The sequence below is a fragment of the Dreissena polymorpha genome, chromosome 6 (assembly GCF_020536995.1).
Source record: "Dreissena polymorpha isolate Duluth1 chromosome 6, UMN_Dpol_1.0, whole genome shotgun sequence".
NCBI lineage: Eukaryota > Metazoa > Mollusca > Bivalvia > Myida > Dreissenidae > Dreissena > Dreissena polymorpha.
The window spans coordinates 11,528,466-11,600,554 of record NC_068360.1 but is presented as its reverse complement, the minus strand read 5'-3'; the positions used below and the strand labels follow the sequence as shown (position 1 = coordinate 11,600,554).

The 72,089-nt window shown below is 34.7% G+C and overlaps 1 protein-coding gene and 1 long non-coding RNA gene across 2 annotated transcripts; both read left to right on the top strand.

Annotated features, from left to right (window-relative positions):
• Positions 1-62,368: 62,368 nt before the first annotated feature.
• On the top strand, positions 62,369-64,211 carry LOC127836312 (uncharacterized). Its single transcript, XR_008028708.1, has 3 exons — positions 62,369-62,513; positions 62,771-63,085; positions 63,831-64,211. It is a non-coding gene; the product is annotated as an uncharacterized LOC127836312 (long non-coding RNA).
• A 157-nt stretch (positions 64,212-64,368) lies between these two features.
• Positions 64,369-67,667, top strand: LOC127834245 (uncharacterized). The gene is made up of 6 exons (XM_052359935.1): positions 64,369-64,594; positions 64,741-65,034; positions 65,140-65,307; positions 65,930-65,975; positions 66,192-66,247; positions 66,361-67,667. Exons 1-6 carry the CDS (start codon positions 64,369-64,371, stop codon positions 66,537-66,539), a joined length of 969 nt encoding a protein of 322 aa, XP_052215895.1. The 3' UTR covers positions 66,540-67,667.
• Positions 67,668-72,089: the final 4,422 nt, after the last annotated feature.

Genomic DNA, 72,089 nt, shown 5'->3' with positions numbered 1-72,089 from the left:
CGCTGAAGGTCATCTATACCATACTGAAGTATGGACCGTCATCTCTGCCATTGCTGTGAATACAAAGATAAGTGATATCATTTTTTTACGGTCAAAGATGACGTTAGACAGGTATGCTTAAAAAGATAATTGTGATGTGCGATTGTCGTTGACTTTATTTGGTAAGCATAATTGCTGTTGGTATGCAAACAGTCAACACTGTCCATTCGACTTGAGTTATAGAGCTAGGACGTTTTATTATTGTTGGCGCTCAAAGTCGGGAAAGGCTCCTCAGTTTACAGCGAGGGACACACTTTTTTGCCCGCAAGCGTAAACACACTGACGTGGGTCGATGGTGCGAAAGCGAGTCCGAGTCGGCGTGAACAGTGTTAAAACGCCTTAGCTCTGAAAATCAAGTCTAATCGATAGCGTTTTTGTTCTGTTTTCCAACAGCAATACTGTTTACCAAAGGCAGTAAGCAAGGTCTTGCATCATCATATCTCTTTTGTTCAGCGCACAGTATTACATAAACTCTGACCTTTTGTTTCAAATGGGCGTACTCTTATTTACCTATATATGCTTATACGTGTTGATGTTATTTTTCTAAAACTAATTTGGAAACAATATAGCACATGGTCATTTTGAACACTTAACAATTTAATCAATATATTTTGACACAAACTATTGACACGTATTCTTTTTCTGTATCCAATATACTTCGTGGTGGTATCTCTATCATATGTTTGTTCAACAGCTGTCCTACATAGGCATAAGGGCAGGAATTCTACATGGGCTCCGATACACCATGGCCAACCGCTGAAGGTAATCTATACCAGACTGAAATATGGTCCAATGCTGTGAATACAAAGATAAGTGATATCATTTTTAAAGGTCAAATATGACATAAGACATGTATGCTTAAAATGATAATTGTGATGTGCGATTGTTGTTGACTTCCTTTGGTAAGCATTGCTGCTGTTGGTATGCAGACAGCCAACACTTTCCATTCGACTTGAGTTATAGAGCTAGGACGTTTTATTATTGTTGGCGCTCAAAGTCGGGCAAGGCTCCTCAGTTTACAGTGAGGGACACACTTTTTTGCCCGCAAGCGTAAACACTTACGTGGGTCGATGGTGCGAAAGCGAGTCCGAGGCAGCGTCAACAGTGTTAAAACGCCTAAGCTCTGAAAATAAAGTCTTATCGATATCGTTTTCGTTCTGTTTTCAAACAGCAATAGTGTTTACCAAAGGCAGTAAGCAAGGTTTTGCATCATCTTATCTCTTTTTTCATTGCAGCAGTATAATGTTAACTCTGACATTTTGCTTCAAATGGACGTATCCTTATTTTTCTATATATGCTAATATGTGTTTATTTTATTATCTGTTTTCTTCTTTTATAGGTTACTCATGTATGGTTTTGTTTAGCTGTACACTTTACGTAATCTTGGCATCGCTAGAAACATGTAAATAATGCAAACACTTAAAGACCACAAATAATGTTGGGGGAGCTTTTAATCCTACCCTTTTTTCATTTGTCAAATTGATAAATTGTTTGCCACAAAAAAGAAGCGAGCAATCGAAATTACAATACAAATATTTGTATTTCACATTCAAAATAAGCAACGGCAGATCAAAGTACAGTTGATCTCCATGTTGAACAATGTTTGTCATTGACTTAAAAACTACCCATGACATGTGCCAATGTGTAATTCCTACTGTTAGTCATGAAAGACGAAAAATAGCGTAATGTAATTTTTAAACCAGTTTTACAATTTTGTAATACCGCAAGCTGGTTCAGAACTATGTGTCTTTTGGGGCAAGTTTAGCTTATCTTACACTTACCTCCTATATCTACAGGTCGCCCCTATCTGCCACCTGAGAGCCACTAGGTTGTTGGTGGATGCTCCAACATCTATCTTAATCATTGTAAGTTTTTGGACACCCTCTTTTCAAGGCAATATATATGTTTAAAATGGCATTTAAATAATGGAATCTCCCATCCATCATTTTACGGAGATGTTTTGAAGCGTGTCCGCAAATTAAAATATGTTAAACCAAATGTTCATATTAAACTTTTCTTTTTAATTAACTTGTTTTATCAAAAGGATACGATACTAATGTACATAAAAACACGTGTTTGATGGTTTTCGATTCACTATATCGTTCTTCCCTTAAAATTTGGAATCATTAGTGATATTATAGGCATTTTTCACTGTTGAATAAAATTGTGTCATTGTGTCGTATGAAAAAATCTGCATGAAAACTACATTATAGGCATTTTTCACTGTTGAATAAAATTGTGTCATTGTGTCGTATGAACAAATCTGCATGAAAACTACATTTGGACTCAAATCGTACATCAAATCATTTCTGTCTTCAGTTGTCAAAACACCTATATACTGTTTGATTCCAATAATGTCGCTTTAATGGAATTACCATTTTTATTCATTTGCTTCTTAATATTAAATCACCTAAACTTGTTTTATTAGTAGAACAGCCCCATTAATATTTTTATTTAGTACTGTCCCTGCAATTTGTTCACGTCATTATGTCATTATGAATTTTTGTGACGTCATACGACCGACTTTCCCAGTTGTAATCTACATAGGTCATTGGGTTTATAACGTTCCATTTTATTTATATTTTCTCTCTGATAGGCGTTTCTTGTTTGATTTAATTATTTTTAATTTTTTTTAGCAGTCACATAAACAACCAAGCTATGTAATATGGAATTTTTACACCCATTATTGCTGCTTCTTCCTGTATTTGCGCGATGATTATCTGAGATATTAACTCCATGATGCTACATTCTCAAATCTTTTTCTATAAAGAAGGAATGTAGTTGACAGTTGTTAATAGTTTTATTTGATCGTTCGTCAAAAAGTTGTAACTCTGTTACTCTTGTATCTTCAATGCAATTGAGTAATTAAATTGAATGCGTTTTAATTCCCTTTTATTATTGTTTAATTTGAGTTACAATGCTATGACGTTAAATTTTATTTACACGTAAATGTATTATGAATATTGCTGGGCCAAGTGTGTGGTTGAGCGCTCTATAACCAGGTTTAAACCCCCAATGCTTTGCATTGACCGTTCCAAGGCGGTGACCCCAGCTTTATTCATATTTTGTGTTTATGTTGGTTTGTATTGTGCTGTATTGTGCTGTTTTGTACTGTTTGGGCAATCGGTCACTTGCCTTAAATAAAGGACCAATTAATTGTTTTAATGAAAATTCAATACTGCTCCAGCAGCTGGAGTTTCACTTCTTTATATTGCCTGCAAATACCCGTTTCCCCCATCATTCAATTACATTAAATTTTCATACAGTTTTATCAGATATCAACCAATATGTGTTAATCCGATAACACATAACACGTGTTTTACATCCTGATAACGGCCATACAACCTGATAGATGAATGATAGATGTAACTGGGTCGTTGCATTTGCTATATTTGGGTCAATAGGCATGTGTTCATGCACAGTCCATCAAATGCTAATAATCTTACTATGTGGTCAAAGTACATTTGTTGAACATCTTTCGGTAAGTAATACAAAGTCAAAAGCAATTAACTTGTATTAAATTATGTTCAAACATTTCCTTAATACCATACGGTGTGGAATATTCAAGCACAAGCTATTTTTACTGATGTCGTTATGCACAGAAATATAAAGACATCCTAATGCATTTAGTAAGTGTTTCTCTTACTTTCCGGACATTGTATTTTAGAAATATTTGTGAGTTTCTTTATTATCCGACACATTTTTAGTGTCCGAAAAATAAGAGTAATAACAATAAAGAGGGGTAGCCTATCCCAGTAAAATTGAAGTTACACTTGTATTCATTAGATTTATAGAAAAACATTTTCACGATTTAAAAAAAGTTTTTCCTAAGAAGAAATATTTAAACATCCTATAATATACATACAGCAAGGAAAATAACTTAAATAACTAAAACAAATGTGCATTGTTTTATGGAATTATTTTTTATATAATCATTCTATTGATTGGGACAAAATCCATAAAACTTGATAACAAACATATTGTGAAACAACTGGGCTCTTTCTTGTGATCCATGAATAATACGTCTGGTTGAAGCATATAGCCTAGCTGCGCGTACTCTCTCACCAGAGCTTCGAACAACCGCATGTATACTGCCCCTGACATCCCTGGTAGTAAGGCAAACATGACAGGCAACATGTGTCACCATATACAGTTCTCGCCGCACACAGGTTCTGTAATTCGAGTCTGTGGTGAATACAATAAATCTCAGGTCGCCTCCCTCATCTAACAGAAGGGATCACTAACCCGTCGACGTTTATGTCCATTCTCTCTCAAGGTTGATATCGTGTCTGTTTTTCGGGAGTGAGGGGTCTGGCTGTACTTCTTTGGTGGTACAACTGTGTCTAACACCTTTCGTATGTCGGTAAACTCACGAAGAGCAAAGCAGTGTCTCCATTCCAATCAGGAATTCGAAGCGATGTTACCTCTTCATTGTATATTGTTTGAACTAGTGTAGTTTCTTATCTGCATCGTTTTCGTATCTTCTGCATCACCCTGTCGGAGGCTACTTCAAATTGATAACCCTTGTGCGTATGGTTTCAGTTGCCCGTGAGGGACAGTCACGCACAGCACACGCCTAATATATTCTATCATCTCGTCTGCTTTAACCTGTAATCGAAACGACATATATTACAATAGTTAGATAGATAGATTTATTTCAACATAAAATGCATAGATTTACATGGCAGCATGTTATATACACACAATAAGTAATAAAAAACAACCTGTATGTATAAACAAAGCCATGTCAATCAACATTATACGTTAAGGATTGCACAATAAAGGGTTTGCAATTAAACCCTTATTTCCATTGTGGTCCTTTAGTTATAATATTGTATGACATAGGAGACAACGTTTTATATCACAGTATATAGTAATATCACAGTGAATAATAATGAAAGACATGTGACATATTTAAGTTACACTAACCTAAATGCAAAGAATATATTCTGATAAGTTCTAGACTAGACAATTATTAAGAAGTTATCACAATTTAAGTGTTTAAAAATTAACATAAAATTATTTGCCAAGCTAAAAAATAATCATACAGCAACTAGATAAGACACAATAAATCTATCTATATTGACATTCAAGTTAAATCAACAGTAAGAAATCTTAAGGAGATGCACATTAAAAATCTATCTGGCTTAAAAAATGCTCCCTAACACTGTGTTTAAAAGATTGAATACTTTTGGCGTCTCTGATATGCTGAGGAAGAGAGTTCCAGAGAGTACACCCATTGAAAGCAAATGACTTTTTGCCAGAACCCTTGACCCTTGGAATGGCAAACCTATTGCAATCATGCATGTTTAGATCAGTATTAGGAGAGTCTGACTGTGTTCTAACTCTGAACCTAGTATTCTTATTGTGAATATTACTGACTGGAGTAAAATTATCTTCCATATATAGCGGAGCCAACTTAGAGCTTATTTTAAAAACATGACAAAGAGTGATCTGGTTTACTCGACTTTCAATAGGCAACCAGTTAAGTCTAGTAAAATGTTCTTTCCCAATGTGAGACCTAGGATGTAAATTTAATATGAACCTGATAAGTTTATTTTGGGTGACCTGTAACTTGTTTTTTAACATTTGAGTTAAACCAGTGTACCAAACAGAGCAACTGAAGTCAAAGTGGCACTGAATTAAAGACATGACTAGAAGCCTTCTAGTATCTGTGGATAAAAATTCCTTTTTTCGATATAAAAACTTTAACCTTGCATTGGCCTTTTTGATGACTGACTCTGCCATTGAAGTAAAAGACAAATTTTGATCAATTGTAACCCCTAAATACTTGACTGATGATGTAGATGAAATGGGTGTTCCATCACATGAAATATTTAGAGAGGATTGTGACCTGAGTTTCTGCCGTGAACCAAACAGAATTGATTCGGTCTTACCTAGGTGCAATGACAGTTTGTTGTCAATTAACCATTCACTGACTTGCTTTAGATCATCACTAAGCATCTTCTCAACCGTAGATATACTTTTATCCGAAACTAAAATGGCAGAATCATCAGCATACAAGAGTAATTTATGTTTAACAACAGCTGACATATCATTTACGTAGATTAAAAATAACAAGGGACCAAGAATGGAGCCCTGTGGGACACCACAGGAAATGTTTTCTGACGACGAAAAGGTGCCAGACACATCAACAAGCTGTTTCCTGTCAGACAAATATGACTGTAACCACATTGTTATATCATCTCCCAGACCAGAAGCACGGAGTTTCATTAGAAGTATCGAGTGGTCCACGGTATCAAAAGCCTTCTGTAGGTCTAAAAGAACCATGCCTACAACATTACCTTTATCATTTTCACCTCTAATGAAGTCAGATAAGTGAATAAGACATGTGTCGGTGGAATAACCCCTCCTAAACCCAGACTGATATTTATACAATAAGTCATGATCTTGGAAATACTTTTCAACTTGGTCATACACAACACGTTCAAGTATCTTTGAAATGATATTTAAAATAGAGACAGGTCTGTAATTACCAACACAAAGCTTATCATTCTTCTTAAAAAGAGGGACAACTCTTGCAGACTTAAGATCATCAGGGACGACCCCTTGTATAAGTGACAAGTTAATGAATGAGTTTTGATTGACTATCTCTATTTAATCTTAATATCTCGAGTCCACATATCCATGCATCAATAATGTATTGACGAAGTAGTATATTTAAACATTTATGATTGAAAATCTCTGTATTTTCTTGATATATCGACTCAATTCATCAATAGTTCAATCCGTTCTTTTAATCTGAATAAAGATTGTGTATACTTTCATTAACGGCATACTACATATACTTCGCATGTTATAAAATCGATGAGTATATACTCACTACAAATCTGAAACCGTCAAGCACAATTCTCATCCCTCGATGTTTATTAGTAACCAATCAACGTGAAGATGCGCATTTGCCATGTTTTCTGATCTGGAATTTTGAAATAAGTGAAGTTAAGGTGGTTTGTTACGGCATTCGAGAGAGGGTTTTTTACATTAAAGGTTTATTTAAATATGTAAAATAACAGGTTTTTTTTCTTTTGATATGTTTTTAACTAATATTTTATTTTTTGACAAACAAATAGTGTATAATTATCGCTTGATACTTTAATCGAAATTAATCAAAATAAAGCCCAGTTAGGATATTTGTAATACTTTTATTATGTTTGTAAGAGATGCAAGTTTGTCCAATTCTCGTGGAGTGCGATTCGTCAACCGACTTATAACTTTAACCGTTTTACCCCTCTTCACCTCTACTTTAACGAGGAAGAGGTAGATTTAGATTACTAAATGTGGAACAATCGCGACGACACCCTTTCTTTCAACGTCAGATATTCACAGACGTTGTTAAGCAGAAATGTCAGAGCGTGGAATATAGAGAATACATGGCTGGTGCCGATATGGAGAAAGTTTATCCGGTGAGGCTTAGAAAAGAAAATAGGGCGAGCGTTAGCGATTTATCCTGCTTCATGCCGTTGACACATTTTATCGTAGACAAAATGATTAATTGACATAACGATATAATTATTCTCGTCGGGCCTCCTACATTCCTGACGACCGAATAACTACCGATTGTGTCACGTAAAAAATAGTTCCCCATTTAACCGTTCCTTTTAATACTTTCCTATTAAAACTATGAAAAGAAATAAAAAACGAATCAAGAATATGATATTTTTCTTGCAAAAGAAATAGAAAACAAAATGCAGCAGCAAAACAAAAACTAAATTTTATTTACCTTAATGACATCCCATTGCTTATAACAATACATTTACAACGATATACAGATCTATTACCTGTTCTTCCATCCCTTTGGCCTTTGTCGAAATCCATTTCTGTTTTTCCATCTCTATTATCGAAATGTATTTTAAACCACACTATTTTTTGATAGCGTTTTGTATCGAATGCTAACCATTCTGACCCAAAACCCGATTTACGAAATCGTAATCCTGTCGTAGCGAATTATTTTATTCCTATCGAAGTGAACACTTATGAATGACAAACACACAATCCGAAATACGTTTATGATTCGTTCTATGCTTTAAAATATAAAAAAAATACTGTTAAAACTACCACGCCAAACTTGTTGTTCCTAAAATCCTGAGAGAAACTAGATAATATGTTTTGTCTGAGAAATGACGTCACACTAGATACGTCATTAATTGCATAATCAAGTAAATGAAAATAATAAATACGGAAAGCTTGCTTGGTAATATATTTTAAAGAAGAAAAAAGGATGATATATAAGACAACGATAATATTCATGATGCATCCCAAAAATTTCAAAGGTCAAATATTTGAACATATTAATCGGCGCGTAGGAAAACATACTTACGGTTAGATCACGGTCACGTGATGTACTGCCGGATATCAACTAATTTATCCGACCCTGCTTTATTTGGTCAATGTTTGCAACAGAGGCAGGATAAATAGAGAATACTAGGTTAGCGTTGAATACAGAGAAGTTTATGTTGCGAGGCTTAGAACGCCGGAAGCGCGAGCCTTGGCGAGCCGAGCAACATAAACTTCTCTGTATTCAACGCTAATCCTAGTATTCTATTTATCCAATTTGATTTTTTTCAACGTGACATTTAACATAAATAGATCTAATAATCGTTACAATAATTTAATTCATTCTTAAAAGCGCTTAAAATCTAACGAATGTAACCATGCGTAGTGATATAAATGTATTTGTTCTGGTACGCAAAATAGTCTTTAAAAAATCACACAAACTGGCCTTAAACGAGTAAAAATATCACCATATGCCTCAATTCAATTTTACGCAGCATGCGAATTGCAACACATTACGACCGCGAAAAGAAGGGGAAAAGGACAATTACAACGAGCGAGGCATGGTATAGGGGAGATAACCCGGGGGTATGGTTAGGTTAGGGTTAGGGTTAGGGATCGTGTTAGGGTTAAAGTATGGGTTAAGGCTAACCCTGACCCAAACCCGACCCCTAACCATCTAACCCCCACATACGCATTACAATACCATGCCTCGCTCGTTGTCGTTGTCCGCTTCCCAGTAGAAGATTTTACTTTACTATAATTCATTTTATTTTCGAAAGAAAATATTTAAAATCCAATATGGCGGCGATTGCTCCTGACAAAATGATGTCGATGTCAACATACATGTACACCATCGACGACCTTGACAGTTTCGACGAGTTTACAAACAATTGCAGCGGCTGACACTTTATTCGACTTAATATACAGGGCAATACGTTTTGCGACTTCGGACGACGAATTTAAGGACGCGCAGAACGTGTTTTATATAACTTTTTTTAACAAGATTTGACACAAATGCCAACAGGACTAAAACATATGAGACATTTGTGGATTGACACAAGGGTGTCAAAATGTTGAACAATATTTAGAAGAAGTGCAAACATGTGGGCGCATATTAGGGTGAACAGACAACGAAATCATGGACCAGGCGGTTTATGGTCTGGACAAACGAATCAAGAGCCATGTGTTGATGAAGGAGCCAAAATCAATGGATGAGCTAATCAGCATTGCAAAGACAGCGGAGAGTGCCCATTCTGGAGAGAGACGCGAGACAAGCCAGGGACACCAAATTAAGACTCAAAGAACTTAGTTATAGTGACAGACAATATGACAGAAATAATTCTACAAGGACTTTTAATTACCAGAATGAAAGAGAGTCATGCAGAATGTGTGGTAAGTACAATCATGTTACCTCTGATTGTTATTATAAGAATGCTACAAATTCAAAATACGCAAACAAGGATAGAGTGTGCCGAGGGTCGTTTGGTAGAGGATCATATGGTCGAGGCAAGAGACATTCTGAGTATAATAGATAGGGGTACGGGCCTGTCCCGCAAAGACAGGGGGATAGGCAAAACATGGGTAAAGATAAAAATTCTAACATTGGGAAAACTTATCAACTGGGAAAAGAAAATAATTTGATGGATATTAGGCTTGGGAAGTTTTCTACAGCTGCAATGATAGACAGTGGGGCATCTATGTCATGCATTACATATGACCTATTTAAGAAGAGTGGGTTATGTAAGGAATTCAAGTTAGAAGCATCAAGTATACCTTTTGCACAAACTGTTGATGGAACAAAAATGAAAATTATGGGCAAAGTTGTACTTCCTATGGATATTTGCAGGTTAACATTGACACAGGAATTTCAAGTGTTCAAGAAATTGAATACTCCTATCATTTTAGGGAATTACTTTTTAACGGAGCAGAAGGCATCAATAGACTTTGGGAATAGTATACTTAAGATACAGAATGGTCTAATTACAACACAAATGTTTTCTTCCCCTCGCAAGTCTAGTCTGGCTCGATTAGTGAACAGAATAAGTATTCCACCGCAATCTGTAGTCGTAGCCATGGTAAAAGTTAAAGGGCAAAATAGTGGTGGCTTGTCAATGATTGAACCAATCAGAACGCTTCCGAACAAAAGTCATGTTATAGGAGCTAGGGCAATCGTTAGGGTAGACAATAATTGCATGCAGATCATGAATCCAACAGATGAGTGGGTTCATTTAAATAAAAATGAGCCTGAAGCTAGGGTAGAGAGTATACCTCATAACCATATTGTGAGAGAAGTGGGTGAAAGGTGTGAAAGCAGTAAGAAAGAAGAGTGTAGTAAATCTGATGAGGAATACATTGAAATTGCTAGGTCGATAGGTATGGACTTGACAAATGCATATCAAAGTGAGGATCAAAAGGTCAAATTAATGGTGTTTTTGGGTAAGAACCGAGATGTTTTTGCCACTGAAACATCAGAGCTTGGGCACACTACAATGTTTTCCCACACAATTGACACAGGTGATGCACAACCTGTCCGTAGACGTCAATATAGGTATACACCTTAGCAAAGACTTAAAATTGAGCAAATGACAGAGGAATATGAAAAGCATGGGATGATAAGTAAGTCCACTACCTTATGGCAAAGTCCAGTTGTCCTTGTTAAGAAAAAGAATGTTAATGATTACAGATTTGTTGTTGACCTTGGGGGAGTGAATAAGGTTACACGTCCTTTAAGCTTTCCAATTACCCACTTTCAAGATGTTGTGGATTCATAAGGTCAGTCAAAACCTAGTGTGTTCTCTGTGCTTGACATGGCACAAGATTTTTTTCCAAATTGGTTTGGACCCAGAAGCCAAAAACAGAACTGGATTTGTTACGCACCAGGGGGTGTACGAATTCAATCGTTTGCCTTTTGGGTTGATGAACATTAGTTCTGCCTTTAGTATGGTTATGAATGAGGTCTTACGGGGTATAAACTACAAGTACGCACTTGTTTATGTAGATGACTGTTTGATTTACAGTCATGACTTTAACGAGCACTTACGACATCTGTCTGAAGTTTTCGACAGATTTCGTCAAGCAAATTTGCGTCTGAAACCCAGCAAGTGTACCTTTGCAGCAAAAGAAGTAAAATTCTTAGGGCACATTTTCAATGAACAAGGGTTAAGTATAGATCCTGAGAAGGTATCGGCAGTCACAAATTATTCTCGTCCCAGGAATCAAACTCAAGGAAGGTCATATTTAGGTTTGATAAATACTACCGAAAGTTCATCAGAAATTTTGCACATGTAGCTAAGCCTTTGAACGATCTGTTACGCATGGATGTTGTGTTTGAGTGGACAGAATCATGTGAGAAAGCATTCAAAATGCTCAATCAAACCTGGACTGAGGCACCGATATTAGTGTTCCCAGATTTTGAGAAAGAATTCATACTATATTCAGATGCTAGTCAACAAGCAATTTCATATATTTTGGGTCAGAAGGATGAGCAAGGTAGAGAATGAGTGATAGCATATGGAGGGCGTGCCTTCAGACCGGCAGAGAGAACTGGGGAATTAGTGACCTAGAAGGGCTAGCTCTCGTAGAAGGGATTAGACACTATCATATGTACGTAAGTAGCGGAAAGTTTACAGTAGTTCCGGGCCATGTATCATTGAGTACACTAAAAGAAAACAAGATGAATGGTAGATTATGTAGATGGGCAGTGTTTCTACAGGGTTATCATTATGAGGTAGTTTACAAGGCAGGTAAGCTGCATTCAAATGCAGATTCATTGTCAAGAAGAAAGTACGAGTCAGAACACTCAGTTGAGACTGATATGTATGATTTACCCATTGACCCCCAAGTATGTTCAGTTAGGTCAGAACCCTCGATCGTGATGGAATACACTTTAGGGTTCACAGAAAATTAGACACCTGTAGTTAACTCGTTGTCAGGTAGGGGTGAAAATGATAAGTTGTCTGAGATGATATATGCTATGGAAGCCTATGAACAATTAGACCCTACTAGGCATATAAATGATATAGGTAGTTTGACTCCTGAAAAGTTAAGGGAAGCACAAATGTCTGATACGGATTTGGCTCCAATGTTTGAGTATAAGGAACAGGGAATCTTACCAGAGGACCGAAATAGGGCAAATACAATCATGCATGAGGCACAGTATTATGAGGTTGATGACGGTATTTTATATCTTTTTTTTGTATCAGCCTAGGTCAAAAGGTCACAGATGGACTGACGTTAAGAAACAGTTAGCAGTTCCCTTTAAATTTATGGATGCTGTTCTAAAATCATATCATAATGCATTGAGTGGTGGTCACTATGGTATTGAAAAGACCTATGACGCTATAAGAATTAAGTTCTTTTGGCCGTCAATGTACAAGGATATAGAGAATATTAGGTTAGCGTTGAATACAGAGAAGTTTATGTTTCGAGGCTTAGAACGCCGGGAGCGCGAGCCTTCGCGAGCGCTTTCGGTGTTCGAGCCGAGCAACATAAACTTCTCTGTATTCAACGCTAATCCTAGTATTCTATTTATCCCATTTGATTTTTTCAACGTGACATTTAACATAAATAGATCTAATAACCGAAACAATAATTTTAATTCATTCTTAAAAGCGCTTAAAATCTAACGAATGTAACCATGCGTAGTGATATAAATGTATTTGTTCTGGTACGCAAAATAGTCTTAACAAAAATCACACAAACTGGCCTCAAACGAGTAAAAATATCACCATATGCCTCAATTCAATTTTACGCAGCATGCGAATTGCAACACATTACGACCGCGAAAAGAAGGGGAAGAGGACAATTACAACGAGCGAGGCATGGTATAGGGGAGATAACCCTGGGGTATGGTTAGGTTAGGGTTAGGGTTAGGGATCGTGTTAGGGTTAAGGTATGGGTTAAGGCTAACCCTGACCCAAACCCGACCCCTAACCATCTAACCCCCACATACGCATTACAATACCATGCCTCGCTCGTTGTCGTTGTCCGCTTCCCAGTAGAAGATTTTACTTTACTATAAATCATTTTATTTTCGAAAGAAAATATTTAAAATCCAATATGGCGGCGATTGCTCCTGACAAAATGATGTCGATGTCAACATACATGTACACCATCGACGACCTTGACAGTTTCGACGAGTTTACAAACAATTGCAGCGGCTGACACTTTATTCGACTTAATATACAGGGCAATACGTTTTGCGACTTCGGACGACGAATTTAAGGACGCGCAGAACGTGTTTTTATATAACGTTATGGGAATGCCGTGTGTGATCCGATGCATCAATGGCTCCCAAGTTAAAATCATTTCCCCGAGCATAGGGAACGACAAAAGTACAAACAGAAACCAAAACACGTTCGAACTAGTATCTTACCTTTAATTATTCTTTAAAATCCATCTAATAATCCATTTAAATCAATAATTGACGATTTTGCATCTAGGGTCTTTAATAATTATTTTAGAATAGTTAAAAAAAGACCCTTATGACATCATATCACTATATTCAAATGAGAACTACATAAACTTTCTTCTTCGTCACACGCTACGTCATGTACTATATGTACATTACTGCTGTTAAAATTAACCGGAGCAGTTTATCAAATAATAGCCGTTTGTAAACTCGGCTGCATTTGCAGATTTCTGCATAAAAACATAATTATGTTTAAACTTGCAAAATGTTTTATTTGTCTATGGTAAATGCCCTTATTGTACAAGAAAATAATTTAATATATAAATACAGAAAGAATGAAAACATTCCATTACACAACAGATAAATGAGTGGATAATACCCGTGTACAAAATGGGGCGTTCCGAATTTCAGTGTGGTGCTATGTTTACCATCTTATACTTTACACAGCTCTATGTCTAACGTGAATTAAATCGGAAAGCAAGTATTGCAGATTATTTATGAATTGTGCGATATTTGTATTGCTTGTTGTACATTCTTAAATGTCAAATGTACATGCATGGATTATAAACAATGCACATTACATGAAATAAGGAAAATTTGATCGATCAAGCATTAAATTGTATGTGAGAGCAAGGAACGAAAACTCTGCGTGGAGATTGCTTCATACCGCATCGATTTGATGACTACTTGTATTTCATTTTATCCCATTTTCAACGCGACATTGACGGTATAACAACTTATGGAATATACTAGCCTGGTATTCAACCTTGTGTGATATACCTGTCGCGTGCACGGACTACTTTTTACTTTACCACTGAATGATTTTTCATAAGAAATAAAGTCGAGAAAACTTTAGCTTCAAAATTATACGACCTTCAACCTTTAAATCTAGTCATATGACATAATTGTTCGCCATCCGTATAATGAATCAGCTGATTGATAAAATGACATACTAATTGCATCTTTTTCCCCTTTTTTGACGATTTATTATTTAAACGCGACTTATTTCACATGTACATTTTTTTAAATAGTTTTTATAGTGTATTTCACAAGTTCCAAAAGGTCAAAAGATCCATGAGGACAACATATTTACAAGCAACAAATGGCAAGACAGCGAACACAAAGTATATGATAATAAACATATATGTTATATAGTTTGTTTTCACAAGTTCCAAATGGTCAAAAGAACCATGAGGACAACATATTTACAAACAAAAATTACAAAAACAGCGCATACAAAGTATATGATAATAAACATATAGGTGGAGGAAGTGCAAAAGACGTTTCAATATATAAGAACAGAATGCCAAAAGTTAGAAATAAACTAATAAGTAGAAAGTGGAGTTATTTTACAACAAACTTATTAAACAGATAAACAGATAACAGATAAACAGATGTGTTAAAAGTGTATCCGTAGTATGTGATTAGCATGTTATTGATATAAGTACTGTTTTCTCAACTCAAAAGAGTAGAATATATAAGTGCCAAAGTTTTTAAGTACTTTTCTGTTTGTTGTTTGAAGTAATTGTATGAACTTATGCATACTTGGTCTTGTGCGAAAAAACTTTGGTATATATTTATCCTGTAAATCTTTATATAAATCGCATTCCATAATAAAATGGTATTCATCTTCAAGTTTAGCACAGAGGAAATATGTTCTATTTTCAACTGGTGTAACTACTGGTTTACTCCATCGACCTGATTCAATATGTAATCTATGTGATGACACACGTAATTTTGTTATACAAATGCGAATTATTTAATACTAACAAGGTTAAGGTATTCTTGGAATTCAAAAGATTTGATGTTATTATAAAATAGGGCCCTACTGGAGTCACTTAATCGACCTGACCAGTTTTGCACAAACGTGTCTTTAAGACGCTGATTGACTGTCAACAAGAAGAATTTTACGTTTCCGACGCCCTGCATTATCCAGACATCCTGAAATCCCAGGGAGCACAATAGCGCTTTAACTTGTGAGCACCAATTTGCCTTGTTTTGGTTATTCTCAAAGTCGTTTTTCAGCAAATTGTAAACTTTTTTGCAAATTTGTTTTCATTACATTGCAATAGTTTTATCCAGTATTTTGTTATGTTAATATGTCATTTTGAACGTGTTTACATCAATACCCGGTAAGCCGCTGTGAAGGTAGATGTCTTCTATATCGTTTAAAAACATGGCAAACAGAAACGGACTTAAGCATTCGCCCTGTCGGACACCGAGCATGCATGGAAAGCTTTCACTTAACATATTGCAATATTTAACACATGATTTAGTAGAGACATACATGGAGCGTATAATATTTAAAATCCTACCTCTAATTCCTAATTTTATAAGTTTTAACCACAGGTTATCTCTTGAAACATAGTCAAATGCCTTCGAAAAATCTATAAAGGCACAGTATAGTTGTTTACCTGAACTCAATATATGAGATATGAGACCATGCAACGCAAAAATATTGTCTACTGTGCTCATTTTTGGCCTAAATCCTAACTGTGCCTCAATGTACACATTATTTTTGGCCTAAATCCTGACTGTGCCTCAATGTACACATTATATTTTTCGGACCAAATTGACAAGCGTGAATTCAGAATTCGTGGAAATAATTTACCTAAAGTGCTTAGTAGTGTTATGTCCCTATAATTGTTAACATATTAACATTTCCCTTTTTATGTAAAGGCGCTACATATCCTTCTGACCATTCATTTGGAAAATATCCAATTTCGAAAATTTTAATAGAATCGAGATATTGTAAAAGCATAATTACTCATGTTTCTATGAAACTTTATTTTATAAAAATCGGATCATTATTGACCAAGTTTCAGCCGCCTTTCTATAGCGCCGTAACATTTTCGCATAACTTTGCTCGATAATCGTAGTCGTTGCTACTGGACACGCATTCTATACATAGATGGTGACGTCACTACGTTAAGACCGGTGTGACACAATGCTGGACACGTCGCTATCTTATCGCAATCGTGATACATCGGCTATCTTCGGACTCCTCCGATTGATTTATGGAATAAATCGTCTGCTGATCCAAAGTGTTCTTATCAGTTTCTCGACCACGTGACCCCGCCGCGAGATAGCCCGATAAGGCGCGAAGTTTCCAATCTGTGTATTTTATAGGTCTTTGCATAAATCCAATAGTTGATACCCGTTGTTATAAATGCGACATTTACATCACGGACTCTAGATTACACGGATAAGAAACGGGACCGTTACGCAAAATATCTTGTTGTGTCTAAGTCACGTGACCGTGCCTAACTATCGATCTTTTATCGAAGCGCCGAGGTTATACGTTTGATGTACCCACTCACGTATTTTGTTAAATTATAGTTTCATTTCTCGGCCGATTTTGACAAATTATATATCATTAGAAAGCTTACGTAACGTAGTTTTCAGATATATAAATATATATTAAGTTTTTCTTCTGATTTCGGCAGCCCGGCGAGTTATAACTTTAACTTTTGCAAATATCATACCGTTTTGGAGTTTTAGAATCTAGATTTACGGTTGACATGTTCGTACTTTATACCGATTTGTAGCGTTTATATTGGAGTTCAAATTTAAAAATAACATCTTGCTTAGGAGAATAGAATTCTGTATATGATAGAGAAAAAAATATGGTTTAAAAATGAAAGCAAGTAAGGAATGAAGGCGGAAGAAAGTAGCGCGGTCCTAACTAACCGAACTGATGCTAAGGTCTTGGCGATTATGCTTTTGTTTAGATACCGGCCATTGAATTTCCTTTGCCATGATTATTATATTTTTATGGAATACATTGAAATATTTTGTTCTAGAGACATATCAACAAAGCTAAGCATTAATGAAGCTTAATAAATTAACGATTTCAGCTCTTGATTATAACACCGAAAGGGTGTTAATTTTATGATGAAACAGTGTATATAGCGGACCCTCTTGATATTTTTCGGCTTTGCATACTTCAAATATAATGGGTGTCAAAACATTCATCGTTTGTTGTTTATTATCAAAAAGGTTATTATGTAAAATTATATGAAAGGTTATTAACCATAAATTATCAATTAATTAAAATTATTTAAAGATTCTTGAAAATCACGGTCAACTGTCTATGCATGTATATTGAAATATCTTTATATGTTATCAGAGTTATAAATATATATAATTCTAAATTAAAACTCTGTATTATTTATATTTTTCGGAAAGATTATTTAACCCCGTTGTGGTCAAATGAGAATGCTGTTTTAAATCATGTTGTTCCGCACACTACCATACACTCTTTATAGGAGTACGAAATGACGGAGTTTTTTTTACCGGTACCCGCTAAATACGTTAAATGTTAAGTATTAGATTTTTTTAATGTTTAAAATGTACATGTATAGGTATTAAGCACTTATAATTATTATGATTAAGCTGGCTGACATCTATACAGTATTTAGTTTATGGCAATCTGTATGGGCAGATGACTATAAATGTTTTCAATACGCTACATATCTTATAAACGCAAAATTGAGTATTTGGCGTTACATTACTCCAAGAAATAACCACTAATACCACGAGAAGACATGGAGGTATCATAAAAAGTGTAAACTTACCAGACATTGCCACCTGTGGTTAGGGACCAATATACAAGTATAGGTCCCTGCTGTGGCGTATGACACCATAGTGTTATTTAGTATTGGTCGGCACAGTATCTGATCATAACGAGATAATTGGTTTGTGCTGAACATAGGGGCAATAAAACCACAGATCTATCAATAAACAAGATTATTGAGGTATCTTTTATTGAACAGCGCGATAAAAATGCTCAAACCACGGACTCTAGATTACACGGATAAGAAACATGGCAACATTCTCAGAATCATCACTGCCATATGTGTAATCACCTAACAATTCGTCTAAAAATAATTTATATATTTGAGTTGAAGACGATGTACTGTTGTATAAGTCTGAATAAACTATATGTCTGCCTGTCTAAATCTAAGCCGTCATCGTCCCGGTGAAAAAAAATCTGATTTTCAATAGTTGGACATGATGCCCTGATGTCAAAATACGAAATGACCCGCGTAACACCGACCGTGATTTTCAAGAATCTTAAATAAATTGATAACTTAAGGTAAAAAACATTTCAAATAATTATACAGTGAGTTTAATAGTTTATTAACGTCTCTTCAATACACATATTTGACAGCTATATACACATACAAGTTATTCATAGATTACAAGTGTATTGCCAATCAGTACAGAGTTATAAGAGACAGCTCTCTATCTAAAACATAGGTATTTAATACTTTATACATAGAGAAATAGAAAAATAATAAAAATTAACTAAAAACATAAGCATAGCATAAAATAAAATCAACTTAACAACCAGATAGGTTATGAGCTCCAGTTGACAAATTAAAACACATGTAGTTTCTAAACAGCATGAGAGATAACATTTATATATATTTATATATATACACTATAAAATCAACTAGACACCCAGATACTAAGGTTATGAGCTCCAGTTGACAAATTTAAAACAGCATGAGAGATTACATATATATATATATATATACACACACACATATTATATATATATATATATATATATATATATATATATATACATATATATATATATATATATATATATATATATACACACACATATTATATATATATATATATATATATATATATATATATATATATATATATATATATATATATATATATATATATATATATACACACACATATTATATATAGGATTTTTTTAATTGAACTCATCAACAGATAATTTACAAATTTATATGTGAGCATCACTAAAATCTGATAAAATATAAGTCTTGCTAAAAGTTAAGAGAAGGCTTAAAATGCTATTTATACAAGAGTTGTGTTCGTGTAGTTAAGATCATATGGCAGGTCTTGGCACTGACTTTTACCATGTTTTCATTTGAAAGTACAAACACTAGTTTATCATTATCACAGAGCGAGTTAAAAGATCTGTTTATCTCATTAGCTTTAGAGATAAGGTCAATCCTAACACAGTTGTAGGCATCACAGTGAAACAAAACATGAGATTCATTTTCAATATCTAGCTTACATAAGGGACAGATACGCATATTTTCGGGAATATTCTCAAACCTTCCAGTCTCTAATCTAAGTGGAGCAGTTCCACATCTAAACTTAGCAAGAGCAGATCTATGTCTTAAGGGTAGTGTAGATGTAACATACGTTTCTACAGCAAATGTTTCTTTAAACTGTCTATACGTTCTAAGTTTATTACGCCCCCTACCAGATGGCCCAACTTCAGCATTAACATTATTTGTCCATATGCTAACATATTTATGCATGGTGTGGGACAACACTTGTTCACAGAAATCTCTCAGGTTTCTGTCTCTACAGTCATTCAATGGATTTAACAAACAGATATCATTAAAATGAGTTTAACATTCAAACTGCCAATTCTTACAAGTTCTGCTACTTTTAACGGAACAGAATAAAAATACTTTTTGATTCATTCTACCACTGTCCATATTAACAAGTCTATACCTAATTACCTCGTTAATGATAAACAGCAAACGATGAATGTTTTTGACACCCATTTTATTTCAAGTATGCTTGCAAAGCCGAATAATATCGAGAGGGTCCGCTATATACGCTGTTTCATCATAAATTTAACACCCTTTCTGTGTTATAAACAAGAGCTGAACTCGTTAATTTATTAAGATTCATTTATAATAAGCTTTATTGATACGTTTCGTGAACAAAATACTACAATTTATTCCATAAAAATATAATAATATTGGAAAGGAAATTCAATGGCCGGTTTCTAAACAAAAGCATAATCGCCAAGACCGTAGCATCAGTTCAGTGCGTTAGGAACGCGCGCTACTTTTTTCCGCCTTCATTCCTTAATTACTTTCGTTTTTAAACAATTATTTTTTCTATCGTATACAGAATTCTATTCTCCTAAGCAAGATGTAATTTTTAAAACTGAACTCCAAATATAAACGCTACAAATTGGTATTAAGTACGTACATGTCAACCGTAAATCTAGATTCTAAAACTCCAAAACGGTATGATATTTGCAAAAGTTAAAGTTATAACTCGCCGGGCTGTCGAAATCAGAAGAAAAACTTAAAAAATATTTATATATCTGTTTACTACGTAACGTAAGCTTTCTAATGATATATAATTTGTCAAAATCGGCCGAGAAATGAAACTAAAATTTAACAAAAGACGTGAGTGGGTACATCAAAATGTATAACCTCGGCGCTTCGCTGTACGCTAATTGTAAAAGATCGATAGCCACAACACGTTAAAACGCGCGGTGGTAAAACATAAAATGTGTATTTCTTGTGTTTAACACGCTATAAATCCATTAATAACAACGGGAATATACTAAAAGTTATATTTTTTTTGAAAGAGGAATTAATAAGCAACAAGATAACGTATAAACCAATAAAATCGGATGAATAGTTTTTGCATAAGATTGAATTTACTACAGTAAGGGTCAAATACTCGATTCATCTCCTACCCTATCAATATACACTCCGTGTTTACATGTACTGTATATCGACATATTTGATCTGTCAAGTTTGAGTCATTTCTCCGCGCGTAGGTTGGGTATGAAGCGTATCGAATTTCTGCTTGAAATCAAATTTCATTGTGTTATACTTGCCGACTGGAGTACACGCCTTTGAACGTCTTGGTTCATTCAAAATGCTTTCGAAAACGTTGAGCACCAACATAAAGCCGTTTATTGCGGGATTCTGTACTTGTGCATTTCTCTTTTACGTCTTGACGATGGCTTTGCAGAATAAACCGGATAGTGTGTATAGATCAACAAATCCAATATGGAATTCGGACCTAATCGGCTGGCAGGCAGATATGACGGTATCTTCAGACATAACAGCAAAATCCGCGGGGACAAAAAACGACACAGACACAGTCAGCGATCGCATTCGGAAAGTACTGATTCATGGAAACGGCAATTATAATTTGCACCCAGATCTTCGTAAAAGGGATTCTTTTTCGCAATATGGGCAAGATAAGTACCTTACCAACCTTTTTGGGTCGAAAAGAAATGGTTTTTTTGTTGAAATCGGAGCGTATGACGGACAGTCTCTATCGAACACATTACTCTTTGAAATGAAAAACAACTGGACGGGACTTTTAATTGAAGCCAATCCCCACATGTTTTCTCTCATAGCTTCTGTAAACAGAAATTGTTATGCTATTAACTGTTGCCTTGGATATACGAATACGTCCTTGACATTTACGCTTGCCGGGGTGTTATCCAGTGCAGATGCAGTCATAACTGCACAGCACAGGAATAGAATAAACAGCGAACGTATCAATTTTAAAAACGACAAGACGTACAACAAAACCGTTACCGTTCAATGTTACAGCCTCTTGGATGTTCTGGTCGTGATTGGAACTAAAAAGGTAGATTACTTCTCATTGGATGTTGAAGGCGCGGAATTGTATATCCTGGAAGCCATAGACTGGAACCAAATTGACATTGATGTCTTCACCATAGAAACGGATCAACACAGAGACAAAATAATGTCGTTCATGAAAGATCACGGATATAAATGGCTTACACACTTGCAAGGAGATGACATTTTTAGTAAACGACGCGACTAGCAAACATGACATTTTGGCAAAACACGAGTATATTTACGGTGAAGGTGTTGTTCAAATCCTCGAGAGGCTTTGGGTTACCTTGCGAACATAATGATATGTAGGTAGTTTAGCAGATAAAACATGCTGTATCTTCTTTCTATTAGAATGCGAATACTCTACTGGTATTATGCTCTCCATATTAACGTACATTTTGCATGTTCGAGTCTAAACGGTAAAGAAAACATACCGATACTATATTTTTATGTATTCTTTTTTATAGAAACATTTTATTCCTTCTGTTTGACCGCTTTTACCATTTTTAAAAGTACCCATCAAACAGGTATCGATGCAAATGTAAAGCCGCTTTTCGTATAAATGAAACATACTGTAGAAAAAGCATAAATGTATAGCATAGCTAACCAAAACCGTTCACTTTAAGTCGACTTCTTACCCTTTTTTACAGAAGCCACAAAGTTAACAATGCTCAAATGAAGACACGATTTTACTTTATAATATAAGTAGCATTCCCATCTAAGTAAAGTTTTAAACAGTCTTTACTGAAAATTCTATACATATCATATGATATCAAGAGAAGAACGTCTATTTGAGCCGTGCTCTGTGAAAAGGGTGTTAAATGCATGTGCGTAAAGTGTCGTCCCGGATTAGCCTGTGCAGTTATCACAGGCTAATCAGGAATGACACTATCCGCTTATAGTGGATTGTTTCTAAGAAGGAATCTCTGTAAACGAAAAATATCATAAAAGCGGAAAGTGTCGTCCCTGATGAGCCTGTGCGGAATCCATGGGCTAATCTGGGACGACATTTTACGCACATGAATTAAACCCCCTTTTCACAGAGCGCGGCCCAATTATTTTACCAAATCATACCTGCGTACAAGTGTCAGTATTTCTGAATTTAAATTTATATAGCGACATTTAACTGTTTGTTATATTACGATTTTCGAATAAATGGGATATTGTACATTTGTTCAACAATTGTTAAACATTTGAAACTCAGCTCTCGTATCACTTTTTACAATCATGCAATGCTCGGTTAGGCAAATGTAATAATAATACTAGTTTTGCAGTTAATAATTCAATTGTATTTTTAAACAAATATTGTACCATTCTTTACGCATCTTTTAGCATATAACGGAAATCTACCTATTCCCCATGCACCTTCTTATTATATGCGTTAAGTTTGAAATTTAACAAAATCAAAAATATTAACATATACGTTTGATCTACTTTGCTTTATTTAACTGCACCTTTCATAGACATAGCATAAAAAGCATACAAAAAAACCTGCTTACATTAAATTTATAGTGTTTTTCCCAGGCCATTTTAGCGTGGCGAAAAGCCACGCCGCCCTTCCCGATCGCCACTCTGCCCTTTTCAAAGGCAAATTTCGCCACGCGCCCGTCTTTTCAAAGGCTAAGTTCGCCACGCGCCCTTATCGATAACATCTTTATTGCCTTTACGATCTAACTTGGTCCGCAAAATCAGCTTCCTTGATTGTCTGTGACGCTCCGATTTACTCGAGAGACGTCAACGTCTAATCGACTATATTAATTGAGCAGATTTTTTTTTTGGATCAGAGTTTATTTACAGGTCCTACCGGCCTCTCTTTACGACGTCTTTGAGGTCCGACCTGAACAAATAAGCAGATTTAATCTATTACAGTGCTCGATTATAGGTAGGTCTTACTGACTGCTCCAAAGCTGTGAATTAGTCATGCGTGAATAACCCCGTGTCAGTATCAATCGATAATGCCAGAGGCTATGTTATACCAAGCGCACTTTTCGGTCGGCAATGTGTACTACACAATAAAATCGTTACTTCGGAGACTTTTGATGAAAAACTCGATGTTATTCTCGTTGCAATTGTGCATTGCATGCATTATTCAGTTATATCAAAACATATATTTTAACGCATAATTACATTCCAAAACACAAACAAATTTATTCTCTATCGTTTTCGTCTTTAAGATAAGTAGATCTAATTATTGAAATAATTACTGAGACGTACTAATTTAACAAAATGCGAATCGCATATACGATTTAACGTTTGCTATGCGCACCTGTCGCTTACATCATTTGACATTTTAACAACATGGCGGACTATACAGCATTAAATTGTGACTCAGCAAAAATGGCAAATAACGTCGTAAACGATCGAATTAACGATTGAGGTTAAACATTAAGAATGAATTAATGAAATGTCTGTGATAATCAACGATGCATAAAAAGTCTTAGATAGCAACAACATTATTTATTTATTTGTAATCTACTCGGTGGATGTATGTCACGGAAACGAGTGTTTGCATATTGTTAGCGATCAATTTACTCGCAATGTTATTTCAAACATCTGGCAAGATTATTGTTAGAAAATGGGATAAGACAAACATGGTTTCATTTATATGTTAGTGGATCTGGGTATAATCAGATTCATATGCATATATTGCTTTATTATGTTTGTCGTGCTGTACAGTTTATTGAAACAGCATGGAACTTAATGTACATTGCAAGGTAAATATATAAACATAAATCATAGTAAGTTAAATACATCAATTACCATTAAATGTGCTTGTTTATATGTTATTTTTTCCACAACTGCTTCTGATGCGATTACATGTTTCCCCGTAATTCAGGTATTAAGGGAACGTTTTTGCCCTTTTTTGCCTAAACTGCGCGCTAAAATGCCCTTTTTGAAAGTTATGCGCCATGCCCCTTTGCCCTCCTGGGAAAAACACTATTAAACGGTACAATATTCATGACCAAATAGGATTTTACAACTTTATGTTCTATACATAATTTGAAATTCATTTTTTGTTTGAATGTTTCTAATATATTGATATTAGAAAAAATACATAAAGCAACATTACTGGGAAAGATCAAATATTCCAAAACTTAAAAGAGTTAATGCAATCTGATATCCAAACAATTAACAGAAATTAAGCAACTTAGTTCATAAAGCATTTATTCAAAAAATGTCTTTAAATATTATTTTTAGTAATTTACATGTCATAAAAGTTGACTTCTCGCTGTCAATAGCGCTTTTTATGTTAACATTATGTTAAAATGCATGTATCTTTTAACAATGTATGTATAGAACATAATATAGTTGTATATGATCAATCATGCCATGAACTAGTATTTATTGATGACCACTTGCGTGCATTTTGTTTGTATAAATATATTCAACATACATGTGTACTCATGGACTGTAATGTCTAATGTATCCTGAATAAACCATATTATTATTTAGTTGTAACAGAAAGATTTTGAATTTCGAGTACCCGAAGCTAGAAACCTTACCAGTCCATTACAATGTCCACCAACCAAACTCACATGCTTTCACAGCCTTTCCAACTACTTAACCGTACAGTCTCTAAAATGCGATACGTTCCATATCGCAGGGTATCAAGGTCAGTGCGTGGTCAGTGTGTCAGGAAATCGTCCATAAAAAGCATTGACATATGCTTAAGCGATATAAGTAACATCGTTTGGCGTATGCTTACATTTCATGCACAATAGGGTACATCCTTTAAATAAGACATGTGCACTTTACTAGATACTGAATGTGCTTAGACCATTAATTTGATAGACATCATTTTTGGTTTAACTAATAAAAATATTCTATAAACTTTACGAATTAAGTTACCATTGTTAAATTTATTTACGATACTATAAATAGTATATACTCCAGCCAAATAGTATGGCAAACAACTCAAACATGTATGCAAAGAACGCGCGCGTATACATATTAAAGGTATGTTTGGGTGATTCATTTTAGTGCGGGATCCCAATGCTTTTATTGCATTTTACACATAGTATTTGTGCGTTTTAGCTATAGATAAATTATTATCAATATTTAATATTGATAAATTAATATTAAAATCTGACTAAACACCTCTTACATATATGGTTGGGATTCAATTTACATTTATGAAAAAAAAACATCCACAACATAAGTCACCACAATTCTAATTGATTTTTATTACTTTAAATATGTTAATGTCGTTCACCAACAAAAACAAACAACAACACCGTAGTTTTCGTTTTAACCGTTTATACAAAAATAAACTCACTTTTAACACGCTTGATATATTAAAGCTTAAAAGCAACTGTACAAACGGATGTTATTAAAATTCCTAAACAGTTTTACCTTACGCCTATATCCTGTATCCAAAAAAAAAACCTATACCCTGTAATGACATGCCAACATCAAATTTAAATTGCTACAATTTTTGGCGTTTTAATATTTATTTTAATTTTCCTGTTAAAATGTTTTTAAGTATGAAGTTTAACAAATCTTGTTCTATGATACCTTAAACCGGAGTATGAGCTAAGTAAAACAATCTTCTTATATGCTTGCAGACAATTTGCTGATAATGCACTTGTATATATTGTCAGCGTAAAGTTTGTATTGATGTCGAGCTTCATGCTAAATGTCTCTATCAACAAACATATCAAGTCATACTATGTGCATGATTGCATAGTTGTGGGAAATCAAGTGAAACATCATATCAATGAAATCATGTTTGTTTGTGTTTCTTTTTTAATCAATCGGTCATTTAAGAACATGTTCAGTATCTACGGTGTCCTTATCTCCAATTAACAGAAAGTTGTCGGTGTCTATATGTAACAATGATTTTTGTATTCGCTCGTTCTTTCTATAGGTCGGTTGGTGGAGGTTTCCGAACTTATTCTTGAACTTGAACTTAATCACGCGTTGCGATTAAGGATTTAAAAATGAATTTCTTCAAATATAAACCTATTTCAGAATGTGTGTCGCTCAAACTACCAGATAGAGTCTGTAAATGTTAAGTCATTACATTAAAGGTGACACAAATGGCTTGTCCAAGCTCTTACTGTTAATTGCGTATTGTCTGCAATATAATAAACGTATAATACTCTGCTCTTTTAAAAGCTTGAAGGTTTTTAATTATTAATAGAATTTTTTTTTATTTCACCAGACTAGAACGTATAATGCGCACATATCTTATATGTTTCAGATGAGTTGTTAACATGAAAACAACTCCCATGCACACATTGATGTTAAAGTATCATTACAAAACATTAAAAGCATGAACATTTAATGTGATGGCTATCATCAAAATCAAATTAAATATTTTACATCAGAGTTTATTAAAGCATACATTAATTAATTTACTCTTAATGAACTCAACTTTCCGTTACGAGACACGTATAGTCACAAGCTCATTAAAATAAAATCCTAACATCCACTCAAAGATTTGTCTCGGTTAGCCGGGCGCCCCAGGGTTGGTAATGGGGCCATGCATAGTTGAGATTGACCGTATTGTCATAAGAAAGGTTCAGTATCAATTTGAAGTGAATCGGTGTAGAAATGAAGAAATTACGGTAAAACTGCAATTTGGGTGGGCGTGGCCTATGTGGGCGGGGCGCCCCAGGGTTGGTACTGGGGCCATGCATAGTTGAGATTGACCGTATTGTCGTAAGAGAGGTTCGGTATCAATTTGAAGACAATCGGTGTAGAAATGAAGAAATTATAGTAAACTAGCCAAAAAAAATGAGTGAAAATCTCTGCCCCGGCCCTGCCCCAACCCCCATAACTTTTGACCCAGGGGTCAGATCAAAATTCCAAATAGTGCAGGGTCGCACATATGCTCATAGCTAACATGTGTGTAAGTTTCAAGGTTCAAGTGCTTATAGTGTAGGAGGAGATAGTGGCCAGGACGGACAGACGGACGGCAGAGATAACCATAATATGAAAAGCGTGGGGATAATAATTCTATCCGTTTCAACATTGATTATTCATAAACAAACAGTACTTTCAGTATGAGTCTAGGTCTAAAGTTATATTTCGCTTGAGTTGTGTGTATGTAAATGATTTGGTGACCCAACCAATGTAATTATCATTTATTACAATTTATAATGGAAACAATTCAAGGTCAGACTACACTTTGTGGTTAATATTCCAGACAGGCATTCCAACAATACTCTACATTAATTATTCATGACTTGTTTCCCTCCACGTTATCTGATAATGACACATTGCTGCATTAAAAATGAGCCATAAATTTGATCGATACATGTATTTATTGGAGCATTACATCTATGGTTTCTGCTTTAAACCTATTTCAGGAAAGCCAATACATGGAGCAGATATAAAATACTTTACTGCAAGCTTGCATACATGCTGACATTTTAATGTTAGCTATTCAGAGCAGGCAAGAGTTTAAGCTATCAGTTTGCACAGGCCATTGTATTGAAAGCAGTCAGTGAAGCAGAAAGACTTGGGCATATGCCAGGTAAAATTCTCTCCAGGGGTTATTTCAACATGCAGGTTGTATTTCAAAAAGAGAGGTAGGAAGGAAATACCTACAAATCATGTCCTCCTTTTCTGGTGTATCTGGTATTATATCGAAATGGTTGTCTGCTTTTGTTTATAGGTTGGGGTCATGTTGGCAAACAAGTATGCAAAATGTGAAAGCAATATGTCAAGGGACATAGGAAATAATTGGGGTAGTATGCAAACTTTAACATTCGCAGGCTAAAGGGTACACAAATTTTGGTAATGAAAAAAAAAATGTGGGTATGAAAATTGTGGGTACAATGGGTCAATGTTAAGGTTTTAGCAGGGCGGACGCCGGACGGCGAAAAGACACGACAGGTCATGATAAGCTGGCTATGACAATACCTCAGGTTTTCTCCGAAAACTGCCCAGCTCATATGCATAAATCAGTGAGTAATACTCAATAAAAGCTAGGCAGGACGTATAAAATCAAAACCACTTGGCTGAATCTGCTGAAACTTGGCCGCATTATAGAATATGGTCGAAACAAGCTACAGAATGAGCGCTTTTGAACCTGACAGCGTAAAACATGTACGATTGCGTAAAACATTAACCGATAATGGACAGCACAAAATGGGTCATTTTGTACAAAAAATGTAAACTTTAAGTGGCATTTACTTTTAGACATCAGAAAGTTGCAAATTTTTAATATTCTGCAAACTTCAACTTGTTTTTTTTTTTTTTAATTTAGAAGCATTTATGCTTGGAATGTATATAAGCCCTGTTATTCAATGTCGAAGTTGGCCAAAAATCACAATACAATCCCAAAAATGGCTAAGCAACAATGCCCCTTTAAAATTATTCCTTATATTTAAATGTATTGTTTAAAGAAATAACTGTGTATATTTAATCATAATGGCTCAGCCTCTGTATTTCACACTTGATAGGTCACTGCTAGGGCTTGAACCCAGAACTCATCTCACATTGTAAGATGTGTTTTTCAATTAAACTACAATGACTGTATGTGTGAAGTGGAGCCAACATACACCCACATTAGTGAAAAAATCATTTCGTCGATATATTTGTACTGGGCGTTTTCTGACACAGGTCGCATAACTGTTTACAAAAAAAGATGACTTTTGTTTACATACATATATATATATAAATGGGAAAAAAATAAACCGCCTATTTTTTTTATATTTTTATATATACACATTTCTTAGCAATTATTTATAATTATATCATGTTGAAATCATTTATACACAGAATATTACTGAAACTACAATAAACCATTTTCAATAATGTACATTGTGTAGGTATTGACTCCTGATATACAACTAAAAATGTATGTTGGTTAGCATAAAATATTCAACAAATCCTCATACTCAAGCTTGGTGAAACTGAGTGAAATTATTTGTGGACATACTAGTATCATAATAGAAAAATGCATTTCATGCCTCTATATTGCTTTAACTATGATAAAATGTACTTTAAATGCCATGTGTATTAATATATAGGTCTATTTTTCTGATATATCAATGAAAATGTCTGTGGGTATGTGGCGAATATTTAAAAAATCTGCATCTTGATATATGGTGCTAACACAGTAAAATTGTATGAGCTCAAATTATAATAGATGAATGCATATTATGCTTCTATGTTGCTTATAGTATGGCGACATGTTCATACAATGCCATTTTTATTAATATACATGCCAAATTTAATGAAATAGACTTGAAAATGTGTGTCGCCAGGTACCAAGTAAGAACAAGAGGGCCAAGATGGCCCTAATTTGCTCACCTGAGAGGAGTTGGTTCATTAAATCTTTACCAAATGCCAAACTTGACCTAGATATTGTCCAGACAAAAAATTCTGGTCAAGTTTCATCATTATTGAACCAATTTAACTCTGGCATATGGAGTGTTTTTGTTTTTGTAAGATTTGACCTGGTTAACTATATTTTGAGTTGACCCCCCCTTACCAAACATCAAACTTTGCTTACAAAATAAATATTATGACCAAGATTCATAAAATCTGAAACAAAAAATTGTGACCTCTAGAGTGTTCAAAAGGATTTTGTATAATATAATGAAAAACACCGATCTGAGCCATTTTCCAACTTGTTCGAGAAATCAATAAAACCAATGTATTGACTAATTTTCACAATGATTAGGCAAAAAATGTGACTTCTATAGTGTTTGATCTCAAGGTTTCTCTCTAGTCACATAAGAAAAATTGCCCCCCCCCTCAGCAGCCATGTTTTTTGACAGATCTGGACCATTTGCAAACTCATCTGACTTATATATGAAACCAATCTTTTCACCAAGTTTCATGATGATTGGGCAAATAATTTGACTTTTAGAGTGTTCACATGCTTTTTTTACTTTATAAATACAAGTAAACTGCCCCCCCCCCCGGCAGCCATGTTTTTCAACTGACCGGAACCTTTTTGGAACTCAACTCTCGTATCAAGGAAACAAATATTTTGACCAAATTTCATGAAAATTGGGCCAAAAATGTGACTTCTAGAGTGTCACATGTTTTCACTATATACATAAAGAGTAAAATTACCCCGCCCACTGGTGGCCATGTTTTCTCACTGATCTGGACCATTTTTGAACACATCCGAGATATCAATAAAACCAATGTATGACCAACTTTCATGATGATTGGGCAAAATTCTAGAGTGGTAACAAGGTTCCTCTATAGCCAAATATGGAAAACTGCCACTTTATACATATTGCGAAAAATGCCCCGCTCACTGGCGGCCATGTTTTTTTTCACCGATCTTGACCATTTTCGAACTCGTCCGAGACATCAATTGAACCATTGTTTTGACCAACTTTCATGATGATTAGGAAAAAAATGTGACTTCTAGAGTGTTTACAACAATTCTCAAAAGCCACATAAGGAAAACTGCCCCGCCCACTGGCGGCCATGTTTTTCAACGGATCGGAACCAGTTTTGAACTCAACCAAGCTATCATTAAGACTAACATTTTGACAAAGTTACAAGAAGATTGGGCATGAAATGTGACTTCTACAGTGTTTACAAGGTTTTTCTCTTTTTTTGACCTAGTGACCTAGTTTTTGACCCGGCACAACCCAGTTTCGAACTCGGCCAAGATTTCATTGGGACAAAGCTTCTGACCAAGTTTCATGAACATGGGACAAGAAATGTGCACTCTAGAGTGTTTACGAGCAAATGTTAACAGACGCACGGACATATGACAGACAAAGACCAGTCACAAAAGCTCACCTGAGCAATCAGGTGAGCTAAGAAGATCAGCATTTTTTTGTAGGGTCTTCACACGGTTCAATTGTTTATGCCCAAATAATAATAAGTGAATGCATATTATTCAATTTTTATTGCACTGAATTGTTTTAAGCTTTAAAAATACCAAGTTGCCCGGCCGGACTACCAACTTTTGAAATTGAGTTGCCCAGGCCACAATCTACTTGCCCTGGGCTCACGGGAAACCACTAATTTTCATCCCTTTATACCCTTTCATTTTCTGTTCTTTCATCCCATCCTCAAAATGAATTTTAAACCACAATATTTTTTAAAAACATTTGTATTGAATGCTAACCACTATGACCCAAAAAACAATTTTACAAAGCGGAAATCCAGTCGCAGTGAGTTGTTATCCCCACGCTTTTTGAAAAAAAGGTGGGGATATTGTGGTTATCTCCGCCGTCCGTCCGTCCGTCTGTCTGTCCGTCCGTCCGTCCTGGCCACTATCTCCTCCTACACTAAAAGCACTAGAACCTTGAAACTTACACACATGGTAGCTATGAGCATATGTGCGACCCTGCACTATTTGGAATTTTGATCTGACCCCTGGGTCAAAAGTTATAGCGGTTGGGGTGGGGCCGCGTCAGAAATTATCACTCAGTTTTTTAGGTTATTTTACATTTACTTCTTTATTTCTACACCGATTCACTTCAAATTGATACTGGACCTCTCTTATGACAATACGGTCAATCTCAACCATGCATGGCCCCATTCCCAACCCTGGGGCGCCCCGCCCACATAGGCCACACCCACCAAAAATTTCCATTTACTATAATTTTTTCATTTCTACACGGATTCACTTCAAATTGATACTGAACTTTTGTTATGACATTAGGGTCAATCTCAACTATGCATGGCCCCAATCCCAACCCTGGGGCGCCCGCCCACATAGGCCACACCCACCAAAAAATTCCATTTACTTTAACTTTTTTATTTCTACACGGATTCACTTCAAATTGATACTGAACTTCCCTTATGACATTAGGGTCAATCTCAACTATGCATGGCCCCATAACCAACCCTGGGGCCCCGCCCACATAGACCACACCCACCCAAAATTGCCTTTACTATAATTTCTTCATTTCTACACCGATTCACTTCAAATTGATATTGAACTTCTCTTATGACAATACAGTCAATCTCAACTATGCATGGCCCCATTACCAACCCTGGGGCGCCCCGCCCACATAGACCACACCCACCCAAAATTGCCTTTTACTATAATTTCTTCATTTCTACACCGATTCACTTCAAATTGATACTGAACCTCTCTTATGACAATACGGTCAATCTCAACTATGCATGGCCCCATTACCAACCCTGGGGCCCCGCCCACATAGACCACACCCGCCCAAAATTGCCTTTTACTATAATTTCTTCATTTCTACACCGATTCACTTCAAATTGATACTGAACTTCTCTTATGACAATACGGTCAATCTCAACTATGCATGGCACAATTACCAATCCTGGGGCGCCCTGCCCACATATGTCACACCCACCCAAAATTGCCTTTTACTATAACTTCTTCATTTCTACACCAATTCACTTCTAATTGATGATGAACTTCTCTTATGACAATACGGTCAATCTCAGCTATGCATGGCCCCATTACCAACCCTGGGGCACACCTAGGTCAAACATTCGGCGTGGGGATACGCGTCGGCCTCTGCCGCGCCATTTCTAGTTTTATTTAGTTTACCATTATCAGTGTTCTCTGTAAGTACAGGCAGCCGGCCATTTCGCCGGTTACATTTAGTCTAGATGCCGGCTACTTTTCCCAAATATATCAAGTTAAATGTCACAAATGCTTTCGTTAAGTGCATAGTTGCCGGCCATATAACTGGCTACTCAATTTTTTCTGGAAAACACTGAATTATGCGTGACAAACACACAACATTAAAATACATTTTCGATTCGTTTGTAAAATAAAATGACACTTTTGGCTTGTCTTCATTAAAATTCAAAGATTCAAATAATTTCCCACGAGATAAGTCAAAAATTGCATAATCAATTGAATGAAAAATTCAAGTAGAAAAGCCAGATTTTACATAAATTTCAGGTTGATAAACACAACAAGGTTAAGGTAGTTGGTGAGATATAATCATTATACAGTTAGTAAGGCTCCATTGGTCATTGTTGGCACAGGTTCTACATGTACTTACATGCACCTCAGGTACTCTTAAGTATACTTACATGTACCCTGGGTACGATAAATATACTAAAACGTAACGGAGAATTTTAACGCTAAATCAGTTGTTGTTGGCTAATTTGTAAACATTAATTATGTTCACATTTATGTCAATTTTCCTTTAAACAGCCTTCATATTATCGAAACGCATACTCAAAAAGCAACATGATGCAGATATTTTAAAAGAGAAGATTGTTTAAGGTTAACAATATCGTTTAACGGTAATCAGTAGGGCGTTTTACGACATCGGATTTTGGGAGGATATACAACTCAGGTACAGTCTAATATCACCGGATACGTTTAAGAATATACCGTACCCGGGGTACATGTAAGTATACTTTAGAGTACCCAGGGTAAATGTAAGTAGTACCCGAGTCGACAATGACCAATCGAGCCTTAGTAAGAGTGATGGTGTATGAGATATACACCCTTAGTAATTTCATACCATACTAGAGCTTCGCTGTTTGATCAGTTTCATCTTTTCAATTTAATATCACGGGTTAGTGAAAAAAACTCTATCATGGTAAAATACAATGTAAATAGAGGGACAAATGTTTACTTCCCATCCATTGTAGATTTAATGATTAATAATTTAAATATTGTCCAGTGTGAGTCTTTGCATACAGTATACCGGTATTGTTAATTTGTTTAACAGTTTAAACACAAGAGTTGTCCTTAAATTAGGACCTCTGTCACACAATATCATTATTAAAAAAATGATAATATAGGCATATGAAATGGCCGTTAACAACTGTAAATAAAAAATAATTACAAATTTCTTTAAACTGAAAACTTTTTTATAATAGACTTGTTTTTTCCCCAATGATTATTAAATAAATAAATAGCAATAGCTGATTTTGCAAAAATACGAGGAATTTGCAATGCAAATAGTCAGTATTTTAAAAAGTGTGCAACTCATTTTTTCACATTTTTCAACAGTTAGCGACTTATTTTTTTTTTACAAATTTGAACAGTTTGAGACTCATATTTTCACAAATTTGAACAATGGTCAATTAATTATTTTCACAATTTCCAACAGTCACAACTCATTTATTCACAATTTTGAACAGTGAGCAACTTATTTTTCTATAATTGTCTAGATTGCGAGGCTCAATTTTACAACCTTCAACATTGTGCGACTCATATTTCACAATTTTCAACATTGTGAGACACTTTTTTTTTTAATTTTCTAATTCTTGCGACTGATATTTAAAGAATTTTAAACAATGCGCGACTCGTTTTTTCACAATGTTGAATAGTCACCACCCATTTTTCTCACTGTGAACAGTGCGCGACTCATTTTTCCACAATATGAACAGTGTGCGACTAATGTTTTCAAAAAATGAGGCGGCCGATGTTGCTGCACAAAGATAAAAAGCCATAAATTTTATCCAAAAAATAGCAACATGGCTTATTGGAGCTCAACAACCCTTTCTACATGTACTTTCATTTTCAACAAGCACACAGACCAATGACAGTAGGAGCACTGACCGTTGGTTCATCAGCATGAAAAATGGTTGTCAAAAATAGCACAAATAATGTAAAATGTGTTATATGCATGTATAACGATGAAACTTACCAACCACTCGACCAGGAAACATCTGGTGCAGACTATGTGGGATTCGGGATGCTCTCCCACTGGTATCATATGCAGATCAGTGGTCACAAGAACGTACACAACATGGGGTGGCATACGTTTCCCCCCAAGACGTTTCCTCCCCAGACGTTTCCTCCCTAAACGTTTCACCCCCATTTTGGGGGTGAAACGTCTGCATAATATGTAAATGTATATTAGTAGTAGTTATTCGTAATAAAGTGAAAACAAATACTTTATCGATTAGTATTAAAATTGAGTGCATTTTATGTGTCTTAATAATAAATGAATAAAACAAGGGACAAAATTGTCACAAAACCAGGTTTTCATTGTGAAAAAAAATCTGATAAAGGGAGACAACTCAAACTGAACTTTTGAAATGAACAAACAAAATTAACCCCCTTTGTAAGTTTGTTTTAAAATAAATCTAATTTTAGTCGTGGCGACCTTGACATTGGAGATATTGACGTGATTCTTTCGTGCGACACACCGTCCCATGATGGTGAACAAATGTGCCAAATGATTTTAAAATCTCATAATGAATGACATAGTTATAGCCCAGACAAGCTCATTTATGGCTATTTTTTACCTTTGAACTCAAAATGTGACCTTGACCTTGGAGATATTGACGTAATTTTTTCACGCGACACACTGTCTTATGATGGTTAACAAATGTGCCAAATGATTTTAAAATCTCACAATGAACGACAAAGTTATGGCCCGGACAAGCTTGTTCCGCCCGCCCGCCAGCCCGCCCGCCAGCCAGCCAGCCAGCCAGCCCGCCCGCATTCGCCAATCTTATAACCAGTTTTTTCCTTCGGAAAACCTGGTTAAAAAATTGATGTAAGTTGAGTCTTGACTGATTAAAAAATTAATTAAAGATAGTATATGGTTGTTTATGGAAGCCTCTAACAAATTTTACCAATTAAATAGATCTAATTATAATTGTTTTTATAAGTGCCTGAAATTTGTCTTGCATTAATTGAGCTCATTGAAAAAGTGAGTAAAAGCACAGCTTTGATGTTCTTTGATAGTCATTTTAAATGGAATAGTATGTTACAAATTAAACAATGATAACTATTGTATTAATGAATTGAGTAAAAGCACACCTTTGATGTTCTTTGATGGTCATTTTAAGTGGAATAGTATGTTACAAAGTAAATAATTATAATTATTGAATTAATGAATTGAGTAAAAGCACACCTTTGATGTTCTTTGATGGTCATGTTAAGTGGAGTTGTATGTTACAAAGTAACCAATTATAATTATTGAATTAATGAATTCATTTTGCTACAAACAAGTTTAATTATACCTATATATACTCAAAACATTTTACACTGATTCATTCTGTTATTAGAATTTCCTGCAATAATATTATTTATACGAATCACAGTGATTGAAATTTTCGGAGTTTGTGAATTGGATATAATATTTTATTAGTGTTCTTGTGTAAGAATTCATGATGTTGGATCTTTGTTTAGATTGTAAGAACAGTGTAAGTGAACATGAAGAAGCTATTGAATGTGATTTATGTCACAAGTGGCAGCATCGAACACGTGGAACTGGTAAGTCAATTTAGATAATTATATAATGTTAGAATTCTATTTCTCATCATATGTGTATACTGGAGCACTACAATTCCATGTAAACTTAAGTCCCTTGACAGGTATGCCTTTGTATTTTTTTTACTGGAATTTAATTGGGATAAAATAAGTTTTTCCATTAAAAATATGACTGAATAACAGCTATAAAATCAGCTGAAAAAAGCCCTGAGTTACAAGGCAAATATAAATGTGCATCTTAAGTCTTAAGAAAAGCATAGATTTGATACCTGGTGTTTTACATGAAACAGTCTAATCTTTTACACTTTCCTTTAAACAGGTTTACTGGGATACAATCTTTAATTTTGATAAATAACTTTTTTTTTTCGCTTATATTAATCAACAACAACTACAAGATATTAGGCACTAATGGTACAATATACAAGTGTTGATTAGATTAGCAAGTGTATTACACAAGATAACAGCTAGTTTATAACAGGTGCAATAGACCAGTTCCACAATACGAACACTGTTGCTATTTTTAGATATCACGTGACGAGTCGAATCTCAGAACGAGGCGGAACGTGACAACTTTCTTCTCCTATGTTATGCGAATGGTGAAGAATATCGAGCAGTTGACTTTATGTTTTACATTCGGGACGGTTATAACATTATTACAGTATGTGTTAAGTCAATAAATTGATAAATACTTCTTAAATAAACATTATAACAACCATAATAATAATTCAACTACATACTATCTAGTACAATTAGAAAATATTTTTAAATTTTATCTCATCTAAATTTATACAAATACGTATAACCCATTAACACATCAGAGTAAAGGTGGTCTGAAGACCTAACATCGATAATTGCTCAAAACAAAGATATATATAAGCCGCATAATAAAAAGTATTATATGATTATAATTCTCAAACATATGGGGGTGTTGGTGTGCACTATTTTTCATGAACTGTCGAACTTGTAAGCGGTGAATCAACCATAAAACAAAGCACTATAAACGTGAAGTTTAAAGTGACACTATTTAAATTGTATGTTAATATCAGTTTTGTATCACTTATTTTAGTAAATGTACATAGGAGGTTTTTGTGTGACGTCACAATAGGGGTTTTCCGTTACTAAAAATAGATTGGCCGTCAACTTCTTGATCGCGGCCAATTACATTGTATCAGAGTACAGGTCGTCAGAAGACTTAAAACTTACAATTTCGCAAAACAAAACTATAAATACCCGTATTCTTTTTCAAAATGAGAATTTAATAAATGATATTTCACAAAATAATAAAACATATAATAATTTGAATATTATTATAAGTGGTGTGGATGCAATAGTGTTGTTTTTCATCCGTGATCGATATTTAGTGTAAGGGGTGCATTAAATCAGTTATAAAACAAAGCCCTAAAATAGCTCAATACATTTCAATCTTGAAATGTATTTTTAATTTTCTTTAACATTGAATGAATTTTGGTTTCGTTAACATTGAATAAAAATATTAATAAATTTAAGCATTCAAATTGAAAAAAACACCTGCATATTTTGCAAATTGAACTGTCTTTGCATGAACACATACATTGAAAACTCGTCTGTAGTGATAATGAGCGATACAAATCTAGCATTTTATGATACCATTAATCTACACATTTAATTTTTTTAACGCAAGTATTTTATATCCCTATAATGACCAAACGCGATTGCTTGTTTTCATGATGATGTTTCGAACACTGCAGTAACGCACAATCTTTACACATTATAGCAGAGTTTACATTTGCAGGTACCCGTTAAATACGTTAATTGTGTAGCAGTAAATGTGTACAATATTTTAAATGTATAGCTATTAAACACTATATTATTATGTTTAAACTGCCTAATATATATACTTAATAGTTCCTAGCTGTTAATCCATTTCGGACAAATGTCTATTTTTAAATATGTTCAAATATTTTATTAAAGCAACTGTTAAGTTTTTGACTTAATATGTCGAGAGATGACATGGAGGTATCATAAATTGTGTTTAATGACCAGACACATGTGGTTAAAGCAGTCTGCAGAGACCCCATACAGAGTCATACAAGTATAGGTCCCTGGGTTTATGACACACTGTTTTCTTAGTAATTGTCTGGACACTGGACAGTATCCGATCATATCGAGATAATTGGTTTGTGATAAAAAAGGGGCAATTTAACACTGGGTTAAAATGCTGAAACAAAGAGTGTCAAAATCGGTGTGAACAATAAAATTAAAAACATTAACATTTATCAAGAGGATTTAGTTAATCTGTAACAAGGTAAGTTTTTACAGACAAATAGGTTCAAACCAGTTTCTATATGTTGACTACATAAAATCAATCAATTTGTTGTTTGTTTTCGTCCTTATTTGTGTTCGTTCATTGGATTCAATTTAATCTGAAAGAATTTCAATTTCTGAGTATTTTTTGTTCTTCAAAAGGGTCGCGAATATGTTTGTAACCTTATCATGATTTGCTTCATCAATGCAAACAATAGCAGAATGGCCGCAGTTTTGACGGCCAACATTTGAGCATGCGCAAACGTGACGTCATTATCGGAATCCCCAAAACCTCCTATAAGTAACGAATGTAATGGTAATTTTTACAATATCTTATACATCTAGTTTTAGCAACAGTTGAGTATTTGACTTTTAATAACTCTAAGAAATGACAATGCAATACCACTACCACGAGAAGACACTGGGGTATCATAAATTATGTGGAAATGACCAGACATCCGCAACATGTGGTTTATGACCCCTTGTTGTTATTTAGTATAAGTCGGCACAGTATCTGATCATAACGAGATAATGGGTTTGTGCTGAACACAGGGACAATTAAACAACAGATATACCAATAAACAAGATTATTGATAGATCTTTGAATAAACACTGTGATAAAAAGGCTCAAACTAACAGTGTCAAAATTTGTGCAAACATGTGAATAAAAACAAGTATTTAAATCAAGAAAATGTATACAATGTATTGACACCTAAAATGGGAAGTAGATATTTACTGACGATGTCATCTTGACTTGTGTTGACAATATCGTAACGTCAAAAGCGTGATGGGTTGAAATTAGATGCGGCATTGCATGGTATTATAAACGGCATCACGTTCCGTCTCGTTCTGGAATTCTGCGAGTCACGTGACTTCGCTCTTATCGATTTTGGCTTATTGTGAAAAGGGTCTATTCAGAATATTTCCCCTTCGGAGCCTCTCCCAATGTTTTCCTTCTTATTTCTTGTATAGGAAGACAGAAAAGCAGGCATCCGCTAAACATTATTAGCATATGATAAAAAAATACATAGATTTAGCAAACACGTAGCGTTGCAAGTCAATTTCCGTCTGTAAAAATATACATTTGAATTTGTTCTTACCTTCTCTCCGCTAAATTCGTCCGCATCCGCCATTTGTTGTTGTAGTTGTTTGTTTGGGTGTCGAGGTCATAATACACCAGTGCTCCAGCTAGGCCTGAATCGAAGGGCGCCGCGCCCTGCCCTCCCGAACCTACGCCCTGCCCTCCCGAACCTCCGCCCTGCCCCCCCCCAAAAAAAAAAAAAAAAAAAAATTTTTTTTTTTTTTTTTTACATATGATAATTCATAAATCTCTTATTACATTGTAATTAGTTTAATCCTCATTGTAGACATTATATTTGAATGGTTTAGTAATAATGGGAATAATACAATTATTTATAACATATAAATTAACATGCAATAGAAAGCATTCCAGAAACACCCGCGCGCTCGAACGTGTCCTTTTCACAAAATACTGCGCGTCGAAAGTGCCCTTTTCACAAAATACTGCGCGTCGAAAGTGCCCTTTTGACAAAAAAGCCACCCTGCCCTTTTCAAATTCTAGCTGGAGCACTGTACACTAAATAGTTTTCCTATATAATTCAATGTAAAAGCGAGAACTTTGAGCGAAAATAAATGCAACATTTTGCACATAGAGACCCCCATAACCATACCTTTTCTTAAAGGCCATTCTAAGCGGAATCGATTTATGCAATAAAAAAGATATGTCATGTACAATGCAAGAAAGAACTTAACACAAATCAAAATCGACTGTTTTTGCAACTTTTTTTCCGGCCGTTTCTTAGTGGAATGTAACCTTTTCTAGTGCAATGGTTTACTATAGTCTTCAAGTGTATCATATTTCAGGAATTCAGTAGTGAACACCTATTCATGCCCTACCATTATCTCCGCAAGATAACACCCGAATAATGGTAACGAGAGCGCCAATGGCGCTGAAAGCATAGTTGCAAGATACAGGGAAGTTGCTGCTGAAGTAATTGTTTACGTCAAAATATACTAAATAGTTTCCTTGTATGTTTCGATGTAAAAGCGACAACTTTGAGCGAAAATAAATACAACATTATGCACACAGAGACCCCCATAACCATACCTTTTCTTGACGGGCATTCTTAGCTGAATCGATTTAAGCAATAAAAAAGATATGTCATGTTCAAACCAAAAAAGAATTCGACTCAAATCAAATTCGACTGTTTTTGCGCCTTTTTTCGGCCGTTTTCTAGTGGATTGTAACCTTTTGCAGTGCCATTTTTTACTTTAATCTCCAACTTTATCCAATTTCAGGGATTTAGTAGTGAACACCTATGCTTACCCTATCAATATCTCCAAACGATAAAACCAGAACAACAGTCTAAAGGGTATAACATGCCTTCGAGGAAAATATGATGATTTGTTTAGAAAGTACAGCCCTTCATGACTCGATTATTTAGTATATTGTAACCTTAACGATTGCTGACATCACGAGTCGCCCCCCATTGTTACCAAAATGTTCTTTTTTTAGAAACGGTAATTCCAAATAGTGACGAATGTGAATGGTTACAAAATGACATAACTATGAAAATAAATACGTAGAATTACATTATTTCACGCAATATTTCATTATGCAACCATCCGTTTTCTTTTCCGACTTGATACATTTACATATTTTACAGACACAACACTCGTCCAGAATTCGCGCGAATCCATTAAATCCGATGCCACATTTAAACCGTTAGCTCTACTCGTAACGTTAATTTCTGGCTCAAAGTAAATCATTTTAACTCCAATTAACAGATCTCTATTACTTTCAAACTCTACTTCATCAAATCCATAGAAAGGCAGGTCAGAATCCATGTCATAAATCAGAAAACATTCATCGTACTCCGCCATTTTTTACACATTTTCAAAGAATAAAAGTGCTTTATGACCCACTTCCTGCTGAGAATATGTTTTAATTTCTATTTATAATTAACCGATGAAATGTTACATATCCTTAAACCAGGGCCTTATGAATTCAGTTATGTTGACCTCTCACAGAACAGTAAACAAAGGAAATAGAAATTAGGTGTGAGGTCACTATCAACAAGAACAGAATTGTTTTACGAACGAAATTTGTTTCAGTTTCTTAGAAGGTTTTTTCACGTAAAACGGTCTTAGAAAAATTCACTTAAAACGGTGTAAGCAATATTCTTGGAAGAAAACGTTAGAAAAACGTTTCCAAAAAAAATTGTAAGAATTACCATATACTAAATAAAATAGATATTTCGTCTGATTTTTTATCAGGTAAGGCTTCATAATGGCCAACCGATCGATGTGGGTTTTCGAAATGTCGTATATACCTTAAGCATAGGTGCGTTGCACCTATGCTAAAAAGTGTAAAACATGCCTTCCTGTCAACTATGATATTTTTTTAGAGAGTACAGCCCTACATGAAGCGATCATTTAGTGTATTGTAACCTCGAATCATGAATATGAATTAGGTCGTTTTCGTACTTGACCGTACTCGACCCCAAAATAAAAATCGCTATATTGTTTTTATTCAACCGATTGCAACCGGATTTTCAGTGATATCCTCAATAAAAACACGTTTTCTTACGATTATGCCCATATTTATCCTCCGCGAACGGAGACTTTAAATACCTTACTTGCGTAGCAGTAAAATTGCACAATATTTTAAATGTATAGTTGTTAAGCAATGTATTATTATGATTAAAATGCCTAATATATATATAGTTCCTGTTCATCCATTTCCGACAAATGTCTTCATTTTTTTAAATGTTAAAATATTTTATTGAAGCAACTGTTCAGTATTTTAGCTTTAAAATTTGGCTTAAATGACTGCTCAATATGCCAAGAGATAACATCAAGTCAAGTCAAGTCAAGTAATATTTATTTATAAAGTCGGTTATATAAACATATAAACACAAGCTCTGAAGAGCTTTTAAAACCGACTTATAAACTCAACATTTACATGATAACACAATAGCACATATAGTATACAACTACCTAACGTACGACATATTATTAAAAAAAAGTTAAAACTGTTTAACATGACAAAATGAGCAATACATGGCAGCACAACATTGGATAACGAAATCGATTATTTATCAAACCAGTCAGTCAATTAATTATTTAGATGATTAGACAAACAAAACAATCAGCCGAGCAAACTGCTAAAATTGAACCTACTCAAGCATAGATGTCTGTAGATACAGATTTTGAAACAGCATAGTTATTTTTATTTTATAGCATTAAAATATAATAAAATAATCTGACTAGAATCATTAATCATGAATATTTACAAAGGTTTAGTACAATAAGGTTAAACTAACAAATTTCAGTGTGTATTCTATAACATGGAGGTATCGTAACTTGTGTTTAAGGTAGCGCACCTCTAATGATTTCCCGCGATTTCTTCGAAGGTTGAAGAGCCTACTTTTAAGTGCCGTAGCCTTGTGGTTAAGGCGATAGACTAGAAATATTTTGGGATATTCCCGCGCAGGTTCGAATCCTGCCGACGACGTATACTTTTTTGCGACGCGTTTTATTTATTTTCTAACGTAATTTGATTTAATATGGCATATAAGCTATATTTATTATTAAATATGTTGCAATTTGTATGCACATTCTTCAATTATTAAAAATAAAACAACGTTATGGCGAAATCGGGTGATTTACTGTTGAAAATACGAACCATGCATGTTGCATTTTTATTTTTATTTTCAAAAGTAAACAGTAAATCTGTCTAGTTCTTGGTATTTTTGCTGTATATAGTGTTTCTATAAAAACTAAGTTTAAAATATGACTTAAATGATACTATTTTGAATTTTATGACACTTTGTTTTTAACCGACCCAATTTTTACTTGGCTGAAATCACTTACATTTCATGGCGCTCTTCCATAGATAAAAATTTGAAAAAAATAAATGTCTGTAAAAGAATACTTATTTCATCTTGTTTAAACTTTAAACACCTTTACAGCATCTGTACACACCAACTGCATGCCCATATTTGGAAATTTGAATGAATTATGGAACTTTTATATACCCCAGGGGTGAAAATAAACTGGACAAAAGCCGAGCGTGGGGGTGGTTTTGAAAAAATCGGTATATTTTTTTTTATAAGCATGGAAAGCCTACCTACAAATTTGCATGTAGTTCAGTGAAATGATGCTGATTAAGAAAATAATTAATTATATTATATTTGGATATGTGCCCATTAGAGGTGCGCTACCTTCATGAATGACATTCGTCTGCCACATTAATTTATTCAGGGACCCAAGTTTAGGTCCCTGGGTTTTACTTTATGACACCATGTTTTCTTTGTAATTGTCTGGACAGTATCCGATCATAACGTGATAATCGGTTTGTGATGAACAGAGGTGCAATTATACACCGGGATATAAAAACTGCAACTAAGAGTGTCAAAATTAGTGTGAACAATTAAATAAAACAATTACATTAGTCAAGGGAATTTATTTAATGTGTAGCAATTTAAGTTAAGGGTTTTCAGACATAAAGGTTCAAATCAGTTATACTCGGACCCCACTGTATTGCGGCATTCATTGTATCGCGCTATTTTTATAACACTACATATTTCGCTTCCACTGCCACCTAGCTGTTGTTAACGTTAGTAACTCCTTACTTTCGTTTTCATTTTGACATATTTCCGGCGAAAAGATGTTCCAAGTCGCGGTAAGTTGTTTTATTTATGTATCGGAAATAATTTTCTAATTGATTTCATCATTTTCTTGCAGTGTTCGTCTTAAAAAGTGTTAACATTCCTAAAAATACTTTTGACAGTTTGCGGTCTTCTGTAAAGTTTGACAGTCAAGTCACTTCCGCTGTTGAATAAAAAAATCTACGGAAGCGCATAGTTGTCAAATATTTTAAAATTTTGTGCAAATTTAAGCAATCATTTGCAAATGCAAATTTTAGAATTGCTTTTTGATTGCATGAGAATTTGAACTAATACATTTGTTCTCTTTTTCAGGACCCTCAACCAAAAAAGAGCGTCTCTTGTATGACAGAGAAAATTTCAAGAGAGCGTTTGAGGCCACTTTGAGGCCACTTTTGGTGGTGTTTCTGCGTACAGAGCCTCAATGATGAACGCTGTACCAGAAACAACCCTTAGGGATAGAATTAAAGGTCGCGTTGATGTTGAGGCAAAAGTTGGACACGAGACCATTTTCACAATAGAGGAAGAAAAGAAGTTGTACGACCACGTGACCTATATGGTTGAAATTGGATTTGGGTACACCAAGAAATCAGTACAGTATATGGGGAGAGATTATGGGTCTTTGGGAAAGACAATAAAGCCGGACCAAAATTGCCTTAGTGAAAACTGGTTTTATGGATTTTGCAAATATATCGGCTTTTCTGCAACCAAGTGATTGATTTTCAACAAGTACCGCGATATAGTGGGGTCCCATCATACCCTATGTTGCAGACAGAAAATAGACCTATTGGTTGTTTGTTTTCATCCTTATTTGTTTTAGTTCATTAAATTTAATTTATTCTGAAAGAATTTCAATTTCTGAGATTTTTTTAAAACTAAAAATGGTCGCGAAGAAGTGCCAAGTAGAGGGATTTTTGTGGTAACCACATATCGAGCTCTTGGATTGTGTTTCACTCCCGAGTTCATTGTGAGTAAAAACGAATAATAACAACAATATAACCATTCCAAAATTGCATTCCTTTGTATGCTAATATTTTATATAGACATAATTAGTAAAATTATATTTGATATGTGCATGATTATCATTAAAAACGATGATTTTGTCAACCTTCTCTATATGCGCTTATATGAATTCCACCCCTTTTTGCCAACCAGTGGGCGGAGTCTAAACTTTGCAGGTGCGCGTGACGTCACTCGTCAACTGGTCTATAACCAAAAGGGTTGCTGAGAGTTGCAATGCGCTGTCAATTGTCCTAAGGTGAAAAATTTGATCACTGCTGCATTTGACTCAACATTTCGAAATGACTTATTTCATGTGTCAGGGTACAAGCTTGAGAGGCAGGACATAAATAGCAGAGGAGGCGGGATAGCTGCATTCATTCGGGCAGAAATTCCAGCACGCCGTCGGAGGGACTTGGAGTCTAAACACATTGAAAATATTCTATTCGAGGTAATACTGAACTCTAAGTGGGCAATATCATGTGTGTATAGACCGCCCAATATAACTGACTGTGATTTCTTTCAGAATCTTACTATTATGTCAGACAATATTTTAACTAAATTTGATCACTTTATGATTATAGGCGACCTAAATTATGACCTTCTATGTGACAAAGGTCGGCCACTTTTAGATTTTACAGAATTTTTTTATTTGCACTGTTTGGTAAAAAACCCTACATGTTTTATGAAAAATTGTACTCCATCCTTACTAGATGTTATACTTACCAACTCTAGATCACTATGTATGAAAACCGAAAATTTTGCTACTGGAATTAGCGATTGTCATAATTTTATCTGTATCGTTATAAACAATGCTACTCAAAAGATTGAAAAGGTTAAAATAAGTTTTAGAAGCTTCAAAAATCTTGATGTAAATGCCCTAAAAGCTGATCTGTTAAATATCAGGATCCCAAACGTAAATGAGATTGACCCTAGATCAGAAAATGTAAATAGTTTGTATCAAAATTTTGAGTCTGCTGTTTCAGACATCTATGATAAACATGTACCAGTAAAGCAAATGTACAGAAAAGCGAAGCAAGTACCATATATGAACAAAACATTACGTAAAGCAATTTATCTTAAAAAGATGTACCTGCACAAATTTCAAAAACTTAAATCACATGAAAATTGGGAAATTTATAGGAAACAAAGCAACCTAGTAAATAAATTAAAACACAAATCAGCAAACCAATATTTTCAAGAAAGATGCATTGGTGGGGCAAAAAATTCATATTTTGGAAAACTATTAAGCCATTTTTATCAAATAAATCAAGTACAGAACTGCCAAAAATAATTCTACATGAAAACAACAAAATCACAACGAATGACAACGATAACGCGGAAATTTTTAATTCATACGTTGCTTATGTTGCCCAGTCCATCGGGGAAAACTACACTTTTGATTTAGATAGTCACATAAGTCTAAACAAAATTCATGAAAATTATCCAGATGTTTGTACCTTTAATTTTAAACCAGTAGCCATGCCCGATGTTGCCAAAGTAATTACTATGCTAAATGTAAAGAAAGCCACTTGGGTGGACATAATACCAGCTAAGCTTTTAAAAATTGGTTAACCGCCTTTAACTGAACCTCTTACTAATCTTGTGAACATTTCTATTGCCACAAGTACTTTTCCAGATAAACTCAAAATGGCACAAGTAACACCCTTATACAAGAAAAATGACCCTTTTTGCAAAGCTAACTATAAACCAGTAAGTGTCCTACCAATGCCCTCTAAAAATGTTGAGAAAGTAATTGCTAATCAACTTAACTTTCATTTTCATAAAAAATTTCATTAATTTTTATGTGCTTTTAGAAAGGGACATGGCTGTCAAACCACCCTATTAGAACTTCTGGAGGATTGGAGGTAGGCTCTGGATGAAGACCATTACGCTGCAGCAATTATCATGGACCTGTCCAAGGCCTTCGATTGCCTGCCGCACGATATAATTCTGTCAAAGCTGTCAGCGTATGGTATGTCAGAGCCTGCATCCAGACTCCTCCAGTCTTACCTTTTTAACAGAAAACAGCAAATAAAAATAGGAGATACAGTTAGTTCATGGGCCGGTATAACAAAAGGAGTACCCCAAGGGTCTTTCCTGGGGCCCTTACTGTTCAATGTCTTTATTAATGATATTTTTTATTTTATAAACAAATCTACACTTTACAATTATGCAGATGATAATACTCTTTCATTTTACACAACACACTTTGATGAACTTATAAGTGTTTTACAACATGAAAGTAACATTCTTATTGATTGGTTTCATTTTAACAAAATGCAAGCTAACCCAGACAAATTTCAATCTTTTGCAATAGGCAAATCAACTTCTTGTAAAAAAAAACTCATTTAACATAGGTGATGCCACTATAACTTGTGAAAAAGTTGTTAAACTACTTGGTATTGACATAGACTATAAACTTAATTTTGATACTCATATACAAGGATTATGTAAGAAGGCTGCCACTCAAATTAACATCTTAAAAAGAGTTGGTAGAAATTTAAGTGTAAAAAACAAGCTTTTAATTTTCCATACCTTTGTATTATCAAATTTTAATTTTTGCCCAATGACCTGACATTTCTGTTCAGAAACTAATATTAAAAAGATGGAAAGGGCAATTCGTATATATACAATGACTAGAGCACTCAATATAGCGATCTTTTACAAAAGGTAGACCTTCCGTCCTTGCAAACAAGACGTATAAGATCAATGGCTATTGAAACATTTAAAATCATAAATGAAATTTCTCCACCTTTGTTAAATGATTTAATTGTTGAGAGACAGTCAACCATAAATTATAGATATACCAATATTTTTCCAGATACCACAGGTACGCACAACAACATATAGTAAAAATTCTTTTAGATATGCTGCCCCTTCGCTGTGGAACTCCCTACCGGAAGATTTTAGAAAATGTACAAATTTTTCGCAACTTAAAACTTTAATTGGGACATGAATGGAAAAATCTGTAGGTGCAAACGCTGTAGACTGAATGGGATTTCCACAGCAAGGGAGCATCACATCATTTAGTTTTAAGTTCATTTTCTACTAAAATGTTATATAGTGTTAGTTTTGTGTGCTTTGGATGCTTAGCATGCTCTGTATGCTTTATGTGCTTTATATACTTTGTATACCTGGTGTGCTTTGCTTTTTTTGTGTGCTATGTATGCTTGTTATCCCTTGTTTACTTTGTTTGTATGCCTTGCATATTTTGTATGCCTGCGTGATTTGTATGCTTTGTTTTGCATTGTACACCGGTATGCTTGGTATGCCTTGTATTCTTTGTTTGCTTTGTATGCCTTGCATATTTTGTTAACTTGGTATGCTTTGTATTTGCTTTGCTTGCTTTGTATGCTTTGTACTTTGTGCTTTGTATACTTTGTGTGCTTTGTATGTTTTGTAAACTCTGCATGCTACGTATGCTCCATATGCTTTAAATAGTATGTTTTGTATGCTCTGCATGATGTGTATGCTCTGTATGCTCTGTATGCCTTGCATGCCTTATGTTGCTTTGTGTGCTCTGCATGCCCAGTAAACTTAACGTGCTTGTTTCTTGTGCTTGTAATTTGATGTAACCTAAGTCGATAACGATGTCGAACAGATGTCGAATATTTACACTGTTCCAAAATTCAACATTAAAATGTCATCAAGAATAGTGTTGAAACATCGTCGTGTTTTTTAGGTGGTGTCGGCTCTTTCGGCACCGTTTTTTTCAGGCCCCAATTTCAGGCTCATTCGGCCCAAGTATCAGGCTTTTTCGGCCCCGTTTTTAATCTGATTAAATTATTGTAAATATTTTGGTAGATACTCGTTATAACAATTGGATACTGTTTATTACTGTATTATAGTGTTATTTTCAAGGATAATTCTATTTAAAAAATGTTTCTTTTGTCTTTTGTCTTAGGTATGTCGTTGTCAGTATTATGGTGTTATAATATTAGAGAATACTTTGAAATAAAACAAACTATACATTATTTCTATTTCATATATTAGGATCATTTTAAATTGATAGCAATAATGAATACATCATAAAACTTAGGTAAATACCGTCACACACACAAACACACACACACACACACACACACACACACACACACACACACACACACACACACACACACACACACACACACACACACACACACACACACACACACACACACACACACACACACACACACACACACACACACACACACACACACACACACACACACACACACACACACACACACACACACACACACACAACACACACACACACACACACACACACACACACACACACACACACACACACACACACACACACACACACACACACACACACACACACACACACACAACGTGCATATATATTATCGCACACACAAAATCGTTTTTACTAAAAGGCATACATTAGATTATATTTTTTTATGTCCCCCACCACTTTGTTTGTGTGTTTGTTTGCGCCAACTTTAACATTTGCAATAACTTTTGCAATGTTGAAGACAGCAACTTGATATTTGGCATGTATGTGTATCTCATGGAGCTGCACATTTTGAGTGGTGAAAGGCCAAGGTCATCTTTCAAGGTCAAATATCAAATTTACGGCTCAGCGCCGTGCAATAGGGGGCATTGTGTTTCTGACAAACACATCTCTTGTTGATTGAAGTATTGAGATAGGTACCTTAACCTTTTAAAGAAAAATAGATGAGCAGTCTGCACCCGCTAGGCGGTGCTCTTGTTTGTATTTATGACACTGATAAAAGGGTTATTTGAATTATGTAACTAAGTAACACACATCATTATTATGTTCAGCAACAAAATGGCATCCACTAGGTTAACAAAACTCAACATTTTACATCATTACTGTTGTCAAACTTTTAGGTAATTATGAAATGTATGTTCAGAGGTTTTGTTCCTATACGTTCCTATACGTGTGCTCTGATATTTTTCAGGTTAAAGTTGGAAAAAGTGGTTTTCTTCTGGACATGAACAACTACATGAATGAAGGTAAGGATACCTGTTCGCCATCCTTAAAACAGGGGGTGTATTTTATTTTGATTATTGTTACTATAACTACCCATGTATGAATATCTTGCCAAATTGAATTTAATGTGTATTGACATACTTAAAGAAATATTTGTGTAGATTAAATATATTAAAAAATGGACATCTGATTCGTTACAGTCAGCATCTTATAAATAATTCTTGGCTAAATAGACTTCCTGTTCTGCAAGTTCAGTTGATTATATGCCAGGTAGGGATGAATCCTTAAATGTTATGTTGTTTATTAATCATGTGTGCTTTTGACGGATGATTTCCTTTTATACTTTTCGCTAAGATAGATAATTGAATAAGTTTGTGTGCTGATAATACTATTGTTTTGTTGAAATCTTTGCCACTGTTGACAACTTCCTAAACTGATTAAGCTGATGAATTAAAGGGTAATCACATGTAGGATTCTGTATAATTGAGGCTAAATTGTAAAAATGTGCCTGAAGATTATTAATGTGCATGATTTGTATTCATTCAAAGAACTTAATATTCATGTCTTTACGTAACATATCCTAGTATTGCTTCTATTGGCAACAGAGTCTCCTGTTAATAAGAACAACATGGATCTTTCTGACGATGGTGATGTTGAGATGGTGGTGACAGAAGATGACACTGCAAGTTTAGCTTAGGAATAATCCTCACCAGGGAAGCTCTTAAATGTCTGCTCAGAAGAGGACATAGAAAGCTGCCACCATTGAAGAGAACTGATATTCACTGATGTCTACAGCTACAGTATTGATGATGGGGTTGCAACTCAATACTGTTCTTCATGAAAAGCAGAAGCGGATCAAATTTGGTTGGTAGAGACATCTAATAGTCCTCTACCAAATTTGTTCAAACTATGCCCCTGTGGTCAAATTTTACCCTGTCCCGGGGGTCACAAAATTGAACATATGCTTATATTGGGTCTATTTTGTGAAAACTTTACAAATATTTTCGTCCATAACCATTGGGCTTTGGGCTACCAAAAATGGTATGTAGAGACATCTTATAGTCCTCTACCAAGTTTGTTCAAATTATGCCATTGGAGTCTCTTTTGACCCAGCCCGAGGGTCACAAAATTCAACGTATGCTTATATAAGGCCTATTGTGGAAAAACTTTAAAAAATCTTTCTGTCCATAACCGTATGGCATAGGGCTACCAAATTTGGTATGTAGTGACATGTAATAGTTCTCTTCTAACTTTGTTCAAATTATGCCCTAGGGTCAAATTTGACCCTGCCCCGGGGTTCACAAAATTGAACATATGCTTATATAAGGCCTATTTTGTGAAAACTTTAAAAATCTCTTGTCCATAGCCATCCGGCTTAGGGCTATCAAATTTGGTATGTAGTGACATCTAATAGTCCTCTACCAAATTTGTTCAAATAATGCCCCTGGTGTCAAATTTAACCCTGCCCCGGGGGTCACAAAATTGAACAAATGCTTATATATAAAGGTTTATTTTGTGAAATCTTCAAAAATCTTTTTGTCCATAATCATCCGGCCTAGGGCTATCAAATTTGGTATGTCGTGACATCTAATAGTCCTCTGCCAAATTTTTTCAAATTTTATCCCTGGGGACAAATTTGACCCTGTCCTGGGGGTCACAAATTGAACATATGCTTATATAATGCCTATTTTGTGAAAACTTAAAAAAAAATTTGTCCATAACCATTAGGCCTAGGGCTACACAATTTGCTATGTAGTGACATTGTATAGTCCTCTACTTAGTTTGTTCAAATTATACCCCAGGGGTCAAATTTGACCCGGCCCTGGAGGCCACAAAATCGATTATATGCTTATAAAATGCCTATTTTGTGAAAAGTTTAAAAAATCTTCTTGTCCTTAACCATTAGGCATAGGGCTACCAAATTTGGTATATAGTGACATCTAATAGTTTTCTACCAAGTTTGTTCAAATTATGCCCCTTGGGTCAAATTTGACCCTGCCGGGGGGGGAGGGTCACAAAACTGAACATACGCTTATATGGGGCCTATTTTGTGAAAACTTTAAAAATCTACTTGTCCATAACTATTGGGCCTAGGGCTACCAAATTTGGTATGTAGTGACATCTAATAAACCTCTACCAAATGTGTTCAAATAATGCCTATGGAGTCAACTTTGACCCTGCCCCGGGGGGTCACAAAATTGAATAAACACTTATAAAGCGCCTATTTTGTGAAATCTTTAAAAATCTTCTTGTCGAAAACCATTCGGACAATGTCTACCAAATTTAATATGCAGTAACATCTTATAGTCCTCTACCAAATTTGTTCAAATTATGTCCATTGGGTCAAATTTGACCCTGACCCGCGGGTCACAAAATTCAACATTATATATGCTTATATCTTGCTTACTTTGTGAAAACTTTTAAAATATTTTTGTCCTTAACTCTAGGACCTAGGGCTACCACATATTGTATGTAGTGAGATATAGTAGTCCTATACAAAGGTTGCTCAAATTATGCCCCTGGGGTTAAATTTGACCCAGCCCAGGGGGTCACAAAAGTGTACATGTGCTTAAATAGGGCCTATATTTATGTATTTGCACATGCCAATAATATTTGTTTCAGCCTTTTTTTCAGCAATGGAGCGATACAGGGCCATGATGGCCCTATTGTTATTATTTTAACAAAGACTTTTTATCCCTGGAAATGTTTGTATTAATACGTACAATGATGACAATTTAAAATAGTTCGTATAAACACGAAGTATGAAAAATGTATGAATGCGAAGTATCAACAATGTAGATTTTTAATGGAAAAAAACCCAGACTTTTCCCCTGAAAATATTCGTATTAATACGAACAATGATGACAGTCAATATTTGTATTAATTAATAATTCGTATTGATACGAAGTATCAAAAATGTTGATTGTTAATGCAAAAACAAAAAGACCTTTTCTCTCAAAATCTTTGTATTAATACATACACTGATGAAAAACAATGATGACAATTTATAATAGTTCATATCAATATGAAGTATAAAAAATGGTGATTTTTATTGCAAAAAAACCCCATAAAAAACACCGACTTTTTATCCCTGAAAATGTTCGTTTTAATACGAACAATGATGACATTTAATAATACTTCTCATTAATATGAAGTATCAAAAATGATGATTTTTTATACAAATAACACTGACTTTTTATCCGTGAAAATGTTTGTAATATACCAACAATTATGACAGATGATAACAGTTCGTATTGATACGAAGTATCAAAAATGTTGATTTTTAATTAAAAAAAAATGAATATTTTTCCCTGAAAATGTTCGTATTAATACGATCAATGATGACAGTTAATAATAGTTAGTATTAATACGAAGTATAAAAAGTGTTGATTTTTCATGCAAAAAAACTGACTTTTTATCCCTGAAAATGTTTGTTTTTAATGCATACACTGATGAAAATTTATAATAGTTTGTATTAATACGAAGTATCAAAAATGTTGATGTTTAATGCAAAAAATGACTTTTTATCCCTAAAAATGTTTGTATTAATACGAACAATGATGACAGTTAATAATATTTCGTATTAATACAAAATATCAAAAATGCACATTTTTAATGAAAAGAAACTGACTTTTTATTTCTGAAAATGTTTGTATTAATGCATACACTGATGACAATTTATAATAGTGCGTATTAATGCGAAATATCAAAAATGTAGATTTAAAATGTAAAAAAACAGACTTTTCCCTGAAAATGTTCGTATTAATACGAACAATGATGACATTTAATAATAGTTTGCATTAATACGAAGTATCAAAAATGTAGATTTTTAATGTAAAAAAACTGACTTTTAATTCCTTGAAAATGTTTATATTAATGCATACACTGATGACAATTTATAATAGTTCGTATTAATATGATGTATCAAAAATGGTGATTTTTAATGCGAAAAACTTACTTTTTATCTCTAAAAAATGTTCGTATAAATACGAACAATGATGACATTTATAATAGTGCGTATTTATACGAAGTATCACAAATGTTGATTTTTAATGCGAAAAAACTGTCTTTCTCTCTCTCTAAAAATGTTAATAATTTTACAAATATTTTTTACTTTAGGATGTTAAATGTGACTTTTTTGCATCAAAATTGTTAAATTTTGATAATTTGTGTTCCTGCATTTTTGTTCAAGGTTAAATTTATATGCAAAAAAGTGAAAAAACACCTGTTTTTCTTCATTTTGCAACGAAATAAGGGAATATTAACAGATATTCCCTCATAGAATTCCGATGCGTTTTGAGTGGATTTGATACAAAGCTATGATATATACGATCTGGCACGAGTTGTCTTTTTTATCACATGGTTTTACATGAGCAAATTAAATAAATATTTACCCACACATAATGGTAAATCACGAATGTTGTTTACATTTCGTGACGTCATTTGACTTTGCAACGTCATTTCAGCAAAATAACAAAATGTGATTGGTCAATCGAACGATAATAATCCAATGAAAACGCTTAAAAAGTATATTACACACGTGTAAAATAAAAATATATGTAATGGTTATGTTACATGGGAAACAGGGTATGGCATGTGATAAATGAATATATGTCATTTATAAATGCGCATCATTATGAAAAAATGTGTTTAAGGTAATACTTTTATCCTAATATTGCAAATCTAAACACGTCTTCAAATGCGTAATGAAATACAGGACCTTATGATTTAATTGGCATATTTACAGCAAATGCAGTATCATGTTTTCAAATAATTTTTTAGTGTCATTTATCTTTAGTAATTGATTAAATCATATATCTCGTTTTATATTAATGATAAAACAATTTTACTTTCATAACAGTTAAACTTCGTTCACCCTGACACTTTGTGTGAGTGGGAAATATATTGTTGGTATTGTTCATTTATTCAGTAGAGAGAAGAAAGTAATGGTTCATGCGTTTCTTGTTTTTGCATTTATATGCGGTGTAAATACATTGATCTGCTTTTTAATGTGTGTATTCGGCGGGGGATACGATATGGAGAAGGAGAAAAAAAGCACTAATTGATGATTTTCAATGAAGAAGCGTTTAATTAATGTTAAGGTCAGTTTCCAGTTCGTGTCAGATGGGACCCTAACATAACACGATCCGGTTCCACTGCTGGAGAAGTGTGGCGCAACGTTTACGGATGCCATAAAGATTCCTCAATTTAGCCGTTCCGTGGAGGCTAAACATCGTTGCATATTAGATAAATTGAAGCGACTGAATAATATTTTTATTATTTATGTATAAGAACCCCCGTAAAATACAAACACATGCCTAATTTGTCCATGTATAATAACTATTTATTAGATACATTTTGTTAGAATAACATGGAAAATAATGATGATTTGTAAGATGATGATGATAGAAATGGCGGTTGTGGAAATGGTGTTGATGCTGGTGATTGTGGTTATTGTGGTGGTGGTGGTGGTGTTGAGGATGATGGTTGTGATGATGGTGATGGGGATGATGGCGGTGATGATGGTGCTGATGGTGTTTGTGATGATGGTGGTTATGGTTGTGGTTATAGTTGTGACGATGGTGGTGATGGTTGTGATGGTGGCGGTGATAGTGGTTACGCTGGTGGTAATGGTGGTGATGGGGATTGTGGTGGTGTTGATGGTGGTGGTGGAGATGTTGGTGATGATGGTGGTGATGGTGAACGTGATGGTTGTGGTGTGGTAGTGGTGATGCTTATGATGGTGTTGGTGATGACGGTGGTGGTCTTGATGGTGGTAGTGATTGTGATGGAGGTGGTGATGCTAGTGTTGAAGGTGATGGCGGTTGTGATGATGGTAATGGTGGTGGTATTGGTGGTGATGATGAGGGAGATGGTGATGGTGGTGGTTATGGTGGTGGTGATGATAATAGTTTTGGTGATGGTAATGGTGGTGGTAGTGATGGTTATTTAAAGCGATTGTGGTCGTGATAATGATGGTAATGGTGGTGATGGTGTTGAAGGGGGCGATGGTGGTGGTGATGGTGATGGACGTGGTGAGGGGTAATAGTGGTGGTGATGGTGATAATGGTGGTGTTTGTGTAGGTGCTTGTAATAGTGGTGGTGGTGGAAATGGGAATGGTAGTGATGGTGGAGTTTATTTGCCATGTTGTTGATGATTGTTGGGGTGGCTCTGGTGGTGGTTTTGAGGGTGGCGGGGATGGTGATGGTGATGGAATTGGTGATGATGATGGTGGTGTGGATGGTGATATAGGTGGTGAAGGTGGTGATTATGATGTTGTTGGTTGAAATGGTGGTGATGATGGGGATGGAAATTTTTAGGGTGATGTTGGTTGTGATGGTGATTGGAATGGTGGTGGTGAATGTGGTGGTGTGGCGATGACGACAATGATGGTGATGGTTAGTATGGCTGTTATGGTGGTGTTGGTGGTAATTGTGATGGTAATGTTGGTGTTGACGTTGATGGTGATGGAAATGGTTGTTGTGGTGGCGTTGGTGGTGGAGATGGGGATGAAAGTGATTGTGGTGGTGATGGAGCTTGTTGTAATTGTAATGGTGGTGTTGAAGGTGGTGGTGGTGGGGATACGGTGGTGATGGTCATTGAAGTGGTTGTATTGGTGATGTTGATGGTGGTGAGATTAATGGTGGTGATAGTGATTGAAGTTGGGTTTGTTTTGACGGTGGTGATTATTGTAATGGCGCTGTTGGAGGTGCTGGTAGTGGTGGTGCTTGCGGTGGTGGTGCTTGTGGTTCAAGTGGTAGTAGTGGTTGCGTTGCCTATGATGATGGTGGTGCTGTTAATGGTGGTGGTGAGTGAGATTATGGTGGTAATTGTGGTGGTGATAGTAGTGGTGATGGTGGTTGTAAAAGTGAGTTTTTTGTTATGGTGGTGGTGATAGTAGTGTTGACGTAGATGGTGATAATGGTGGTGATGATTGTGGTCGTTTTGATGGTAGAGGTGTTGGTGATAGTGGTTGGTGGTGGGTTAGTGACAGTGTCGGTAATTATGATGGTGGAGGTGATGGTGATGTTATTTGTGATATTGATGGTGGTGAGGGTGATGATTTGTTGACGGTGGTGATGATTGTGATGCTGATGATGGTTGTGTTAGTCATAGTGTTGTTGATAATGGTCATTGTGGTGGTGATGGTGATAGTAATAGTAGTGGTAATGGTTATTGTGATGGTGATGGTGGCGCTGATTGTGATCGTTTTTATGGTAGTTTTGGTGGTGATAGTTGTTGTGGTGGTGATGATTGTTGTAGAGGTGGTGATGTAAATGGTGGTGTTGGCGGTGATTGTGGTGGTGGTGATGGTGATAGACGTGGTTGTGGTTGTGACGGTGGTGTTGGTGGGGATGACGGTGGTGATGGTTGTGTTGGTGAAGGTGGTTGTGGGGGTGATGGTGGTGGTGATGTAGGTTGTTGTGATGATGATGGTGGTGATGGTGTTGAAGGTTATGGTGGTGTTTGTTGATGGTGGTGGTTATGGTGATGGAAATGGTGGTGATCGTGGTGGTGAATGTAGTGGTGGTGGTGGTGGGAATGGTGGTGACGGTTGTGATGTTGTTGTTGGTGGTGATGGTGGTACTTGTGATGGTGGTGGAAATGTTGGTAGTGATTATGTTGATGCCCAATCGGTTCCGAGAATGCTTATAACGGCGGGGTTATTTGGCGACTATTATTTTTGATTGACGTCCGTTAATAAAGTAAGCGTTTGCAGCAGATTGTTAAACAATTAATTACAGTTTTACCATTTACGTAATATAAAACGGTATTTAATACAGTACGTTAAAGACAATTTCGTGCATCATCCTCACACCTTTTAACTGTAGTTACTTATGAACAGTTAATAGCAAATGGTGAGCAATTGAATCCTTATGGCGGGTAAGTTGTGAAAAAAACCTTTTAAGAATCTACGCAGTAGCATTTTAATTTCAGTACTTGTATATTTCGATTTTCTTTAGCCATGTGTCAATATTTGCTGATTAAAGTCCCTTCGTACGCATCTAGAAAATATCGTTTTGTTATAAGAGTGCGACATAGTTTCTATCGCCTGTCAAGTTCCACGCACGAAAAGCGTGCGTGTTGCATTTTCCTCCTTGATGTGTTTTCAAAATCTCACCACTGTAGACAATTTAAGGTTAATTACATGGATGTTTGCAGTTTTCGTGGCCGGTCGATTGGCCTACGTAAAAAAGTCGAACTAAAAGTCCTGTGGCTGTAAGTAATATGAAATACGTTCAAAGAGCGAACAACTGAAGTGCATTCAGTGCTTTGATTATTACTTGAAATGTTAATCGTACCCATGGCTGTTTCCAGGGTGAGCTTTTGTACATATTCTATGTCGTTATAGAAAAGCTGGTCCGTTTAAGTGCACCGAAAACATATTCTGCGCATTTGACCATGTAATGTATTAGGGGTGGCTAAAAATAACCGAAAGACGATCATAAAGGTTTAGATTATAAACAGCTGAAGTGAAACTGTAAGTTTGGTGTAGGCCGTGAAGTGACATTGTGCGTTCACTGAGCATTCGGCTGATGCCGTAACTATGCGACAATACGTAAATGTAATGACGTAGCAACTGAACTCTGTTTGATAATGTGTTCGGTTTAAGCGCAAGGTAACTGGTAATACGAAATAAACCGGCCTTACGAATGACAATTTCCTCATCGTCCTGGAGATGAGTGATTCGCAGAATGTTTGGCTTGGTTACCGTTTTCCCGCTAATAATCACGTAATAACGCTTAATAAATATGTCAAACGTAAGAAACAAAGCGTTATAACACGAAATAAAGGCATAATAAAGAAAAAAGGCGTGAACACTCTAAAAGGCGTAAAACGCCAAACGCGAAAAGGCGTACAAAAGCCTTAAAGCGTAATAACGCAAAACCTAAAGGCATACAAACGCTAAAAAAGCATAATAGAGAAAAAAAAAGCGTACGAACGTTAAACAAGGCGTGCAAACGCCAATTTCAAAGGTTAACACACGCTAAAAAAAGTCTCCTTTTGTAATATATAAAGTGATGACCTCTTTGAAGATATTAATTCAGACCATTGTGGATACAGTTGAGTTTATTGGATTTGTAAAGACAATATCAGTCTTTCTGGAAATCGTCTCTGAAAGGCAGAACCGGCTTCCGACATTTTTTCGGAATCATTTTAGTGCCACCCCTTTTGAATGGGTTGGTTTTTATACGCGTTACTCAAAATTACGACGATGTTGTTGTTGTAACCATCAACAATGGAATGCTATATTACATCAAATGTAGTCAAATGAGCACATGTACAATTTTGAATTTCAAATTGTTTTACTCATAACTAAGATATTCAAGTTGGAAAAGTATAGCGCTTGAAAAGTCTCCAAATGTACGTTTACGACAACTAAGTAGTAATTCGAAAAGGATTAAATCGCCTGTAATGTTATGCGAGACTTATTATTGTGACGTGCCCTAAAACCACTTTATTTTAAATGATGTATCTTCCTTTTTTTGCACACTGTTTATTAAATCAAATGTTTATAATAATACCTTAGCAATTAAATGATATGACATAGCAAAGATATGTTCCTGGATGACTAATTTATAAATATTGTTTGTGTTTCTTTGATCGGGTGTATATGTCTAACATCGCGTTTGACGTAGATGACTTGCGATAATTTATGCAGAAGGAAAATTTAATACTAATTGAATTAGAAAAATGTTTGCACTAAACAAAAGGTAATTAATATGAGTACTAGACACGTATAATCGAGCAAGCAGTTCGTGTAAAATACGCGACAACAGTCCCTTATACTATTTTTTGTTTGCAAAACGGGTCCATAAATTAAATGTTAAATGCATCAAAATTCTAAAGAGCATAAATTTACATGCTTAAAACGTGTTTGTAAAAAATCATCCCTCAAGCAAATAAACTTTCCGATAAACATGTTACACAGTTTCACAGTCATGTTTTGCTTAATATGGGCCATAACTGTGTACACGTAAAAATGAACGAAAATTTCCAGACGCGCAAGTCTACATGCCGGTTAATATGTTAATAAAGTTTAATCGCCCAATCAGAATTTCGTATCGAATTACGAGCGACACAATTTCAAACTGTACTGTAAACTTTAAATGGGTAAACTCTAGTTATGTTAAACAAAACATATCTTTGAAACAATATTTTTCGTATATTTTGATTTCCAAAATTATAGTTAAAAGTGTGCGTTTGTATATAATAACATTTAAGACAAAGGTAAAATTGTTGTTGTTGTTTTTCAGTTGTAAGTTGCTTATCCACCACATACCACAAACTTTTATATATCATTTTGTCATGTAAATGAAAACATATAGCCCAATACTTTCGATTAAAAAATGAATTCAGGCTCCCCACGATTTTGACTGAAATTAACTTGGAATGGCCAATTTTCAATTTTGCTGGGGATTTACTTGCAACATATGCCACATTTTGTATTCAGACAAATTTCTTGAAAATTTATAAAATCGTTGAATTCATGCGACAATTGAAATGGCAAAAGTACTAGGAACTTGAACGAAGCACGATTACATGGAGAGAAAAAAACCCAACTCTTGTCGATACAAGAGACATATTTTTCAAAGCAACTACACGATTACCAAATCGCCTTTATAGTGTGTATATGCGGTTTAGGCAACCTGTTTTGTAATTTGTTTTTAAATTATTAGATGCCTAGAAATATTTCGCGCTAAAGTTATGGCGTATTTCCACTATCTGATACAAACTACTGGATAGGCAATGCGCATTCAACCATGAGAACGGCTGGAAAAGCGGACTTCGTTTATTTGATGTGAATCGTAAATAGCCTTTACATGCTAAGCAACATTGTACAAAACCCCCATTCTATTATTACAAACACACACAATACGCTTAATTAAATACGCCATACGAAATATTCATGTCTTTGAAAGAAATGTTATTTGGTCTTACTTTTGTGTATATTTAATGATTTCAAATAAACGATTAGTGTTCAATAGGTTTCCCACGGTTTATATTATTAAAAAAAAAAAGATAAATCGAAAAATATTGCAAACACGATGATAACAGACTACGAGTCTGTTTTAAAATGGGGAAGATTAATAAGAGGAAGATATTTTACACACGGTTATGCAAGCTGAAATTATACAATGCCAAAACAGACACACAACTAGGATGTATATTACCCTACCCGTGGCCGAATACATGAGTTCATACCGTCATTACTTTGTTCGCATGAGCTTTGGAAGGAAGTTAAAATGGTGTTGCGCATTATTCTTGTGGTGTTATTTGTAATGTTCAGAGCTGATGGTAAGTTTTGATTATCGACAAATATTTTAAAGCTTCCAAGGTTCGAATTAAATGTTTGAGGATTATATAGTCTTAGCAGTTGTTTATGTGGTATCATTGTATTATATTTTAATGAATGTAACGCGCGAAATGCATTATCTTCCTGTACGTTATGGATACATTGAAATAATCACCATTTCCATATTCGTTAATCAGAATATTTATGTATTTAATTAATTTCCTAGAATACGATGTATACGTTTCAAGTTATGATTTAGCTTCCTGTGTTAATCAATATGCTGAGATCGGGGATCATAATGTGCAGCTGGTGTTCAGTTTCACTTGGAATACGACAGAGTATATACAAGTAGTGTGTTACAAAGGACAAATTCGTCTCGGAGAATGCATAAGGGTAGTTACTGCCACATGTGCAGTCTCTGCAACAACTGTTAGGGTCTACACAATTTCTTCAAGTGACGCCCTCACGTCTATATACATCACAATTGATTTTTTTAATGACACAACTGCAGGAGAATATTACTGTTCGACACATGACCGCATTCAACATCAGGCGATATGCATTTACAGCAAAGGTATGATAAATAGATTTTTAAATAAGACTTTGCAATGTGCGTATTGATGTTATTGCTTAAAGATTAATGCTGTTATTATGCTTATTCCTCTTCGACAATGCTCACAAATAGACCGGGCATCATTAGATTTTAATGCTCCATCGATAAAAAAATAAAAGGAGCTATAAGACGGCGTCTGTTTGTCGAATATTCGGGATGATTCTTCCGATCGACTTTCAAACACTCGATTTATCGTCCAACAATTTACAGTTGCGATCGTGTACGATCCGACCGTCCGATTGTTATATCCGTTGTAAAGGTGCGGACTGGTCATGTGTCCGTTGTCGGCATGCGCTCAACTTGTTTATTAACGATGTAAGTCAGCATAGACGTTCCGGCGCTCGCTTGAGATATTGACTACTCGTAACAAAATCGCGCAGCGCATTTCAGATTCGATGGATTATCGACAGGTTATACACCTACGAATGCAGAAAAAATATTTTAGATGAATCAAATTTATTGTAACTTATTTAAATGGTTAATTAACCGCATGAGCAGAACAGCTATTTGAAACATCTATGTATTGTACTGTTTGTATTAACCCTAACAAAAAATAATGGCAACACGTATAAGTTATATTTCAATTATTGTTGTAAAACTGCAGATTTTTCTCCTGTCACAAACTAGAATATAAATTATTCGTAACAATGTTTGAGTTATATTCACGGGTATAATACTTTTGTCATCTATGGTCATTTTCTTACAGTAAATCTTACTTCATTAACTCTGCTTCCGAATACCAACATATCATACCCAGTACACAATGGCCAATCAACGTTCACGTGCATCACATCACCAAGTAGACCTGTCTCAAGGATTCATTGGTTTGTAGAAGGTCGGAACATTACTGACATGGCCAGCTATGCTTACAGCTCTGATATTGCAACAAGCAATCTTAGATATACGTCTCAATCATACAACAATATGAATTTAATCTGTACAGCAAACTACGTGTTTAAATCAACGAACATAACATTGCAAAGAGGAACGAGGATGATCGTGCAATGTAAGTTTTACCAATCCTATTTTCATATAAACCCATAATCAACTGATTATTATGTCTTTGCATCACACTGTATCCATTTTAATAATAAAGTTTAATATTTCACCCCAAAATCCACAATACGCGTATAAGCTTGCTACACATGAAATAGCTTGTCCCTGTGTGTCACTGTGAGACAGTGGCGTCTCTTGAACATGTATAAATACAGAACAAATGTTGACTCGCATTGTATTACTTGCGTATGTTAAAATCGAACTGTCTTTCCCTTTTTATTGTTCCGCCTCCAACTTACCATTGGTTCTATCCAGGAGGTCTTTCTTTTGGAGACACTGTTATACTTAAGTTCAACAGAACGTTCAGAGATGAGAACATTTCTTGTGAGGCCACAAACTCATATTATTCACTGAATGGAACAATAACTTCATTTTCCACAACGTCGGTCACTTCGATCAAAATTAAAGTTACAAGTACGTAGTATACAATAAATAATGTGGCGTATTAGTATGTCGTTAATGTGGAGTACACCGCGTATAATTAGTTTACAACTCAGTGTGTCCTATTTGTAATCATTACACTGTTTATGTTTCTTACATCCATTGTGTTTTATGCATAGCAAGACCAGATATTCCAAAATACTTCTGTATCCTATCGGTCACGGAGTCAGCGACGAATCTTCGATGGGAACCGGGTTTTGATGGAGGTGACGAACAGCATTTTGTTATTAGGTTTCGGAAGATACATGCTACAGAATGGACGAATATTCGTGCACAACTCATAAATACATACCTATTAGAAGGCTTGGTACCAGGAACGGGTTATGAGCTTAAGTTGCTGGCAAATAATGTTGTTGGTTCATCGGCAGAGACAGATACACTTACGTCTAGTACACTTAATTCGAACATAACAAGTATGTGCCCTTAAAGCATAGTCTAACATTCATATATTATCTTTACAACACCAAACATTTCCGATGGATAAGACCGACTTCGACGATCATCTTTATCATTTCTAGGATTAGATACACATGAAGATGCTACCCAAGCAGCACAGCATTTCAATTCTTGCACGACACCATTAATAGGTGGTGTGGCACTGGCTTGTGTCATTGGTGGAGGAATTATCGCGCTAATTTTGGAGAGACTGATTTGGAAACTTCGTAAGAAACCGTTGAATACTGGAAGTATGTATATAATAATTAGTTAATTGCACTCAAAATGTTATGAATTTTGTCATCAAACTAAGAACGTGTAGTTTGGATCGTACGTATGATAGTAACCGTACTTTAGAAAGCGCATAGCATTCAACCTTGTGTAAATAACAATATTTTTACAACGACAAACTAAGTTGACGTTTAATATTCACTTCCCTTTGGAAAGCATCGCGTTAATTAAACTATGATACATATTTAAAATATTGGCATAAGTAAGTATTGGTAAAAAGTGATTGCTTTTAAAATAACGTGGTTTGGCATACGCATTGTCGCCGCATCACTTTTGCAAATACATACTTTATTATCATTTAGTTTATTGTCATGGCGAAGTATATTTGTGTGTGTGTGCGTGTGTGTGTGTGTTATTTGTTTTCGATTTGCATGGTAAATGCACGCTTGGTCACTTTTTTTTATATAACACATTTAGTTCTCTCAAAATATTTATTCAACAAATAAGTATTTATTTTAACCACTGGTTTGTCCAATGAATGGTGTTATTGTTCATATAAGTTTTAGCAACACAGTATGGAAATTCAATTGAATGGCAATACACATCTATGACCACAATATATTGGTCTATATGTGATTTCAGAGCGATGCACTTCAACTGGACCCTACGATAACTTACAAATACCAAGGTAGGTTAAACAATCTCAGTAAATACCATTGACACGTGACTACAAAAGTATTATATTTTAAGGTAAATCTTAAACCTTTTTGTCTAATAAATTAACACTTTTATGCATGAATATCAAATACAATTAAACTCTCGATATAATATAATCGGTTAATTGAAGTGATTAATTGATAAATGTCATGGCGTTTAATGATTCTCAATGATTTATATATTTAAGTCTGGGCCTAACAACAATCACGCATTCGGATAGGAGCTATGAACGTTGCGTTGTTGGTAATAACAGTTGTCAAATACGTATTGTTTAATGTCGATTTGCATCGGTTTATCATAATTCATGTGCAATAAGTTTTCATAAAATCCACATTAAACAATAAATAAACTTTCAGATTCTGCACAACAATTTCAGTACCAAAGTCTCTCTGATGAAAGAAACTTCCAACAATACCTCGAAACTCCGGTATCAACCACAGCTGTACAAAAACAACCCAAACCGAACATCTGTACATCAGAAACTGTACAAGCGACAGCCGACAGAAGCGACATAACGTATACAAATATGATATAGTATGAAAATTAAATACAAATGCAACAGTTCGTGTACATGTATATCAACCACTTAAATCATATGTTCTGTGTGAATTATATTGAAAAAAAAAATCTGCAAAAAACTGCATTTGTATATAAAGTAAGTCATCAGCGTTACACAATATCTGATAAGTAAAGGAACTTTAAAAAAAATCATTATCGGGTCTATAAATGTATGAAGAAATATACATTTGTTATTTCTAGAACTGATTCAGATATTTCATTAAACATTTTGATATAACTTAACACGGTCAAAATTATAATGTAAGGAAATATATGAATGTGTCTTCAAATTTGGATACATTATATGTATTAATGGCCGTTATTTTCATAACTGTGGTGTATAAATGATTTCGAAAGGCGCACTTTTAGTCTCGTGACCCATACTTACATCCGCTTCCGATCACATTCTACCTGGTCCTATTTTGTAATGCCTCAAATAAATATGACTGTTGTGTTTCACCTTTGAAGAGGTGGGATATAGTGCTTTGTATATATGTCCTTGAGTCGAACAGTCGTCGGTCCATCGGTTGGTTTGACAATGTTGTGTCCGCACGATATCTAACGAACACTTTAAATTTATAATAATTAAGGAGTTATACTGCTAACTTTCGAGGAAAGACAGAAGTCTAATGATTTTGACGTTAACAGATCAAAAGGCCGATGCTGTGTACATGTATATACAAAATTGACTGTTATGTCTAGTTTTACGAAAGCATGAAACAAAACATGGGATTACTCTTATATGTCGGAAACAGATAATCAGTGCCGAAAAGCACTACGAATGCGCCCATTCATTCGCACTTACTATTGTCGTTAAATGCACCAAGTATTTGTGTTTTTGTAAAGCCAGTGCCGAACTAAGGTACGCCCCGAATGTCTGTTAACCGATGAAAAGCTTGTATTTCATTTAAATAATGTAGGTTATAACAATGTGATGTAATATTTTCGTGGCATTTAGTACCTTACTGATAATATTACGAATGTTATTAAAGATGTTGGAGTATTATAGTATGTTGTGGGTTTATGCTGTTAACCTGTTTGTTTATAATTATATGTTATGCGGTTGTATGTATCATATGCATTATGATCATAAAATGTTGACGAATGTGTGTTTATGTTGATATGATATGCGTTTATAACGATATGTTGTTCCAAAAACTGACAGCGTAAGCGCAGCCCACATATAATTGAAACTCCTTACCGTATATAAAATAGAATATAAATAATAACATCAAGTGTATGATATCATGATGAATGTACCACTTTCAGCAAAACGTATATTTCCTTGTGTGTATCTGTCGAACCAGAAGGTTGTTTAAAGAAAATACAATAGACAAGTAAACGCTTCATTGTGTTTCCAACAGAAGGGAACTAATGCAAACATATCGTACTAAACTACATGTAATTGAAATGGAAATCCCTTTTACATATATACATACAGTTTGAATAATGAATGAGTGACTGTGTATGCTACTGTCATTTACGAACATGTAATTATAACTGCTTGTTAAATGATGATATCGTGCATGATAATTTTTATTTTTAATTATTTTTTATAACCCAATCCCAAAACATTAATCTCCAGTGTTACGGTTCCATACTATCCCTAGATTCAATATTATGATATTCATTACAAAATCAAATTCAGATGACCTTTCAATAACCTGTAAAATCGTCGTCTTTAAACGTCTTTGGAATGCTTTTATTGAATCGTTGGGGATGAAAGTTCATCGCCTTCATGTGGCTATATATATGATTCGTTGAAACAATGACACTTGCAATTTAAAGGTCAACTGAACATGACTGCGATGTGTTCAGATCCTTCTTCCGACAAATAATTGAGATAACGTTATGATTGAATTTTTGCGAGAATGTTTATTGTTTTACAGTTACATTATGTATTAATGTGTTTTAAGTTCTGCATGAGTATGGGCATAACTAGAAATTTATGTAATACGTTAGGAACTAAAATTTGATTAAGGAAGTTTGCACAAACACTTCATGATGTGTTAATCAATATATTGCAACATCAATGTAAGGCGTGATGTATTTTTAGATGTATTTTGGCAGCTTTCAATAATATTGCAATCATATGATGGCGATAAATTAAATATAAAATATCTTAAATTGTTCCTGGGTTAACTGGTTTGAATCAAACATCATAGTGTACTAAACTCCAAACTGAAAAAATCCAAAGATGTGCATGTGACACGACAAGAAATAACTGAGAAAGAGCTCAAATAAACCCGTGGCTTTAAATGGATCTTTTCACAGACTTTGCCATGTATTGAAGTTTGTAATTAACTGCTTTATATTGATAAATTTAAACATCATAACTAAATAGCCCAGGTATCATTAATTAAACCTTAATTGAGCTCGAGCCGCTGACCTTTCGGCCATTCGTGCTTGTGCAGTGCGAGGTGTATTTCATACTTAATATAATCACTCCTTATAGTGTCACATAATATAAGGATAACAACAGAACTGTCCAAATTAATCAATCTTTTTGCGTTTGTAACGCTTTATAATTTCCAGGTTTTTAAAGCGTAAGAAGATTCATGTAATGGATATTTTAAAGTAAGATGAATGTTAAGTATTACTGTTTCCTCGCAAAAATCATAACTACAACTAAAATGTGCAATTCTGAAACATTTTTTTTCAATTGTGTCAATTTACCAAAACGTGAAAATTTCCTTTCAAAAGTTGCGAAAAACAAACGCTTACATAAGGATACAAGGAATTTAAAATTGAAAGCTGTGACGAAATACGTGTATCTGCAAATACGTTCACATAAACCATACACATGTAAAGGCAAGATACAACTTACCAAATCACAACTCTATCAAAGGATATTATTGGCGAATCCAGCAGGACGAATATACCTTTTTCACAATCCAGAAATCAAGATCTGCAGAAGTTGCATCTCTTGATAAAACGTATTTAGAACGGGCTGGATGATTTAGAAGCTGGGGTTGCCTTTATGGTGGTTATATCATCTTTCGTTGATACTTTGTTAAATGAAATAACGAATTGTTTATTTTGTTGTCAAAAAGTTCACATTTGAAGTAATTTAATTTCTTTTATTTGGATACGTTTCGATTACTTACACAGAAAAATAATCACTATTTCCTGATATAATTTCGCCTTAAATCATGTTCTGTCATCATAACTGGAAATGAAATTGAGTATTTCAAATTCTTAGTTTATACTTCAAAATATATTTGACGATCGCTTTATATCAACGTTGGATGATATAAATATGAGGGATAATCCGACTTTGTTAATTTTAAAGACGACAACAAAACATGTTAGATAGTAATTTTATGATTGTCAAAGAAAGTTTGTCAACTAAAGCTGATCATATGGTGTTTTATTGGTTAGTATTGCAAAACTGGTATACCGATACAGAATTCATGGTAATTTATGAGTATTGATGCAGCGTTATTAGATTATATTATTTATATAATTATGATTATATAAAATAAAATTCAACACGTAAAATAGCTATGCTTTGATATATTAAATTATCTACTGTGACACGAAATGTGTGTGTTGTAATTGGGACTAAAAACATCTGCTCCGCTGGAAAGGGACAAATACAGTTCACAGGTGGTTAGCGTGTGGCTATGATATTAATTAGTGAAAACATCATTTTGAATGATAAATAATCATATTATAACGAAAAATTAACTTTTCTGAAAAAAAAAATTTCACTATCAAATATATATATAACAAGGTATGCAACTCAAAATCACCCCAAAACGGGGTGCATCGCTTTGAACAGCCATATCATCATCAATTGTGCAGCGATTTTCACGATCTCGGTCTTATTCAACGCAGAAATGAATTTCCTTTCTGGAAATGTATATGTCTTGCACTATTTTTACAAATGCTGGGTCAACTTTTAAGAAATAACACGATACACAACACGCATGACCCAGTTGACAGTGATCATGTATTCTTTATGAATGAAATCTCCAGTCGTAAAGACACACCTCCGCATTGGACCAATGAAATCACTCGTATGTTTAAAATGTCAGTTAGTTGAAATGTATGTAAACAAAGGTTTCAAACGGCGCTGGACAGTTAGTCTTGATGCAGAATGTAACGACAAGAACGGTAATAATGTTTTTTCATACGTTTTATTGAATTATGGTATCGAACTACATGAACTTTGTAGGGAAGTTGCCCTTTACTCCGTGAAGATTTCAGTCTTAAAGACAGCATGATCACTGTCAACTGGGTCATGCGTGTTGTGTATCGTGTTATTTCTTAAAAGTTGACCCAGCATTTGTTAAAATATTGCAAGACATATACATTTCCAGAAAGGAAATTCATTTCTGCGTTGAATAAGACCGAGATCGTGAAAATCGCTGCAAAATTTATGAAGATATGGCTGTTCAAAGCGATGCACCCCGTTTTGGGGTGATTTTGAGTTGCATACCTTGTTATATATATATTTGATAGTGAAATTTTATTTTTTTTCAGAAAAGTTAATTTTTCGTTATAATATGATTATTTATCATTCAAAATGATGTTTTCACTAATTAATATCATAGCCACACGCTAACCACCTGTGATACAGTTAATCTCCGCGAATATATTCGTGATGTTTTTTTTGCAATACCGTTGCAAATTAAAGTACGTGTAGCATTCCTTCTAAAATTACGGTGTCTATATACATATTTTTTTCTGCTTTTTCAAGCTGAAGTTTCCAAATCGTCATAAGCACACAGGTCGAATGACTTTAGTTTACGTGCAATATTGTTGAAATACTCGTTTTTTTGAATAAAGTAAAGTAATACAACCGTATTCCTGACACGACGGAAATTTTACCAGCTCATATCAATTGTCGATATATTGTTGTAGGAATACATTTGCATGAATTTTGTAATATTGTTTTGGTAATATTTGTTTTAGTTTCGTAAATATCAACAGTTTCGATTTTTTGGTAGATCACAACGTGTGTCATAAATGGTCAAAGTTTCGAATACTCTCCAATGCCCTCACGCCAGATTTTTCGATTAAACGTTTTACAATTAAGTAAGTTGCAGTGTTATAAAAACAAGGCAGTAATACCAAACAGATTGATCGAAACGAGTTCGCCTGTTCCATACCGTTATACATCTTTAACCAAAATTATTTTTTATGTAATATTAAACTTTGAATAGAAAACTAGCCAATCAATAAGTACCTTTTTGCGTTTTTAATGGACCGTCTAATGCTGATAATTTAGCCATTCAATTGAAAATTCTCTAGGACTAGCCAGAGGAACACGAATAAATTATATCATTATTCAAGGTGATTTAAATATAAATACTCTCGCCGAGTAATCGGCACGAAAACTTAATGTATTATGTCTACTGTATTCATAATCATGAGCCAACACGTTATACTGAACATACATCTTACATTATTGACTTCTTTGTAAGTACTCGAAATTTACTTTCAACTTTATAATTTACAAAATTCTGTGTGTATCTGTGCGCTATTCTGTGTAAATTTACGTTAATTGTTAAACGTGCCT

Excerpts from the sequence above, each read along its gene's own strand:
- LOC127834245 (XM_052359935.1), top strand. The coding sequence starts at position 64,369 with ATGTTAAAATCGAACTGTCTTTCCCTTTTTATTGTTCCGCCTCCAACT. Across the intron at positions 65,308-65,929 it reads GAAACCGTTGAATACTGGAA|AGCGATGCACTTCAACTGGA; the intron begins GTATGTATATAA and ends ATGTGATTTCAG. Across the intron at positions 65,976-66,191 it reads GATAACTTACAAATACCAAG|TCTGGGCCTAACAACAATCA; the intron begins GTAGGTTAAACA and ends TATATATTTAAG.